The sequence below is a fragment of the Hypomesus transpacificus genome, unplaced genomic scaffold (genome assembly GCF_021917145.1).
Source record: "Hypomesus transpacificus isolate Combined female unplaced genomic scaffold, fHypTra1 scaffold_62, whole genome shotgun sequence".
In the NCBI taxonomy this organism is placed as follows: Eukaryota; Metazoa; Chordata; class Actinopteri; order Osmeriformes; family Osmeridae; genus Hypomesus; species Hypomesus transpacificus.
The window spans coordinates 72,644-144,732 of NW_025814035.1; the positions used below are offsets into that span (position 1 = coordinate 72,644).

General features: G+C 42.9%; 1 protein-coding gene across 2 annotated transcripts; it reads left to right on the forward strand.

The window, feature by feature from the left end:
- The first annotated feature begins 10,450 nt into the window (after positions 1-10,450).
- Positions 10,451-49,445, forward strand: LOC124466080 (kit ligand-like). Of its 2 annotated transcripts, XM_047017754.1 has the most exons (7): positions 10,451-10,536; positions 10,859-10,963; positions 12,887-12,943; positions 13,038-13,196; positions 13,284-13,446; positions 45,537-45,637; positions 45,834-49,445. In XM_047017754.1, the coding sequence occupies exons 1-7, from the start codon at positions 10,525-10,527 to the stop codon at positions 45,999-46,001; spliced, it is 765 nt and encodes a 254-aa protein (XP_046873710.1). In that variant the 5' UTR covers positions 10,451-10,524; the 3' UTR covers positions 46,002-49,445. The 2 variants fall into 2 exon arrangements, with proteins under 2 accessions (XP_046873710.1, XP_046873711.1); XM_047017755.1 differs by lacking the exons at positions 45,537-45,637; positions 45,834-49,445 and adding an exon at positions 14,027-14,104.
- The last annotated feature ends 22,644 nt before the right edge of the window (positions 49,446-72,089 follow it).

Sequence of the window (72,089 nt, forward strand, 5' to 3'; positions counted from 1 at the left end):
CACGCACTGTAAGAGACTGGCGCGTGTTTGTGTGGTTGCCACGGTGATGGTGCAGCTATGATTGCTAACGTTCTGAGGGCAGAGAATACCAGAAATTTCGCTAGAATCCACACCTCAAACAAGTTAACCTAGACGCAAAACTATACGTCCAATCCAAAAAATTAAGATATTTCCCGAGACCCAAGACTCTGCCGAAACCAGAAATGTCCTTTGTATGTCTGTGCGGTCAGAAATACGACTATAACGGCAGTTTCTAAATCTTGTTCTTTTTGCCTTCTCTGATGAATTTGTCACCAGATTTGCATTGGACTCTATGGGGGGAGAGTTGGACTTTGTCTCGCTTTCTTGGGGCTCTGAACAAATGTGTAAGTCTTTTGGATTCCACAGACAACTGTCTACGACCAGCACAAAATTAGCTATCTATTGATCCAAAAACGAAGCATGAAGAGCGAAAATTGTGGCAATGCTGGCAAACTAGAAATATTTTTTCAACGACATCCGAAGCTCCCCTCCACTCTAACCGTGCGTGTCCACTACAGCGGCGCCGCGGCGGCTTCCAATTCATTTTCAATGAAACCGGGGGTTGACGCTCGTGTAGGGCATTGTGGGAGCGTACGTGAGCGTCAACGCCTGGTTTCATTGAAAATGAATTGGAAACCGACGCCCCGCTCTGCCCGCCCCGCTGCAGTGTGAACGCACCGTTACCGTGCGTGTCCACTACAGCGGCGCAGAGCGGGGCGGAGCGTCGGCTTCCAATCCATTTTCAATGAAACCGGGCGTTTACCATGCGTGTCCACTACAGCGGAGCGGCGCGTTGACGCTCAAATACGCTCCCACAATGCCCTACACGAGCGTCAACGCCCGGTTTCATTGAAAATGGATTGGAAGCCGACGTTCCGCACCGCTCCGCTGTAGTGGACACGCACGGTAACGGTGCGTTCACACTGCAGCGGGGCGGGCAGAGCGGAGCGTCGGTTTCCATTTCATTTTCAACGAAACCAGGCGTTGGCGACCGCGTAGGGCATTGTGGGAAGGCGAGCAGGGTGTCGACGCTCGCGTAAGGCATTGTGGGAAGGCGAGCGGGGCGGCGAAAGTTGGATTTTCTCAACTCTATGTAAATGAGGAACGTGACAACGCCAGCGATGGCCAATCGGGTTGGTTTCTTGTAACGTAGCAACTGTTGGTCATGGTAAACATTTCTAGGTTTGACAATTTCAAGATGGAAGAGCAACTCATCGTATGTCTTCATACCCAGTATTGTATGATACGCCTATGTTCGATTACAGAGACGTAAACAAAAAAATGATGTCTGGCGCAGGGTTGCTGAGGTTGTCGGTGTCCCTGGTGTGTTGTATTTTGTACTTTAATTCAGTTTCTTCACATTACGTAACTTTTTTCTGTGCTAGCTGCATAGTCTAGCCAGCTCACCCGGCACACGATTGACATTCAATGCTGAAATGCTGGCTGGCAGCCACTCGCTATACATACAGTGAATGTGTAGTGGCAAGTCATAATCTAGCGATTGATTTGCAGAGATTTCGAGTAATATAATAAAAGGTTACACATGTCAACGTTTATGTCTGATGCATCTTTTTTTCCCAGCCGGAACAAGACCCGTTACATAGAGTGCGGGTGGCATTTAATCTTTCACTCTGCCTAAAAAAACTGTGGAAAAAGATAACCTATTGTGTGCTGTAGATAAGATCATGTCAGATCTAGAAAGCGTGTCGGATTTTTGCTTAATGTGTGTAAAAGTTGTATTTTGTCTGCACATTTGCCATGACATTATACGAACTACAACAGTGATTTAAGTGAACTACAGCTCTGAATGAATCTGTCTGACACGCCCACAAGCGTGGTGCACTGTGGGAAGGCCGGCGGTGCAGAGCGGTAAAAAAGGCTGCAGTGTGAATGCACCGTAACCGTGCGTGTCCACTACAGCGGAGCGGGCGGCGAGTGGACGTCGGATTCCAATTAATTTTCAATGAAACCGGGCGTTGACGCTCGCATGTGCTCCCACAATGCCCTCACGAGCGTCAACGCCCGGTTTAATTGAAAATGGATCGGAAGCCGACGTTCCGCGCCGCTGTAGTGGACACGCACGGTAACAGTGCGTGTCCACTGCAGCGGCGCGAATCACTTGCTATCGCTTGCCTTCCCACAGTTCACCACGCTCGGGGGCGTTTCAAACAGATTAATGTAGAACGTAGTTCACATTAATCAAGTAATTAAGTCACTGTTGTAGTTGTCATGGCCAAGTGTTTAGGGTTTATGTAGTTGCAATATCGATCAAAATACAACTTGTATACAAAATACAAAACTGTTTAATAGACATTGTTTTTTTGTATTAACATCTCTGTACGAATACAGCTATGTATCGTACAGGACTGGGTAAGCAGCCACACAAACGATTAGTTTCTCCTCCAACTTGAAAGCTAGAAATGTTTACCATGGTTGCTACGTTACGAGAAACAAGAAAACACTCCGATTGGCCAACGCTAGAGAAAATCGCTCCTCATTTGCATAAAGTTGAGAAAATCTCAACTCTGTCGCGTCGCTACCCACAATGCACCACGCAAGCGATTCGCCTGGCTCCATAGAAAATAAATGGAAAACATGCAACACTGCAGCGACGTGATGCGAGCTTACATGAATCTACTTATCTAAAATGCTTAACTAAAAACAACACATGGTCTATGTACAGTGTAGCAGTAGTTTCTCCAAAACTGGTTCCTGGAAAAAGCGTCTGAGGATAACAGTAGCCTAACTATGTCATTCCCAGACGCCAGGAGGCGAGCTGCAAAAGAATGCATCAGCTTTCGCCTTCTGCCGTCAAAGGTGTCAACACGCAGCTGCGCAAAGAGCCAGCTGTTGCAGCTGGACCTTGGTTGCGACATGATAATCTTAAAAGCGTTGTGGTAGGCAACTCTAAGTCTCTGCTGCGCACCAACGCTATGGTTGCACCATAGCTGGGCGCAAATCCGGTTTAACCTGGCCCCCCCACCACTATGCAGCCTAGTCAAGTTTAGAACACCAGCAACCAGTGCTACTCAAGGGGCAGCAAGAGGAGACTGTGTTATTCCTTTAAAAAAAAGTGTATTTGGACAGTCGATTTTCTAAATTAGGTCAGCCCGGGAATGGAACTATCTCCTTCAAAACATTAGAGAATCAACCTCATCCAACTGTTTTAAAAGTAATCTCAAAACATGGTTGATAAATAACCAAAAATGTGATCACTAGTGGGTAAGCAGTAGAACTTGTATTTTTTTTAATGTTTGTATTTATTGTCAATGTTATGTTTGATATATGTTAATGCCTCTTTTTTAGGTTGTATAGCCTTTTTCCCTCTGGCAGAGGGACTGCCAATGGAAATTAGCCTTTTGGCTATAATTGGGTGCATTTACATTTTAATGTTTATGAATGTACACTGTCCCTCTTGATCAAATAAACAAGAAATGAATGAATACAGGGGAGAGCAGTGTGCCATAAACAGGATACGCTTCGCATCAGTAGAGCATTTACCAAATGTTCGGGTTAAAGTGTTAGCTTTTGTGTACAACTGGCGGGTTTGCGTGCGAATAGAGCTATCGTCACAGAGATCTGGCGTGATTTGAAAACTGAGATAGGTCACAGAAAGAACATAGGGCAAAGGCATGCAGTAGAGCTTCACTGGGAGTGGCGTTCTAGGCAACCGACATCAGTGACAGGGAAAATACATACATTTTTTCTTTTTATCACAAAAAGTCATGTTGTTTTCAGCACCAAAGGCCTCACAAATATGTATCCGTTTCTGCAGAGCCTTTACCGACGGACATATCAGGCAAATATCATCAGCATACAATAAATGATTAACTGGGACATTCCCAATAAAGCAGCCTGCATTGGCTGCATTTAGCTTCCCAGTAAGGTTCGAGGCATACGTGTTGGACAGTTGTGGAGACAGTAGACTCCCCTGGGGGACACCGTTACCGGGGCTAAAGCTAACCGAAACGGTAGTCCCCCAGCGCACCCTGAAGGATAACCTAAAAATCCAATATACAATGATACGTACTTAGTAGACTGGTACGTTTCTGTTGATCAATTTCTGAAACAGTGCATAATGATTAACCTTGTCGAATGCCTTAGAGGCATCAAGGAAACAGACGAAGATGTTAGAGCCTCGTCTTTAAAGTACGATATGATCTCCTTAAGAGCGAAAATGCACATATTGTCACGGCCACAGCCGTGCCCCCCTATTGTTTTTGGTTTTGCCCTGCCCTAGTGTTTCCCTGTCATTGTCGTCACCTGTCTCGTTCAGTTGTCGTTAGTTTCATTGTGTTCACCTGTGTCTTGTTTGTTTCTGTGTATTTAGGTTCCTGCTTTGTGTCCAGTCTTTGTCTTAGCATTACCCTTTGTCCCTGCGTGTACCCTGTCTGTTTCCCGTTTTGAGAATTAAACCTGTGTTCCTCGCTATGCCTCGGTACTCCCCTGCATTTGGGTCCAACCCCACCTCACGTTGTGACACATATCTGCATCATGATGTTTTTTAAAACCAAATCGATTCGCTGGAGAAGACAAGTGCTTCTCCAGGCGGTTGAGCAAAAGCGACTCGAATAATAAAGAAAATGGGCTAGAAATAGCAATGGGACGGTAATTATTCTGAATAGAAGGGTTAAGATTTTGTTTCTTAATTATTGGAATAAGAATGACCTTGAGTAGGATAGGGGAGACATGGCCGTGCACTAACATGGCCGAAAACAAAAGGGACAACAGGACAGTAGACCGAGATCCCGCGTGTTTTAAATGCTCAGCTGATAAGCCGTCAGTATCGCACAACTTCCCATTGGGTAGCCTATTGATTGCTGCGCCTACTTCAGGTACAGGTGCTGACATACCGGGGTTATAGCTGACATCTGTGTTAATTGTGACATCTACTGATGACTTACAATCGTTAGGACCAACAGAGTTCAGCAGTGAGTCGTAATGTTGCCTCCACATACTGGCAATATCGGCCACTGTGACAATCAATGTTGCAAGGAAGGTTCGACCTGGAACCATTTTGAGACCATAGGGTTGACCAGAAGCCTACTGGACCCCCTTTACGTAAACTAGAGGCCAGCACATCCACCCTGTGCTGGGCTTCCCTGCGTCGACACTCTCTAAGAGCAAGTTTAAATTTATCCCGGGTTTATCTCATTAAGTCCCAAATGGCCCCATGCCTCGGTCGGTTGAATTCACGCCAAAGAGTGAATGCGTCTCGAGCTGCGGTGTGATACTCTTTAACGACAGAATTCCAGCCAGGAATCGCGTGGGAAGTAGCACATTTCCTTGCCGAAAAATAAGTCGTAGCTGCACTTTTAAGGGGTGCGACTGTATCAGAAATTATGTTGTCGAGAGAAATTTGGTGGTCGTTGCTCCTACAATTTGGATTTTGGCATAAAAGAGCATTGGATGGCAATTCGATTTCAGGGAGTGAGATGGCTGAGCGGTGAGGGAGTCGGCCTCGTAATCAGAAGGTTGTCGGATCGATTCTCCGCCGTGCCAAATGACGTTGTGTCCTTGGGCAAGGCACTTCACCCTACTTGCCTCGGGGGAAATGTCCCTGTACTTACTGTAAGTCGCTCTGGATAAGAGCGTCTGCTAAAATGACTAAATGTAAAATGTAAGCTATGAGGGCATTGGCACAATTGTCATACCGTGCCAGGTCCGAGGAGGATGCACGTTCCCAGTTGATTCTGCTTGAGGGAGGAATTCCGTCGCCAGCTGTGTTTGTAAACACAGGAGTCGAGGACCAATCAAAGGAGACCCATAGGGGGAAATGGTCAGATGAGACAAAATCATACAGTATGCACATTTCTGAGATAATATCATTCATTGTATCGGAGCAGACACTGTGTTAAGCCACAAGCCACAACGTTGACCCATGAGCTTCACTGAGGTACGTAAATGTATCCCTAGGAAGTCGGTCAACGTCGCTTACGTGGAGATTACAATCATGAGAAAAGTTATACAATAATGGCGCAAGTACACCATTCGGGCGCGTATTGAAGTCACCCATGATACAGACATTGGTTAAACCGGACAGATGAATTATAGATTCGATTTTACCTAGTTTCTCAAGGAAAGCATCTATGTTATTCGTGGATTCGACAGGTAAGTACACACAGATCAAAATAAATTCACAGTTTGCATCAGTGTACGTAAGTCACTTCAGTACGTAAATCAGATTTTGCAGGTACATTTTTAACCGGCCAATCAGCGAACAGAGAGAGTGGCTGAGAACGATGACGTTGATGTCGTGCGCCAGTTTGTGTTTTAGTTCCGTAATGGCGGCGGAGAAAGATACGAGCAAAGCCATTCGGTCCGTTGTGGCAACGCTGCCGAATATCCAACAGCTAAAGCCGGAGCAAGAACAAGTTTTGCTGAGTTTTGTTGGTGGCCATGATGTTGTGGCCCTCCTCCCCACGGGGTTCAGGAAAAGTTAGATTTTCCAGCTACGGCAGCTAGCTCTGTTACAGTAGTAGTGAAGGAATTGCAGACCTGCAAAAAAAGGTGTCGCTGGGGGTGGGCGTGCCCCCGGCCCGATTTTTTTGTGATTTTAATATGCAAATGACACATTTCTGAGCATGACTTAAAGGCCATATTGCAGGTTAAACATCACTGTTGATAAATGGGTACATGAAGCACTCAAGATATGTATATCATAAAAAAAATCTCCAAATGCTGTCTCTAAATGGTGTTAGACCAGTTTTTGTCGTTTTTGGTGTTAGCACTTGCATATTAGCGCAATTTGGTGATGACATCACGTTGGGGAGACGTGGAGGAGACTAGGCATAGATATCCATAGACATAATATAGATATCTATGGAGACTAGCCTCACATTAGTACTAGAACCATGGCGAATGACTGCAACTCACCAGGACGCTTCACCAACTTCACTCATACTCCTCGGACCATCTAACTACATAAAACATTTACACAATTTCTACAGAATGAAACACTTTCTGTTATGTACGCTATTGCAGCTTCGTCCCAAGATATCTACAGACCATGCAGCTAATTTAATGCTCAACACTTGAACACAGGGGCTTATTACTTGAAAGAGGAACTAGATATGGTACAATTTATGGGGGAAATTGTAGGGTGTGCGTTGGTTGCAGATGGGTCAGTTTATTATGAAACAAGCCAAACCCCCTTTGAAACTAGCTATTTTAACAACGTTGTCACCAGCAGTATTTTTCAGATGGAAATGCGATTGAAACAGTACTATCTGCTAACTGAAAATATGCAGCCAAACACGTAAATAAGCTTGATATTTAATTTAGGGGGAAATGGCTAATTCATAAGGAGTTTGCTGGAAGCTATCATTGTCAGTAAAAAAAAGCTGACCCTTTGGTCTCAGTCTAGAGCCGGGCATGGAGAAGCTGCAAGAAGTAACTACGAGCCAGCTAGCCTAGCTGATGTTGCTAGCCAAACTTCACTGAATGTGCCGGAAATGAAAACGATTCTTTTGACATAAAGTTTAGCCTATGGCATTGAAGACAGCGACGCACCACACAAGCTTGAGTTTAAATACATTATTTAATGTGACATTACTTACTGCACATGCAAGTCTTGAATTGCTTAAATGTATGATGCTGCCAGTACACCACGGCACGATAGATAGTACTCAAGCTACTAGTACTGTACAACAGTATATCCCATAGAGTGCTAGTTCTATCCAGCCTAGCACATATATGCACGTCGTACCTACTGCGTCGTCTCAGTCAAACCATCAGGGCTTGGAAATACTGCGACTTGCTAAACACACAGCTGCAAGACCCAGTGAAATGTTATATACAGCTAGCTAGCAAACTAACGTTAGCTAGCATCGCTAACGACATTGGCTAACTCAACTTAGGCTATCCTCAGTGAAAGCTGGCCAGTGCAAGTAACAGTTGACGCTCCCCCCCCCCAAAAAAAACTCTCCGGTTCTACACGATTCACGTAAATGACCCAATTGACCAAGAAAACGGCGATTGTCGCCGAAAACCGACAAGTTTGCAGGTCTGAATTGGCTAAGGCGAACGCTATAGCGATTGGTCATGGCAGATCAGAGTGGCTCTGGGCAGATCCAATAGTTTTAAACTTGAACAGAGTACCCGCCTACAAGAAAGTCAACGCTTGTCACTGGAGCGAGGCCAGACTTTCTGTACAAATGAAATGTAAGAGAGTCTGGTTAGGACCAGGCTAAGGAAGTACATCCTCTGTTGTGCTTTCTTGGTGAGGGAGCTGATGTTCAGTTCCCACTTGAGGTCCTGGGAGAGGATAGTGCCCAGGAAGTGGAAAGACTCCACTGTGTTGACTGGGGAGTCGCACAGGGTGATGTGGGTCAGTGGGGTTGTATTCTTTCTGAAGTCTACAACCATCTCCACTGTCTTAAGAGCATTTAGCTCAGGTTGTTCTGGCTACACCAGGGGCCTCATGTATAAAGGATTGCACAGCTTTCATACCAGAAGATGGCGTACGGCCAAAACTCGAATAGTACCTATGCACAGAAATATTCACATATATAAAACCGCTCGTAAGCCAGGTCCTGTGCACCTTTCCTTTATAAATCACAAACAACGTGAGATAGACTGCACATGAACGAGCCACTGACCCCGCCTTGCCTCCTCCCATAAATGAATATGCAGATGGCCTATAAATGCGTTCCTGAGGTCATTTCTTTGCCTGAATTACCGTATTTCTTCGAATAAACACCGCCCTCGAATAAAAGCTGCACCAAAAATGAGTGTTATTTAATAAACGCCGCAGTGTTTATTCTAAGAAATACCTTGACAGTGAGATCGAGGTTCTGACAACAGAGGTGAAGGCGAGAAAATGTGTCCTGTTTGGCGGCCTGTCATAAGGTATTAGCGACAAAAGAAAGTCGGCGGAGTAGAAAACTGTCACTGTTTGCGCCCTTTCTTGTTTTTAACTTGTAGCACTTTGAGGTTTAGCTAAATGTAAAGTGCATTACAAGTAAAATCATTATTATTATTATTAAAGGGGCATAAATGCTGTAGGTTCAGAGAACTGGACCATTGCAGAAATTAAGAAGAAATGGTCCGATGTAAAACTTCAAAATGAAGAAACGAATGGTGGCGCATCGTAACAGCATGGCAGCTATAGGGTTAGCGTGACATTTATTTCCTGAGTGATTTTGTCGTTTGTTCGACACCCTCAATTTTAACAAAAGTTATTAAGTGGTGGCGGATTAAACAGAAGGCTATATAGCATTTCCCGTTTTGGGGTTTCGGTATTTTCCATTTTCCATTTTTAAGTCAATTTTTTGTAAATGTATTGCACTCAAGACACTTTCCAGTGTATCATACTGTAGTGCACTGTATATAACAGATTAAAATGATCGTTTTCCTCACTGTACACTATCATCCTGTCGGCAGTGTTAGGGTTAGTAAGGGGTACTCTTACTGACAGTACAGTAAATCAAGCCTCCACTGTATTTTTTATATGTAAAGTCATTTTACAGTAGCCTTTGAGTATTTTACCTCCTTGAGTTGTAGACACACGACACACATCACAAAACTACAACTCAGAGCTGGTTGAACCATGCAACTAACATTCCTTTTGCTTGACCTAAATCAAGTCAAATCAGGGTTTCAAAACAGAATAGTTTTTTCCTATCAGAATTTGTATTTTATAACATTTCTAGTTTTACGTTCCACCTTAAAATTATCATTACCGAACCGGTTAGAACCAAAATTTAATACCGGTTATAATGTTCCATGAAGGACTGAGTTATATCACAATATGTATATTTTGGATGCTATAACAAATATTTTGATAGATATTTTATTATTTTGTCTCTTTCGATGTCACAAAACATTATAAAACCGTATTGCATCAGAAATTAGGAGCTAGCCAGCGAGGCAAACAGATCCATTGACTGTGGTAGTGGCCAGCTGTTGACTACACATCAGGAATGTGAAAAACTTCACCTACCTTAATTCTCTGATAATAAAGTCCAAGAGGCTAGAGTTATTTGTTATTTGTATTTTGTATACGCAACTGCTTTCCTGTTTCTGTATTTAAGTTCAACTAAAAATGTTTGTATGCTGTGATACTTTGCTGAATTTAAATTGTATTTTAAAGAAGTGAAAAAATACAACATAATGGCAAGCATGTTATATTAGTATTAGTCTCACTACAGGTATAAAAATAATAACTTTGACAATTAAGTATTCTTATTTTGTAGATTGTCAAAGCTCTAGGCCTATGTTTTTCACATTTAAACTGACGGAAAAAAAACTACTTCTAAGGAATGAGTAACTCAATGAGTGAGTGTGTGTCTGCATGAGAATCTATGAATGGTTGTGACACAGAGACAGTTACACTAGTGCCCGTAGGCGACTTTCTGAACACTAAAGAGGCCTCAGCAGTTCCGTAAGGACAGCCGGCTTCTGTCTATGTAGTTCCTGGTGTACATACATCACCAAGCCCACTTTAAGAATGAAGAAATACTTGACTTAATCCTTGTATGTGACTCTGCAAACAAGTTCCATATGAAGAGAAAGGTGAGTACAGTATATTTGTTTTATTTCATTCATACTTATGTTTAAATTTTGGGGATTTGTGTAATTAAGGGGAATCACATAATGATCAGCCTAAACTAGATCATCATACCTCAACTGTTTGCTTTGCTGTTATTTCCCATTATTGTTTGAGCATCTCATAAAGCACACAAATCGCATAGTATAATTTTGTATATGTGGTTCTGGACATACAAATATTTAATGTTTGAACAAAACATATTTTGAAAGCAATCCTTATTACACGAGGGTAACTTGTTGCACCTAAGTGAAAATAATACAGTTTCTTGTGTGTTTTTTCTGTCAGATTTGGACTATTTGTGTCCTTCTTTGTCTATTCTTGAGTCTAGAGTGTTGCTCTGGAGTTTCTGGGAACCCAATAACAAATGATGTGAGCAGACTGTTGTTACTGGTAAGAGAGCAGCAATCACGAGTAGCCATAGAGTATTATCTGTAAGATATGCTGTAAATCTGTTTGAGTGTACTTGGTCCATCTGTGTATGTATGTGCACGTACTTTTTCCCAATTTTTCAAACATCTAAATCATTAGTGACTATAATCTACAAAAATTCTGAACAATGCCCACTGGTTAATTATATACAGTGCCCTCCAAAAGTATTGGAACAGTGAGGCAAATTCCTTTATTTTTGCTGTAGACTGAAAACATTTGGGCTTGACATCAAATAATGAACGTGAGACCAGAGATCAACGTTTCAGCTTTTATTTCCAGGTATTTACATCAGGATCTGATGCACAACTAAGAAAATATCACATTTTGTTTGAATCCACCCATTTGTCATGTGAGCAAAAGTATTGGAACAGATATACTTAAAACATATTTAAGTGAATAAGACTTAATATTTAGTTGCAAATCCTTTGCTTTCAATAACTGCAGCAAGTCTGTGACCCATTGACGTCACCAAACTTTTGCATTCTTCCTTTTTGATGCTTTCCCAGGCTTTCACTGCAGCCTCTTTCAGTTGTTGTTTGTTTTGTGGGGTTCCTCCCTTCAGTCTCCTCTTAAGCAGGTAAAATGCATGCTCTATAGGGTTTAAGTCTGGAGATTGACTTGGCCAGTCTAATACCTTCCATTTCTTGCCCCTGATGAACTCCTTTGTTGTTTTGGCAGTGTGTTTTGGGTCGTTATCTTGCTGCATGATGAAGGCTCTGCCAATCAGTTTGGTTGCATCTTTCCTTAAATTGGCAGACAAAATGTTTCTGTAGACTTCCGAGTTCATTTTGCTGCTGCCATCATGTGTTACATCCTCAATGAAGATTAATGAGCCCGTCCCAGAAGAAGCCATGCAAGCCCAAGCCATGACATTACCTCCACCGTGTTTCACAGATGAGCTTGTGTGTTTGGGATCATGAGCAGTTCCTTTCTTTCTCCAAACTTTAGCCTTTCCATCACTTTGGTAAAAGTTAATCTTTGTCTCATCAGTCCATAAAACTTTGTCCCAGAATTTTTGAGGTTCATCTCTGTACTTTTTGGCAAATTCCAGCCTGGCCTTCCTATTCTTCTTGCTAATGAGTGGTTTGCATCTTCTGGTGTAGCCCTTGTACTTTTGTTCATGAAGTCTTCTGCGAACAGTAGATAGTGATACCTTCACTCCTGCCATCTGGAGGTTGTTGCTGATCTCACTAACAGTTGTTTTAGGGTCTTTCTTTACAGCTCTCACAATGTTTCTGTCATCAACTGCTGATGTTTTCCTTGGTCTACCTGTTCGACGTCTGTTACTTAGTACACCAGTAGTTTTCTTCTTCTTCAGGACATTCCAAATGGTTGTACTGGCTATGGCCAATGTTTCTGCAATGGCTCTGATTGATTTTCCATCTTCTCTAAGACTCACAATTGCTTGTTTTTCACCCAAAGACAGCGCTCTGGTTTTCATGTTGTTTTCACCTCTGAATACAGTCTGCATAGACAAAACCTATCTTACCCAATCTGAACCTGAGTGTAGACATTCAGTGGTATTTATTGATTGAATAATGTATGTAATAGGACACACCTGGGCAACAAAACACACCTGTCAGTCACATGTTCCAATACTTTTGCTCACGTGACAAATGGGTGGGTTCGAACAAAAAGGTGATATTTTCTAATTTGTGCATCAGATCCTGATGTAAATACCTGGAAATAAAAGCTGAACATTGATCTCTGGTTTCACATTCATCGTTTGATGTCAAGCCCAAATGTTTTCAGTCTACAGCAAAAATAAAGGAATTGGCCTCACTGTTCCAATACTTTTGGAGGGCACTGTATCTAGATCTTTCAATCAATCTTTGAATACATCTTTTTTGTGTAATTAGATATATATTTTTTATTTTTTTACAGAAACAGAATATTCCAAAGAATTATGAGATTCCTATACATTATATTCCCAAAGAATTGGTGAGTGACATCTTATAAATTACATAAAAATAAGCCAACTATTACATGTAATTATTTCAGAACTATGATTTGTAATGTGTTACCCCTTGTCCAGTGTGGTATGTGCTGGGTTATATTAAATAGCTATCCTTTGGAGCAAAGCCTTAAGGATCTGGCCCAGATGTTTGGTGCTATCTCTTCCAACAAAGACGAGATAATCATCTTCATTACAATGCTACAGAGTCTACGCTTGCAGCTTGACCATGAGGAGTTGGTAATACGGTGACATTTTATTTAGTTATCATCTCTAAACATAGTGAATAATCCAATCATCCTTCAATTTGTTTTTCTCTTTCACCAGGAGGCAACAATGCAAGTCTTCCAGTGCCACTACAGGGAGGAGGAATGGCTATCCGGACAATATTTTGACTACGTCAGAGAGCTTTTAGATTCTGCCGCTCACATGGCAAGAGAATTTCGCTGTAAGCCTCCTCCATGTCCAGCCTCATACATTCACTTACCAGGTAAGAATCTGCTGCAACTTGCCCCAACATAAGTAACAACCATCCTCAATAGGGAACACAAAACTGCCTCAACACAAACTGAACCTTGTTACCTTTATCAATTTTTATATTATACGTACTACCCTCCAGCCTCTACTTTATGGAGTTAGATTAGTTTCATAATTCAAACAAACAAACGCAACACGATTCAAACAAACTTAACACGATCCAAATAAACGTAACACCATTCATACAAACATAACACGATTCAAACAAACAAACGTAACACCATTCAAACAAACGTAACACCATTCAAACAAACGTAACACCATTCACAAATGTATTTCGTGATTCACAAATGTTACGCGATTCACAAATAAATGACCCTATTACATTCGTTTGCAACCTGACAAACACAAGTTACAAATCCCTGCATTCGTTGGTGTGAATCCCTGCATTCGTTGGTGTGGATTTTTGGAACTTTCCTGACGCGCTTAGATTCACAAATGCATTTTTTCTAAAAGATATCCTCTGCAGCCTATCAGATTGTCTCTTCCAATTTTAGCCAATCACATGTTTAGTAATTTTCCTTGTTTCCTAGGCTAACGCAGAGCCCGTCTACCCATATTAGACATTCTCCGGTGATTGGCTAAAATTGGAGACATCTGATAGGCTGCAGAGGATATCTTTTAGAAAAAATGCATTTGTGAATCCAAGCGCGTCAGGAAAATTCCAAAAATCCACACCAACGAATGCAGGGATTCACACCAACGAATGGAGGGATTTGTAACTTGTGTTTGTCAGGTTGCAAACGAATGTAATAGGGTCATTTATTTGTGAATCGTGTTACGTTTGTTTGAATCGTGTTACGTTTGTTTGTTTGAATCGTGTTACGTTTGTTTGTTTGAATCGTGTTATGTTTGTATGAATCGTGTTACGTTTGTTTGGATCGTGTTAAGTTTGTTTGAATCGTGTTGCGTTTGTTTGTTTGAATTATGAAACAAATCTAACTCCATACTACTTCCAGCGAAGGACTGTCACTGGGCAAGAGGGACTCAGACACAGTGAGAAGTTAGGATGTATTAACTGTAACTCCATACAGCAAAATAGCAGATAAGATGAGTAAAAAGTGTTGAAACAAAAGTCACTATTTTGTAATTCAAATTAATGTCACAAATATTTGAACAATCCAATGTGAAGTTAAAGAAAACTTATTTTGTGAAAAGAAATCTGCCCAAAAGAATAATGATTCATTTTTTGAAACCATGTGTGCTACAATTATTGACTATAGCCCTGATACAAAACTTCCAAACCCACATTCATAGAATCTGTCAAATCCAACTTTATATCTCAAGAATTACATTTTGAGGCAGCACACTGGCAGAAGTTAATGTTTCCTAGCTACATAAATCCTTAGCTTGGCTGCTGCTTGGATGCACAGAGTTGTCCTTTGTTATTTTAGCTGTGTGCTTAGGGTCATTGTCTTGTTGGAAGGTGAACCTTCGGCCAAGTCTGAGGTCCAGAGCACTCTGGAAGAAGTTTTCTTCCAGGATATCTATGTACTTGGCCGCTTTCATCTTTCCTTCAATTGCAATCAGTCGTCCTGTCCCTGCAGCTGAAAAACACCCCAATAGCATGATAGTGCCACCACCATGTTTCACTGTTGGGATTGTATTGGGCAGGTGATCAACAGTGGCTGATTTTCTCCACACATACCCAGTGGCGGAACTAGAGTTTTATACATGGGGTGGCCAAGGGGTGGCCAAGGCTACTTCAGGGGGTCCATTGTCCAGAGTCACTGTTTTAATTAATATATACTGTATAATCTGGGTCTATAAGTGCTGGAACATACAAAATCTTTTTTGGAAAAAAAAGCTTAAGCACCAGGGACTTATAATAGCATTTCTGTGTTACACAAATAACAAAGTACATAGTTTATTTACAAAACAAAGTAAATTTACAAACCAAAATAACCACTGCAATTTGACTTGACAGGTACATAAATAAAAATATAAATAACTTGGTGCCCAACCACATTACAAATTTACAGTATAATATTTATGTTCATATATATTATGTTAACTAATAGCAAAGAAAGGTTTTGGAATTGGCCTAAACGAGACCAAATTAAATCTCTGGACCGCCTGGGCCAAAAATGCCAGGGCCGATTTTTTGTCCCAGTCCAGCCCTGGTTGTGGATGGTATGTCCAGAAATAAAGCCAAGTCACTCATTTAGTGGCAAAATCCAATGCTATGTCAACAAAATTATTTAAGATATAGGCTAGAATAAGTTTAGCTTACTTGCAAATCCTGAGGATAACCTACTGTAGCAGACCTTTCTGTGACAACGGACAAGGGTGTTTGATTGGCCATTGGGCTGATTTTGTCACACAGACCTGGCAACCCTGGCTAGTGCTGTTAGAGACAGCGTCCGTGTCTTTTTGTCCACAGGATCATATACAATTAGATCTAAACCGAACTTACAAAGAGCTCGGTTACACTACCAAAGTTGAATTAGTAATGTTGTTAGCGATGCTAGCGTTATTTTGCTCGAGCTAGCTAGCCTATAACATTTCACTGTGTCTTGCAGCTGTTTGATTAACTGAAATTATTATGAAATGTTATGTTCTACTAGCCATTTGCCTACTTTAGCAAGTCACTGAATTTCCAAGCCCTGATAATGTAACTGAGATACAATGTAGCCTAAATAATTCCTCTTTCAAGTAATAAGCCCCGTTCAAGTGTTGAGCATTAAATTAGCTGCACGGTCTGTAGAGCTCTTGAGACAAAGCCACTGTTTTGTTCTAAAACCGGCGTTTCTACTTCAAGGGCGTGTCACCTTAAAGCCTATTGGGTTTAAACCACCCTTCAAAAATACATTTGATTTAGTGACACAAACATATTGAGGCAATGTGGACATTTACACAAATACACCCCTTTCAGCCATTTTGTATTTGATTCAATTGTTTTAAGTAACGTTTTTAAATACATCAATGATACATATCTGTACAACATTTCAAGTCAATTAGACATTTAGTTAAAGAGGAGATCAATTTTGAAGGTTTCCCCCAATTATCACTGTACAGGAAAATCCTTCATGGCGAACCTTATGGGTCCTTGAGGCTTTTTTGTTCCTCATGACAAATGAGCCATGTACACCGAGTTTCAGAAGAATTGGAGCAAAAAGGTGGAAAATGCCATCACTTTGAAAATCGGAGTTTTGGACGTTGCCTGTGGCGCCCCGTATATTACGATGTGGCTCATATTTGGTGTAGGGGTACCCACGTGGATGTAGTATCAATGTGCCAAATTAGAAAAATTTAGGACCAGGGACTTTTTGAGATATTGGGTCGCAAGGAGAACAAAACAACAATTATATAGCTACAAGCAGCGATGCGGGTTCCGCCGCAAAATGGCAAAATATTATAAACATGTACACTTTAGAAGATCAAGACTTGGACAACAAGAGAGCAAAACTACTTCATGTTTGGCCAACAAAAATAGTCTGAACTGGGATTTAAACTCATGAGCAAAAAGTTACAAGTCAGTCTCTCGAGCCTCCCTGCTCGAGAGACTGACTCTCGAGCAGGCAAGCAGGGAGAGACACACATTGCTATGTTTTACAACTGGAGGATTGATCGGAAGAGTAGAAACCTTTTTGTCAGAATAAAAAATTAAAAACTATGCCTCTGACTGTTGAGATTGTATGAATAAAAAGGGCAGACTATTAGCTTTGGGACAAAGGTTAAGAAATGGTGGACATTTCAAGGTGAAATTGCATGAAATTGTGCATGGTATTTCAGAGTTAAATCATTCTGTTTAACAAAACAGATAATCAAAATTATGACAGGCCAACAGATAATGGCTGGATTCCAACCTACTACCTTATACTTTAAATCAAATCGAATCAAATGTATATGTAAAGCCCTTTTTACACGCAAGCATGTCACAGAAGGCTTCACATACGCCCATAGAACTGCCCCTCAACCAACCTAAACCCTCAAGGAAGACAAGGAAAAACTCCCAGAAAAACTCCCAACAGGAGAAAAATGGAAGAAACCTTGGGAGGAGCAATTCAGAGAGGGATCCCCCTCCTCCAGAGACGGTGACTTTACAGGTCCCGTAAAGTCCCAGCCCATTGAACTATTCTCAGTGTTGAAGTGTCATGTTCAGTAACTGTATAAAAAAGTAAGCTGTTTCTCCTGTGGTAAGCGTTGTTAGATTCAGCCAACGTTGAAACTGCTCTAATTCAATCATATTTTGACATACCAAGAAATTGTTTGTGGTACTTCAGAATGATGTCATCCTGTTGAACTAAACAGATAATCAAAATTATGATAGGCCAAAAGACTATGGCTGGATTCCAACCTACGATCTTATACTTAACAGGTCACCATCCCAGCCCATTGAGCTATTCTCAGTGTTGAATATTGTCATGTTCAGTTACTGTATAAAAAAGTAAGCTGTTTCTCCTGTGGTAAGTGTTGTTAGATTCAGCCAAAGTTAAAACTGCTTGTACATTTCCTATAAAAACCGGAGAACGGGATGATTCGGTAGCTGCTGTAAAGAATAACTTACTCATAGGTAGTTTGGAGTGCCATAACTTGTCATAGAAGGGAATTCATGATTATCATCAGTGGGGATGTGTCCTGACTTCGGTTACTGAAATGAATGTGTGCAACAGGCAATCAATCAATCTGAACAATCAATTTACTTCTTTAGACATAACCATTAGAGTTATTGCTACCATGCGTCGACTACAAGTAGCTGGCTACTGTGGTGAACCTGGCTTGTTTTGCAGTGGTTTACACAGTCTCGCTAAACAGATGATCGGAGTGTTGTGATGGGCTAAAATAAACACACATTGCTATGTTTTACAACTGGAGGATTGATCGGAAGAGTAGAAACCGTTTTGTCAGAATAAAAAATTAAAAACTATGCCTCTGACTGGTTTTAAACCTACAACCCTTTGACCAGCACAACACATCAGCCAATTGAGCCATTCCCAGACATGGATATCACAAAGTTCAGTAACTGGATAAAAAAAAAGAAGCTGTTTCTCGAATGGCGAGCATTGTCCGATTGGTCCAAGTTCAAACAGCTGTAATTCAGTCACAATTTGACATGTCAAGGTGAAACTTTGCATGGTATTTCAGGGGTGTGTCACCTTGAAGCCTATTAGGTTTGAACTATCCTTCAAAAATACATTTGATTTAGTGACACAAACATATTTACATACATACACCCCTTTCAGCCATTTTGTATTTGATTCAATTGTCTTAAGTAAAGTTTTTAAAAACGTCAATGATACATATCTGTACGCAATTTCAAGTAAATTAGACCTTTGGTTCAAAAGAAAAATAGGAATTTTTAAGGTTTTCCAAAATTATCACTGTGCAGGAAAATCCATCATGGCGGACCTTATGGGTCCTTGAGGCTTTTTTGTTCCTCATGAAACATGAGGCATGCACACCAAGTTTCAGACGAATTGAGCAATGGGGTGGAAATGCCATCACTTTGAAAATTTGACTTTTGGGCGTGGCCTGTGGTTCGATGTGGACCAAGGACTTTTTTAGATATTGGGGCGCAAGTAGAAGAAAAATAAGAATAAGAATACCAATAATAACAATAGGTTCCCTCCTTCCGAAGGAACCCTAATAATAGCAATACTAACAAAAACAATAGGTTCCCTCTTACCGGAGGAACCCTAATAAGAAGAAGAATACTAACTAAAACAATACGTTCTCTACTACTGGAGGAACCCTAGTAAGAATACAAAAACAATAGGTTCCCTCCTACCGGAGGAACCCTAATAATACCAACAATTCCAGGAGGGTTCCTCCTGATGGAGGTATCCTAATGAAGATGGCATAAACAAAAATAATGGGAACCTTAACCCAGTTGCACAACCTTTAGAGGCAATCACTGCAACAACAAAAAACGTTGTCTGTAGCTCTCAGTGAGACTTCTGCACTTGTTAACAGGTAGTTTGGCCCACTCTTTCTACACCAAACTGCTCAAGCTATCTCAAGTTTAATGGGTGCATTCTCCAGACTGCAAGCTTTAGCTCTGTCCATTGATGTTCCATAGGATTCAAAGCAGGACTAATTGAAGGCAACTTCAGAGCGGTCCAATGTTTTGTTTTTATCCATTCTTGGATGATTTTAGCTGCGTGTTTTGGGTCATTATTCTGTTGGGGGACCCATGACCTGCAACTGTGATGGAGCTTTCTGACGTTTTGCTTCCCCTCTCAGAGGTGCTATCTTTTGCTTTCTCTGGTCCATATTCAGTGTGGTGCACACAATGATACCTAACGGCACAGTGATCACTTTCCTCCATTTAAATTGGTTGAATTACCATACAATAACTACTATACTAGATTGCAGACATGTGTGTTAATGTGATAACTAAAGAAACTAGTTGGTTTGGACTATCACTATAATCCAATAATTAGGTGTGCTTACTTTTGGCAAGAGACCAACCTATTGTAATCTCAAATGTATATTTAGGGGCCAAGCAGCAGCGAAGCTGCTGTGGCACCTATTGTTTTTGTTAGTTTTATTATTAGGGGCCAAGCAGCAGCGAAGCTGCTGTGGCACCTATTGTTTTTGTTAGTTTTATTATTATTACTTTACTTAGGACTAGGAGTCTATGGCAGCCCATAGAACCGATTGGTGCGAAGTTTTGAAATTTGGCACACTGATTTGGAACGGTTTCCTGATTATCGTCACCAGGTTTCATGTTGATCCCTGAAGCTCTATAGCGCCACCAAGGCGTCAAAGTTGGAGGTGCGTTTACGCCCACCACCTTTGAACCGTGAGACCAATTTTCTTAATTGAGGTATCATTGGATTTCTTGGATGCAGACGATTCTATTGAGCCCTGTGACGTCATTGTCGTCATGATGGTTTTTACGTCATTTGTATTTTAAGAATGCCAACGTTTTCGAACTAGTCCTAGGCCGTTGCTCCGATTTTCATGAAAAATTGTAACATATCATCTTCAGACCATGCTGACAAGAAGTTATCAAAAGTTTATCGATGAGCCAAATAGTTCACGAATAACGCGCAAACGATTTTGAAAAAGAGGACGCCAAAGCAGACGTGAGGCCTTGACTCTGTGACGGTTTACCGTATGGAGACAAAACTTTGATAATGTCATCACGAGCATGTCATTTAATCATCTTCCTACCACAATCACCTTGATATGTCAAAATATGACTGAATTACAGCTGTTTATTCTTGGGTCAAATCTGACAAAGCTCGCCACGGGAGAAACGGCTTCCTTTTTTTTATAAAGTAACCGAACACAGCATTTTCCAGCAGCGAGAATAGCGCACTGGGTGAGACTGGCTGCTTTGAAACGTAAGGTCGTAGGATCGAATCCAGCCAACGTCGTCAAGCATGTCGTGACACTGGATTATCTGTTTAGCGAAGCCAGGTATGCCACAGTAGCTGTCTAGCAGTATAATCATAATGGTAACGATACCGTTTCATTGTCAGGGGATTTATATTTATACTTAGGACTATGAGTCTATGGCAGCCCACAGAACAGATTGGTGCGAAGTTTTGAAATTTGGCACACTGATTTGGAACGGTCTCCTGATTATCGTAAGCAAAGTTTCATGTCGATCCCTGAAGCTCTATAGCGCCACCAAGGCGTCAAAGTTGGAGGTGCGTTTACGCTCACAACTTTTGAACCGTGAGACCGTTTTTCATAATTGAGGTATCATTGGATTTCATGGATGCAGACGATACGATTGAACCCTGTGACGTCATTGTCGTCATGATGGTTTTTCCGTCATTTGTATTTTAAGAAATGCCAACTTTTTCGACCTCCTCCTAGTCCGTTGCTCCGATTTTCATGGAAATTGCAACAGATCATCTTCAGACCATGCCGACAAAAAGTTATAAAAATGTCATCGATGAGTCAAACCGTTCACGAATAACGCGCAAACGATTTTGACAAAGAGGACGCCAAAGCGGACGTGAGGCCTTGACTCTGCGACGGTTTACCGTATGGAGTTGAAACTTTGGAAATGTCATCACGAGCATGCAATCTAATCATCTTCTTACCACAATAACCTTGATATGTCAAAATATGACTGAATTACAGCTGTTTATACTTGGGTCAAATCTGACAAAGCTCGCCACGGGAGAAACGGCTTCCTTTTTTTTGTAAATTAACCGAACACAGCATTTTTCAGCAGCGAGAATAGCTCACTGGGATAAGACGGGCTGCTTTGAAACGCAAGGTCGTAGGATCGAATCCAGCCACCGTCGTCAAGCATGTAGTGACACTGGAATATATGTTTAGCGAAGCCAGGTATGCCACAGTAGCTGTCTAGCAGTATAATCATAATGGTAACGATAACGTTTCATTGTCAGGGGATTTATAGTCAAGAAGAAGCGGATTTATTGTGCTTTGTAGATATAACGCTGCTACATGTAGCCAGCGCATTCTGTCTCAAAATGACATGAATGTTTTTTATGAAAATGTTGCTTTTTAGCTACTGAATTTCCATATCGAATGATGCTTGGCCCCTTTGATTGCTGCTTACAGCTATATTTATTATTATTATTATTATACTTAAGACTAGGAGTCTATGGCAGCCCATAGAACCGATTGGTGCGAAGTTTTGAAATTTGGCACACTGATTTGGAACGGTCTCCTGATTATCGTCACCAAGTTTCATGTTGATCCCTGAAGCTCTATAGCGCCACCAAGGCGTCAAAGTTGGAGGTGCGTTTACGCCCACAACTTTTGAACTGTGTGACCGTTTTTCTTAATTGAGATATCATTGGATTCCTTGGATGCGGACGATTCGATTGAACCCTGTGACGTCATTGTCGTCATGATGGTTTTTCCGTCATTTGTATTTTAAGAAATGCCAACTTTTTCGACCTCCTCCTAGGCCGTTGCTCCGATTTTCATGGAAATTGCAACAGATCATCTTCAGACCATGCCGACAAAAATTTATAAAAATGTCATCGATGAGTCAAACCGTTCATGAATAACGCGCAAACGATTTTGACAAAGAGGACGCCAAAGCGGACGTGAGGCCTTGACTCTGCGACGGTTTACCGTATGGAGTCGAAACTTTGGAAATGTCATCACGAGCATGCAATCTAATCATCTTCTTACCACAATAACCTTGATATGTCAAAATATGACTGAATTACAGCTGTTTATACTTGGGTCAAATCTGACAAAGCTCGCCACGGGAGAAACGGCTTCCTTTTTTTAATAAATTAACCGAACACAGCAATTTTCAGCAGCGAGAATAGCTCACTGGGATAAGACGGGCTGCTTTGAAACGCAAGGTCGTAGGATCGAATCCAGCCACCGTCGTCAAGCATGTAGTGACACTGGAATATATGTTTGGCGAAGCCAGGTATGTCACAGTAGCTGTCTAGCAGTATAATCATAATGGTAACGATAACGTTTCATTGTCAGGGGATTTATAGTCAAGAAGAAGCGGATTTATTGTGCTTTGTAGATATAACGCTGCTACATGTAGCCAGCGCATTCTGTATCAAAATGACATGAATGTTTTTTATGAAAATTTTGCTTTTTAGCTACTGAATTTCCATATCGAATGATGCTTGGCCCCTTTGATTGCTGCTTACAGCTATATTTATTATTATTATTATTATACTTAGGACTAGGAGTCTATGGCAGCCCACAGAACAGATCGGTGCGAAGTTTTGAAATTTGGCACACTGATTTGGAACGGTCTCCTGATTATCGTAAGCAAAGTTTCATGTCGATCCTTGAAGCTCTATAGCGCCACCAAGGCGTCAAAGTTGGAGGTGCGTTTACGCTCACAACTTTTGAACCGTGAGACCGTTTTTCATAATTGAGGTATCATTGGATTTCATGGATGCAGACGATACGATTGAACCCTGTGACGTCATTGTCGTCATGATGGTTTTTCCGTCATTTGTATTTTAAGAAATGCCAACTTTTTCGACCTCCTCCTAGTCCGTTGCTCCGATTTTCATGGAAATTGCAACAGATCATCTTCAGACCATGCCGACAAAAAGTTATAAAAATATCATCGATGAGTCAAACCGTTCACGAATAACGCGCAAACGATTTTGACAAAGAGGACGCCAAAGCGGACGTGAGGCCTTGACTCTGCGACGGTTTACCGTATGGAGTCGAAACTTTGGAAATGTCATCACGAGCATGCAATCTAATCATCTTCTTACCACAATAACCTTGATATGTCAAAATATGACTGAATTACAGCTGTTTATACTTGGGTCAAATCTGACAAAGCTCGCCACGGGAGAAATGGCTTCCTTTTTTTTTATAAATTAACCGAACACAGCATTTTTCAGCAGCGAGAATAGCTCACTGGGATAAGACGGGCTGCTTTGAAACGCAAGGTCGTAGGATCGAATCCAGCCACCGTCGTCAAGCATGTAGTGACACTGGAATATATGTTTGGCGAAGCCAGGTATGTCACAGTAGCTGTCTAGCAGTATAATCATAATGGTAACGATAACGTTTCATTGTCAGGGGATTTATAGTCAAGAAGAAGCGGATTTATTGTGCTTTGTAGATATAATGCTGCTACATGTAGCCAGCGCATTCTGTATCAAAATGACATGAATGTTTTTTATGAAAATGTTGCTTTTTAGCTACTGAATTTCCATATCGAATGATGCTTGGCCCCTTTGATTGCTGCTTACAGCTATATTTATTATTATTATTATTATACTTAGGACTAGGAGTCTATGGCAGCCCACAGAACAGATCGGTGCGAAGTTTTGAAATTTGGCACACTGATTTGGAACGGTCTCCTGATTATTGCCAGCAAAGTTTCATGTCGATCCCTGAAGCTCTATAGCGCCACCAAGGCGTCAAAGTTGGAGGTGCGCTTACGCCCACAACTTTTGAACCGTTAGACCGTTTTTCTTAATTGAGGTATCATTGGATTCCATGGATGCAGACGATTCGATTGAACCCCGTGACGTAATTGTCGTCATGATGGTTCTTCCGTCATTTGTATTTTAAGAAATGCCAACTTTTTCAAACTCCTTCTGGGCCGTTGCTCCGATTTTCATGGAAATTGCAACAGATCATCTTCAGACCATGCCGACAAAAAGTTATCAAAATGTTATCAATGAGTCAAACCGTTGACGAATAACGCGCAAACGATTTTGACAAAGAGGATGCCAAACCGGACGTGAGGCCTTGACTCTGCGACGGTTTACCGTATGGAGTCGAAACTTTGGAAATGTCATCACGAGCATGCAATCTAATCATCTTCTTACCACAATAACCTTGGTATGTCAAAATATGACTGAATTACAGCTGTTTATACTTGGGTCAAATCTGACAAAGCTCGCTACGGGAGAGACGGCTTCCTTTTTTTTTATAAAGTAACCAAACACAGCATTTTCCTGCAGTGAGAATAGCTCACTGGGATAAGACGGGCTGCTTTGAAACGCAAGGTCGTAGGATCTAATCCAGCCACAGTCGTCAAGCATGTTGTGACACTGGATTATCTGTTTAGCGAAGCCAGGCATGCCACAGTAGCTGTCTAGCAGTATAATCATAATGGTAACGATAACGTTTCATTGTCAGGGGATTTGTAGTCAATAAGAAGCAGATTTATTGTGCTTTGTAAATATAACGCGCTACATGTAGCCAGCGCATTCTGTCTCAAAATGACATGAATGTTTTTTATGAAAAGTTTTGCTTTTTAGCTAGCGATTTACCTACATCAATAAATAAATAATACATAAACCTTTTCCAAAATGACGTTTATGTAAAGACAACATTTATTTATTTCATGGGAACACCACATGTATTTCCGAACACCACATTTAGCTAAGTCGATAAGAAGGAAGCTAGTTACGTTTACAGACAAAGACCCATTCAACATGGTACACAATACCCAAACCCAGATATTATAATGTATGTAATTCTTCAATATTAAATCAAAACACTACCACTCGACTCGTTTTAATGACCAGTCAGTGACAAAACAGGTTTGCCTGTTCAGGTCTCTGCCCATACTACACACTAGCTAGCTGAAATAGCCACACTGATGATGTCCTTTCATTATTTTCCCCATTGATAGCTAGCCAGCCACTTAGCCTACAGTTGCCGACTTGAGACAGGTTATAGCTAACATAGCCCACTACCTAATCTAATGGAAGACGTAGCGGTGGCAGTGATTGTCTGCTTTGCAGGCGTAGCAACGTAGCGACCGGTGGCAATGGTTAGCTTTGCAGATGAGTTACACGTCACATGAACTAATGCAATGTTTACAACGGTAACTTCAGTGCTACGTCGCACTTGTTATAAGACAGTGACTGTGTCTACTACCGCGCACTTGTGCACTTCGAACACTGACTTTCAATGCTTAGGGTGCTTCACTCACAAAAACAGCAGAATTCAGTGCACTGAAAGTACCCGGATGGCGCAAACGGTCCAAAAAAACAGTGTACTACTCGCCCTAAACGGGCGCCATCTTGGCTACGTAGCGGAAAAGGAGGAGCCCTTTCGGCAACTTTTTCCACTTGTGGTGGAGAAACGCGTTCATTTTGGCAGGTTTTGCGGGTGTGGCGAGCAGATTTGCGTCCGTCACTTCTGCCAAGTTTTTAACGTAAGTGTTCCATTTGAGACAGCACTTATCAGCGACGGAGTGCACTTAATATGTAAGTGCACTGTTTTGCAGTGCACTTCGTAAAGTGCGCGGTAGTAGATACAGCCGAAGTCTCCAAACATTCTAGGTCGCCGCCATCACTCCCATTGGGAACCAATGATAAAAAGGCAGAGACAGGACATTGTGGGCAAAGCTTGTCTACATTGTATGCTTTTCAGCGGTGCGAGGGCACTTGTCACCCCCAATACACGTAGCCCCCTATACTAGCACAGGTGTTGGACGCCCGGTGTTGTCGCCCTGGTTTCCAGACTACCTGGTTTCCGTAAGCATGCGAGCTGTGTGTTCACCTAACAGCAGCGGCTGCCGTTGGCCTCTATCACCAGATTCGTCACAAATTCACTAAAATTATTGGTGATTTTCAAGTCGCATCTCATATTTGCTGCTGTAGGCTAAGAAAATAAAACTATTTGCAAGCTACATTTTGTTTTGGGTTCATCGAAAATAACTGGTTACCGTAGGCACACCAGACAATACCCGAATGTAAGCTACTCATGTATTTGGGGTTGTCTCGAGGCTAGACCCCGAAGCCATTTGTTTTGAAATAATGGCTGGGTGATGAAGTTATTGGCTGACTAGCCAGCTCAGCCAAAACCTAAATGGCTGCTGCAGCCGCCAAAATGTTAATAGATACAAATGGCATGTGTATGTGACGGGTATGTAACAGCTGTAGCCACGCTCCATCACAACAAGGATCGCCCGCCACTCACTAGGCATCGAACGCACGACCTCCCGACTTCCCAAGCGCCAAGAGCTAGCTCTTTGTTGATGCGGGTGGCCTGTTACATACTCGAGGAGCGAGTTTCACGGTTCTAACTCCGTTATATCTACAGATGTGTATGTTATACTGATTTACTAGATCTCAATATTTCCAAGTTCTAAACAGTGTTTCCTCTAGGATTAGGATTTTTTTTTAGGTCAACAGATTTATGTATCAACAGACGTGCAATTTACTGTAGCTAGCAGGGGAACAATACAAACAACGAATATCACCAGTTAATTTAATTTAAATTAACAAGAACTATAGACTAATACAATAACAAGCTTAAATGAACTGACAACATAGGTTATACGATTTACACTTCTCAAGGACGCAGACACGCCATCTCAACTGCGGTGTGAAGCGCGTGTCCGTGCTATTCTTCGACATAGACCCCGAAGCCATTTGTTGTCCGCCACGGCAAAATCAACATAGAGGAAACACTGCTAAAAGAGTAGCCTTTAAAAATATCGATAAACCACTAGTCCTGACACATTGACAAAGGGCATTTCTGTCATTTCAGCTCAGCGTGAGAGAAAAATGCATTGCTTCTTTTACTGTCTATGTCTATGATCATCACTATAGGAAAAAACGCGCAATTTAATTGGTCATCAATTCACTGAGTCCTGTGTATAGCAACGAGCACAAGACTGTGGCGAATCTGGTGTGCAAAAATGATTTAGTTTATCATTTATTTGTCGTGTGTGTATGTCTCTGTGATAGATAGAATTATTGTTTGATGGAAATAATTTCAGCCGGCTCAGCCCAAAAATATCAGATGGCGGCTTAATTTGGCTTACAAAATTATTAGCTGGCTTTGGCTGAAACTTAAATGGCGCCGTTGGCGGCGGCTTCGGGGTCTACTCGAGGCAATAGCCACATTTACCGCGATACCGCAGCTTCTTATGAAACTACCTCTTACAAATTAACCCTTTGATACACAACAGCAAAAGGAAGAATCTATTTGGCTTTCTACTAGTGGTGGGCCGTTATCGGCGTTAACGTGCTGCGTTAACGTGAGACTCTTCTATTCTCAAAGTTGGGTTGGGAGCTGGGTCTATACTACGCAAGCTGTGGTGACTTTCACCTTGATATTTTAGTGCGGATGTATACCTAACCTTGTGTATGAAATTATCACATCAAACGTGACATGCTAACATGGATGCAGCTATGAAGCCGCCTGGTTTGCTTCAGGGAAAATTTATTTTTAAGAAGCTTCCCAATGGAAACCTCGACAAGACTAAGGTTGTTTACACCTTGTGCTATGCGGTATTAGTTTACTGTAGGAGTTCTTCCAGTCTCAAATACCACCTAAACGCAAAGCCTCCCTTAGCTAATGCGGAAGATGCCGGGCCAAGCACTGATGTAGCGCAGGGGAAGAGTCGTCGTCAAACTACGATGTTAGAGTGCAACCGAGGCAAACCCGTCAGCACAGCTCTATCAGCCAAGCTAACTAATCTAATAAACAGTTAATAAACACAAGTATGCTACATTTTATTGAACATAATTTATTTTCATCACCAATTATCATAGTAGAACAGCTTTCTCAACCAGTTTGTGATGCATTTTGGAAACAGGAGATGAGCCCCTGGTCTAAATGTGCCACCTGGCTTGAGAAACCTGTTCTCAAAGACTTACTTTTAGTCATTATTTGGGTAGCACACATATTCTGAATGCCTTCGGCGGAATTTAAATGAGCCATTTTAATTTAGATTAATCTAGATTAACGCCAAGATTACAGTGAGATTAATCTAGATTAAAAAAATAATGTATGCCCACCATTACTTTCTACACTTGCCGTCTTGCACATGAACACGGTGCTCGATAAGTCTCAAACTATTTAAGAATTTGTGATCAATGTCTATGTTCTGTTGAGCACTTACATTTACATTTACATTTTACATTTTAGTCATTTAGCAGACGCTCTTATCCAGAGCGACTTACAGTAAGTACAGGGACATTCCCCCCGAGGCAAATAAGGTGAAGTGCCTTGCCCAAGGACACAACGTCATGGTGTGGCCGGGAATCGAACTGGCGACCTTTAGATTACTAGCCCGACTCCCTCACCGCTCAGCCACCTGACTTATCCGCCCAAGTACCTCTACAAAATCTTCAGTATGTGCCAAAATGATATCCCCTGACAAGCCATGCTGATCAATTTGATCTACTAAGGCCAGCATGCCATCTCTAACACTATTTACTGTCTTCCATCATCTCTCCAATCTAGGTGTCCCTATCTGCCTTCGATCTTGTGCAGCTGCTTTGGTCTGAAGATAACCACGCCCCTCTCCTTTGCATGTTGGATTGGAAATAAAAACAGTTACAATGTTTATTGTTTGGGAAACCCTTACGGAAGGAAAATATATTGCAGTATATTGGAAAATATCATGTTATATATCAGGCAATATATGTCCATATATGGGATTTAATATTTATATTGTACGGAAATACATGGGATAATATATTGATGATAAATATATTACTAATATATTATAAACTATAATATATATTCATGTAATATATTGCAATGTATTGCAGAATACAGCAATGATTGCCGGATAACATTTATAAAATTAGCATATAATTAGCTTGGAACAATGTCTTTATCAAAAGGTCTGAAGAGGAAAGTTGACAACGATAACAGAGTATACAAATAGGAATGGAGAGACAACTTTGCATGTGTCTTATCTGCAACGAATTTGTGGCGGTTCGCAAAGGGTACAATGTCAAGCGGCATCACGAAACAAAGCATGGCTCTTTCAACGTTGCTTATCCGCTCCTGTCTGAGGCCCGAAAACTTAAAATTCCGGCTCTGTCAGAGGGTTATGCAAAGAGTAGCAGTATTCTAATGCGATGTCTCACATCCCAAGAAAAAGACACAAGTGCGTCCGTAAAAGCGTCTTGGTTGCTCGCACGACACAACAAGCCTTTCACCGATGCAGAGCTTTTCAAAGATGTCATGATTACTGTGTTGGAGGAACTAGCTGACGATAAGTCCATGGATGGAGTCATTGCCTTTGTCAAACAGATACCCCTTTCTGCGAGGTCCGCTACCCGCCGCACAGACGCGTTATCAAATTCTGTGCAGGGAGCTGTTATCAGTGACTTCAATCAAGCCAATTACTTCTCCTTAGCGACAACACAGACGTTGCCTAGATGTGCGGCTTAGTTAGATACTTTGATGGGAAAGACTTTAAGGAAGACCTGCTGGCTCTTATTCCGCTGGAGGGGCAAACTACTGCTGACATCATTTTCACAAAACTGTCTGAGCGGTTTGAACGACTTTCGTTGTCCTTTGAGAAGGTTAACCTACTTGTAACAGATGGAGCCCCTGCTATGGTGGGAAAGCAACAGGAGGTCGCTCCCCAAATGCAAGGACTGCATTGCCTCATCAACCAAAGTGTCCTCTGTGCCAGGCTGGGTGGTGAGTTAAAGGGAATCATGGACAAAGTGATGCGCATCATCAACTTTATCAGGCACCCAGCATCGGCTTTTTCGACAGCTTGTGCTGACTCAGAGGAGTCAGATTGACAGATCTGCTTCATAATGACGTGCGCTGGCTGAGTAAGGGGAAAGCGCTGGAGTGCGTCTCTGCGCTTCTAGATGAAGTGAAGATGTTCCTATCGGGCAAGAGGGCTGGTTTTGATTGGCCATTGGGCTGGTTTTGTCCACAGACCTGGCGACCTGCCAATGTCATAGGCGATGATGACATTAGTTTGCTAGCTGTATTTCACTGGGTCATGCAGCGCTGCTTGATTTACTGAAATTACTATGAAATGTTATGTTCTACTAGCCATTTGCCTACTTGAGGAAGTTGCAGTATTTCAAAGCCCTGATAGTGTAACTGAGACGACACAGTAAATAATTCCTCTTTCAAGTAAGAAGCCCCTATTCAGGTGTTGAGCATTTAATTAGCTGCAAGGTCTGTAGAGATCTTGGGACGATACATTTTGCTTCCACTTTCCCTACAAAAAAATCCACTTGTCCCGGACAAGCCTTAATGTCGAGCCCTGTCCACTTTCTATTGTCTTGCCGTTACTTAGGAAGCCAATATTTTATCCATAAAGAAACAAAGAAAACAAATGAAGCTGATTCAGTATTGTTCAAGGATTAATGAATCAGTCATTAAGCGGCACTGTATATCTGGCGAAATATCTGTGTTGTGGGCTAATAGTGATGCAAAGGTTTGCTTCTAAGTGACAGTCCAAATCCAGTTCCAAGTGCTATAAGTAATGTACAAGATATATAAGGTGAAGACCTTTTAAGTGTGGACGGTCAAGGTATAAAGATATTTTTGATGCCAGTCTGGGCCTTCTGGGTCTGACTTTCCTTCACTCTCTTCTCAGAGTAAGCATCTCAAATCTAAATTACAATAAACTCAGAAATCAAAATGCCTAGAAGAGGGTAAGAAGAACTGGTCACTACAATCATGTTAATCCATGGTTTGCTAGCTGCTAGAACAGCAAAATACTTTTTCTCACAAAATGACCCAGAATGAATGAATTGACAAGTTTACTTCATCTCCAAATGACGTATTAATTGAAATAAACAAGTTAAGTGATCATGTCACATTAACCGTGTCAAAAGTCATTGTTTAGTTGAGATAAGATAAGGCCTAAACTAAGCAGTGCATCAAGATCAATGGTTCTCAATCTGTGGTATGCATACCACTGGTGGTATGCGACCGCCCTTCTAGTGGTACGCGGAGTATGCACAAAAAAATAATTGAAGCAATCGTTGAAACATAAATGTGCATGTCCACCCACACACACACACTTAACACATAAGCCACAAGATTTCTAAAAGGAATTCAAATTAAACTAAGCTTTCAGGGTTTTTCCTGCATAGAGAACATTTGGGCGCGCGCCTAAATCGTTTTCCCGGGCGCCTAAGGCAAAAAGAAGTCCACAATGGAAAAACAAAAAAAAACTGTTCATCATGCGCGTAATGCATGTCAGCGAATATGTTCTCAATAGTATGTTTTATGTAGGGAGTGCAAGGAGTGCAGCTGCACTAGGGCCCGTCCTCGATGTAAAAGTGAGACAAACTGACCGGGCCCCTTAAGGCAATCTGACCGGGCCGCTTGTACCGCTCTAAAACCGCAAGTTGTGGATCACATATGATCCAGTCTTATGAATTCGCAAACATTTCTCAATTATGGTGTCAGTTATTCAGAATTTGGAGCAATCACCTGCCCAATAAACATTTTAAAAACAGTCAGTGTTAACAACAGCAAATAATTCATTTTTCCTCATTTGCCTTTTGCTGAATGAAACAAATCTCGTTTTTATTAAGTAATATTGCCCTCGAAAAATAGCAAGGATGTCTGGGTAATATTGTTGTCAAAGATTCCCGCCCACCCACACACGATTGTTCCCATCCAGTTGTTGGAATACCACAGACAGTTGTTGTTGGGATACTACAGTTGTGTTGCATTAGCGTTTTGAAGCGAATTAGGCTACCCCATGCCATTCCCTTTAACATAAAAGTGGCTCCAGAAAGCGGCAGGAACGAAAAGAGCAAGATGTAAGGGTGGCAAAGCTGTCAAAACTATCCTCATTTGGATTTGTGGCGAAGCGTGTTGAAGAGGACACTACGTCTGACCCCCAGCCCGGCAACAGCAATGAGTGTGAAACTCAGCCACCAGGGTAAGCTAATAATTACATAACGTTTACTGTCTGGTGTATGCAGTTGACATGGCTATTAAACGTCATAAAAATTCACATATAGGCCGAGGCTATACCAGGCAGCAGCCAGGTTAGATATAGTAAACTGTGCAGGATGTAGTCGGAAAATAGCTAAAGCTAGATAGAATAAATGTAAACTAGCATATCTACCGAACATAAAATCAAATATTCACCATCGAAGTGACTGGTTTTTTTTTTTTTACTAGTACCCAGATAGCACACATGACAGATCGAAACATCATTCATAACGTCGGATAAGCCTCGGTAAATGATCAGATTTTCTTTTCATCTCTGTGGTCTATTTAAACGTCGCAGATACGTCGGCTCATGACTGACTGTTCCATTATGCTCATTCCGTGTTGTAGCAAGCATAATCTAGAGCCAGAGACTCGTGAGTCAGAGACGTTCACTTTTTAAACCGTCATCTATCTTCACATAGAAGGAGCAGTCGTTACCCTTAATTGTACATCATAAGTAGCCTAAATTTCCTTGCGCATCGCTAAGCTCAACACTCAATATTTTCGCTTGACGATAGGTCGGTAAGGGGCCCGTTGGTGAGATCTGCACTCGGGCCCGCCAAGTACTTGTTACGCCGCTGCCTCGCTCTGTTTTGATCAATAGTAATCGAGTCGATAAGCGTGTCTTCTTGTCTGATCAATGCAACTGTGAGGTGCGCGAATGGACAGAGCGGCCAGTAGACAGACGTTCCGCTGCGAGGGCCAGCCCGACGTGCACGAATACACCTGTACAAATGCAAATGAAATTTCCACTCAAAATGCTGACAAAAGTTTTATTATCCATTTCCAACGCAGCCTCCATTGGTATTTTTCACCTGGAATGATAATATATAGCCTAGTATAGACACGTAGAAAATAAAAGGAAATGGCAAAACACCTGGAAATAAATAGGCTACATTTATTAGAGAATATATAACGTTAGTTGCTATCTGCTCGCTATAACTTCTATTGGAGCCGGCATCGCAATTAATCACTCATGCAGTGCATTTCCGCGAATAAGTTTAATAGTATTTTTCAAGTACATCCGAATTGTTGTTTTGATCAATAGTAATCGCATTGATAGAACGATCGAGTGTCTTCTTGTCTGATCAAGACGCAAATGTGCTGTGCGTGAACAATAGCTTGCTTCGATAAACTAGAATTCTAAAACTGGTTGTTCCCTTCCTTGATTGTGATTGGCTATATCGCATTCCATGCCGTTGTAAAATCCAGCATAACCTCACAGGTTCTCCTCATAACATTCTTTAACATTCCATATTACTGCGCATCGAATATTTCAAATTGAAAAAGACGGCAAAGATGTCCATCTGGCTGTTGCGTGGCAACGATTTATGTAGGAACTATACTTTGTAGTGGCGGAAGAATGACGGTTTATTATTAAACTATTTTGTTTCTAATGGTTTTTATTGATGGAACCATATCAAATATTTGTAGTAACAGTTTTAGAAAAGCAATAAGCCCCGCGAGTCCGTGGTTTAAGCTGATTTTAGAACAGGTAAGGGAGTTGTTAGGCACGACGCGAAGCGGAGTGCCGAAAACCCCCTTACCTGTTTATAAATCAGCGTAAACCACGGACTCGCGGGGCTAATTGCTTAATTTCAAAATGTGTGTGTTCCATTTCTGAACACTGGTTAGTTCTAGATTCTATTGATATACATTTCAGTAGTTTGCATACTTGATCATCTTTGAACCATACATGGCATCATGGGGCTTGGACTATTGTCAATCTATTAGCATATCTATTTCAATGTAAAGTGGAAGCAAAATGATTCTCTTAGCCTCCATTATTTAAGAAATGTAAAAAATAAAAGTATATGTCTGCTAATAAGGTGACACGGTAACACACTTTTATTTTTATTTATTGCACCGAAGACCCATTTTGATCCAGGAAAACCCCTGCCTTTAGTCTTTCTGTACATGCGTTGTTGTTTTTCGTGTGCCTGCGCAGCTAATAGAGACTTTTACTGCCAGCCTCTTCTTTGGAGCATTGAGCAGTTTGCCCAACTGAATGCCCAAAATGCTCAACTCAGGACCTTTTCACTAACGGAAAGACTATGTTTAATTATAAATACATTTTATTAAGCAAATAGTGCTTAAATCGTCCGTGACTGACGTCAACACAGCAAACCACGAGAAGCTGAAATGTCTGACTTCACATACCCCCTTTCCACCAAAGTGAACTGGGAGCTAGTTCGGAGCTGGTGCTAGAGTCGCTGGTCAAGAACGGAGCTTACTAAGAACCGGTTTGCTTTTCCACGGGCGAGAGCCACCACAGAGCCACGTCATTACGTCACTGTATACGTCTCATATTTCCCAGCAACGCTAGCGCGGTAGCGCCAAACACAACATCAACAATGGCGGACGTTTCGTTGCTGTTGTTGCTCATGGTTTTGCGAACCTACATCGGCATCCAAACACGGCGCATCCGACGTGTTTGTTCAACTCGCCATTTGTGACCAATTATCACCCTACGTCACACAACTGTCAAGCAGTCTCAACTGCGCATGTCGGTTGTAAAAGACGAACTTCTCCCAGGTCTATTACACTTGGAGTGTCGATCAGGTCATCATACAGTGCCCTCCAAAAGTATTGGAACAGTGAGGCGAATTCCTTTATTTTTGCTGTAGACTGAAAACATTTGGGCTTGACATCAAATAATGAACGTGAGACCAGAGATCAACGTTTCAGCTTTTATTTCCAGGTATTTACATCAGGATCTGATGCACAACTAAGAAAATATCACATTTTGTTTGAATCCACCCATTTGTCATGTGAGCAAAAGTATTGGAACAGATATACTTAAAACATATTTAAGTGAATAAGACTTAATATTTAGTTGCAAATCCTTTGCTTTCAATAACTGCAGCAAGTCTGTGACCCATTGACGTCACCAAACTTTTGCATTCTTCCTTTTTGATGCTTTCCCAGGCTTTCACTGCAGCCTCTTTCAGTTGTTGTTTGTTTTGTGGGGTTCCTCCCTTCAGTCTCCTCTTAAGCAGGTAAAATGCATGCTCTATAGGGTTTAAGTCTGGAGATTGACTTGGCCAGTCTAATACCTTCCATTTCTTGCCCCTGATGAACTCCTTTGTTGTTTTGGCAGTGTGTTTTGGGTCGTTATCTTGCTGCATGATGAAGGCTCTGCCAATCAGTTTGGTTGCATCTTTCCTTAAATTGGCAGACAAAATGTTTCTGTAGACTTCCGAGTTCATTTTGCTGCTGCCATCATGTGTTACATCCTCAATGAAGATTAATGAGCCCGTCCTAGAAGAAGCCATGCAAGCCCAAGCCATGACATTACCTCCACCGTGTTTCACAGATGAGCTTGTGTGTTTGGGATCATGAGCAGTTCCTTTCTTTCTCCAAACTTTAGCCTTTCCATCACTTTGGTAAAAGTTAATCTTTGTCTCATCAATCCATAAAACTTTGTCCCAGAATTTGAGGTTCATCTCTGTACTTTTTGGCAAATTCCAGCCTGGCCTTCCTATTCTTCTTGCTAATGAGTGGTTTGCATCTTCTGGTGTAGCCCTTGTACTTTTGTTCATGAAGTCTTCTGCGAACAGTAGATAGTGATACCTTCACTCCTGCCATCTGGAGGTTGTTGCTGATCTCACTAACAGTTGTTTTAGGGTCTTTCTTTACAGCTCTCACAATGTTTCTGTCATCAACTGCTGATGTTTTCCTTGGTCTACCTGTTCGACGTCTGTTACTTAGTACACCAGTAGTTTTCTTCTTCTTCAGGACATTCCAAATGGTTGTACTGGCTATGGCCAATGTTTCTGCAATGGCTCTGATTGATTTTCCATCTTCTCTAAGACTCACAATTGCTTGTTTTTCACCCAAAGACAGCGCTCCGGTTTTCATGTTGTTTTCACCTCTGAATACAGTCTGCATAGACAAAACCTATCTTACCCAATCTGAACCTGAGTGTAGACATTCAGTGGTATTTATTGATTGAATAATGTATGTAATAGGACACACCTGGGCAACAAAACACACCTGTCAGTCATATGTTCCAATACTTTTGCTCACGTGACAAATGGGTGGGTTCGAACAAAAAGGTGATATTTTCTAATTTGTGCATCAGATCCTGATGTAAATACCTGGAAATAAAAGCTGAAACGTTGATCTCTGGTTTCACATTCATCGTTTGATGTCAAGCCCAAATGTTTTCAGTCTACAGCAAAAATAAAGGAATTGGCCTCACTGTTCCAATACTTTTGGAGGGCACTGTATATCTCTGGCCACTGGATTGCAGGGCTTGATATTAACTTTTTGAGGCTCTTGGCCTTTGGACAAATACATTTACGTTTCACTTGTCTATGCACAAAATTCAGTTGACCCCGATACCCTTAAATAGCCTGACCAAGTGATCGGACAAAACTAGCCTGGCTAAGGGAGGTCGCTTTCTCAGGCAAATTATGAATTAAACAGGCTTGGTTAAAGAAATCCGAGATGCTGGCTATCTTCATCAGGCTCGTATCTACATTAGGCAGTCCTCCCTGACGTTTCTGGTGTAAAATTGAGTGAATCACAACATTGTGCACACCAGTGAGCGAGTCTAACTGAGGCTAACGTCAAAACAGTGTAACGGGGGAGCAGTCTCACTCAGATTGCCAGTTTGAACAAATCAGAAAAACACCGGACCAGCTGGCTAAAAGCAGAATTCCCAAATCTCTTGAAAGCTGTCCTTCTCAACTTTTAAAATGTAAAATTGACTGTAAAACTGTAAAATTATAAACTTAGTGACATGACGAAGACATGGTTGCCGCTCGACTATGCGGTCTGTACCGGGCGACATTCTCACTCAAATTTCAAGACTTTCGTGACCCAAATCAAAATTCTGATTCGACAGATCAATGGGTTCGCTTTCTCTTTTAAAGGGTGTCCTCCTCGACCTTTTTGGTCTTTAAAATCGACCTATTTGTATTATCCGTGTGGTCCTTTTGCCATTAAAAATGCTATCCTTTCCCAGTTTTCTGTATCCACATTGCGCACACATCCCGAATGTTTACATTACAATCGAGAATAATAAAAGTCGGAGCAAATTTACAAATTAGCAGTTTCATCAATAAAATAAGCACATTTTCAGCAACTACACTGCCCCCTTCTCGATACATTTTCATTCAGATTCTGATTTACAAGTACCATTTAGCTGAAATATGAATTGTAAAAACTTAGAGCAATGGCGGCCAAAGCGTTTTGTTGGTCACGGTAACCCCGCCCCAAGCGGTTCTTTGTTGGTTCGTAAACTAGACCAGCTCCGAAGTGTTGCTCGTTGCGAACCACGTACAAACCACTTTTCCGGTTCCCAGTCTGTCGAAAGAGGAAGAACTGGTTCGCGATTAGGCACCGGCTCCCTACCGGACGCACCTATTAGCTATTGACCGTTCACAAAACTCCTCCCTCCCTAGAACGGCCCTCGACCAATCGTACCTTAGCAACCACCACTAAGATAAGAAGGTCCATCAAGCTATGACATCTGAAGCAACGTGTGCCTACGGGACGTGTCGATCTCACACAAGGTATCCTGACAGATTAGAGGGGAGCTTGTTTTTTTTTCCATTTCCAAAGCCCAAGACACAAGAGAAAAGGTGCCGGTGGTGGATTAAACAGTGTGGGAGACCCCACACCCAACTTAATTTAGCGACCGTCAACAAACACAAAAAGCGAACGATATCTAAGATATGTTAGTTGAGAGAACATCCCCAAACAGTTAGCGTTAGCTCTAGAGCTACGGTTTATGTCAACTATATGTATTATTACCACTACTAGTGCATAACTAGTCACTCCAACAAATGTGTTAATGTTGAAATCAAAATGTTGTTAGCTAATGTCTGTAAAATTGCAAGCTAGCCAGCGAACACCAGCAAGTTGCCAGGAGCTTAACATACTATCATTGTTGAAGAAAACGTCCCAACAGGCCATTATAAACGTATTTTATTTTAATTTTCGTAGCATTTTGTGAGTATCCCAACCTTGTGCTTGCTGTGAAGTGGCTGGCCAGACAAGGCGATTAGAGACCTGTATGCTTTGGCTTTGATTTTTGTTGTTTCCCTTCGCTGCTAATTTTAATATTTTGAATATATCCTTCCACTGCATATTGCAGTCCCTTCTGCCTGGATCTGGAGGATATCACGGAGGTATTACTCCAAATATAATCACTCACACTGATAGCTATTCATAGATGCCACCTACATCACTTCCAAACAGACCGCCGCCATATGCACTACCGATCTCGCCCACACTGCCGATTTCAATGAGATAGAGAGACAGAGATATGTCGAAAAAATCCAATCCTAACCCTATTTGTTACCCCCAGTCTTCTTTGGTTCCTTTTTATCTGCCCCAGGCTTGTCCCAATTGGCTTGCCATGACAGAGCTATAAACATTTATGTTGTGCATAACCCCTCCCCATACAGTAAGGATAGCTTGAAGGGATGCTTATCAATATGCTGTGGCTGGATGGGTGAATGACGTGAAAGTGCGTCACCTGGCCACCAAGGACTTATACTTAATCATGGGAGTTATTTATTATAAAAAAATGATTTTGGTGGTAGTTTACTCTGAATAGGTAGCTAGTTGTTAGTTAAGTGGCTAACAGCTAGCTAGCACTCATCTTAGTGCCACTTACCTCACGGCTAGCTGTCATTAATCTTGACAATGTTCTTTAATGTCAGATGCAGTGCTTGACATTAACCTTTTGAGGCACTTACGTTCTATGCACAAAAATCACTTGTCCGAAACCTTTAAATAGCCTGACCTAGTGAAACGGGCAAAACTAGCCTGGCTAACGGAGGTCGCTTTCTCAGGCAAATGATGAATGAAACAGGCTCGGTTAAAGAAATCCAAGATTCTGGCCATCTTTGGTAGGCTCGTATAAACCAAAAGCAGTCCACCCTGACGTTTTTGGTGTAGAATGGAGTGCCAGTGAGCGCCCGAGTCTGACTCTGAGGCTAATGTCAAAACAGTGTAACCGGGGGATCAAGGCATGGCTGCCGCCTACTACTATGCGGGCAACGCATTCTCACTCAAATTTCAAGACTTTCACGATCCAAATAAAAATTCTGAGGCGACAGATAAATGGGTAATCATATTCTCTTTTAAAGGCTCACCGAGATGAACTTCACCGAAACAGAGGAAAAAAACTAGCAACTTTAACAACTAACTGGTTAAATAGACGTAATGAGTGGCACTGCACATGACGTTAAGTAACATTTTATTATGTTTGAGGTGTAACTTGTCCAGTGGGACAAATACATTTCGCTTCCACTTCGCTGTGTCGAGCCCTGAGATGTGTTTATATTGGAAGAACATGAAGGGAATGAGCCCTACAGAAGGTTTACAGAAGATCTACGACTCCAACTATGATTATGCTATCCATTATAACAATAGTAGGAGAATTAGCCTTTAGTCTTCTGTTATAGAATGAAATACCAGTCCGGGGTTCCTCTTTCGGCTGTTGTTGCAGCCAACTGCACAACATATTGCAGGCATTTCTAAGGCCGAGTAGGTAGGTAAGATGGCGGCGCAAAGCTACAGTGACGTCATGTGAATCAAATGAATAGCACTTATCACCGTACTCTTTATGGTTTTTGGGTTGACAGTTTCGAGAATTGTGTCAGACGTAGCAACAGTAAGTAGGGGCGCGGGGCCCTGGCGAACAGTCAATTGTGCTATGATGTTAAACCGGCTGACTAACAGTCAATGCCGGTTAGTCCCAAACATAGTTATAATTGCTGTGATAATGAATGGGGGAAGCAAAAATTGTACCAACCCGTTGCAATCCTGGCTCCAAGGGAATATTAGGAGAAAAAATTAGGTGAATTTGTCAGGCAGCACAACTCAAAATGAAGTTGCCAACAGTCAAGGCGATCCTAGCGATGGCGATCCTAATAGTGCTTGTAATAATTAGATGTCAATTCGAAAAGAAAATGATTATAGTCTAGTGGAATTTTTGTTCAATCGTAGCATGCCTGTAGGTGATCAACTGCAGTGCGCGTCACGCGTGTGTGTGTTGCACACTCGTTTTTTTTTTCATGGGACTTGGTTTCGCGAATTGTTGCTGAAAGAATAGTTATACAGGCCTATGTTTATTTATTATTAGTTGTCACTGTTAGGATGACTATAGGTTACTGTCTTTAACTTCATTTCGGGGGCTTATGACCTCTTATCATTGAATTTGAATAGAGTGTATTTGGTAAATAGACAGATCATTAAACCCATGTTATGAATGGATTTGTGTAGGCCTACTGTGTGTGAAAGATTTTAATGAATGCTGAATGCGAGGCTAGTGGCCTTGGCCTACATTTTGTTTGCACATTAGGGGCTATGATGACTGAACACTTATTATATAGGCTAATATGTGCTGTTCACAATAGAGGTTGCCATTGGTTACTTTTTATTGTTATATTATATTGCACTGCAAAATGTTAATAACAGAAGGGCCCCCAATCAGTTTCCTGAGACACAACCCTTGCTCCGCCCCTGGATGAAGTCTGTGCTCGATCTGTGCAATAATACTTTTTCAGGTAATCCCCATTTTGGTCATGGTCACCTTACCTTTTTATTTTAAAGTTATGCATTTATCTGGTAAGAAATCTGTGCCAAAGTTATGTTGAAGTCATTTATTAATTTTGTTCAACATGTGAAGCTTATTAGCCTACATCAAGTCCAAACCATGGCCTTCTGCAGTGTTTTGAATTACATCCAAATGTAAATTTCACTTGCTGTCACGTTCTTCTATATATGTAGGCCAATGACTACTATCAGAACGGTTTCAGACACCTCAACAAATTACGCAAATTATTAGTAAATGCATTGTAAAAATTATCATAAATGGCTCATTTACTTACATTGCGATCGCAGCTTAATCTGCGCTTTTGCCCAACCGCAAACAGGGCACTGTGTATTTCCGCATTTTGCGTGGTATTTATCAAACCAGATCCTCGTCAGGCAATTACTAACTTGCCTTACTCCGCCCTTTAGTATTAAATAGGGCGCCGTTAAAAGACGGGAGAAAACGCCTGCATGTTACTGCCACCATGGGTGATTCGAGAGAAGAAAAAGAAGGTTCAGTGAACAGGAGATTCAGAGGTTCATGAAGTTACAGCAACAAAAAAAAATGGTTTTGCTGTACTGTTCTTAGTTGCTTCGTTACACGACACAACACTACAGTCATGAGTTGTTCCACTGAATCCTCTGGAACTAATATTGATAGAAATGAGTCCTGTGTAAGTGGTTTATCCTTTTGACATAAACAATGCCAAATTAGGTAAATGCTAAAACTATGATGAGAAGTGACTGCATTTAAATAGCACTTTTTTGTACCTTTGCAGCACTAAACAACCTTGTTCTCTTTTACCCATTCACACACAGTGGCAGAGCTGCCATGCAAGGCACTGGCCTGCCATCAGGAAGAACCTTGGGGTTAAGTGTCATGCTCAAGGTCTCTTTGACAGTTGGAATCAGGGATCGAACCACCAACCTTTGAATTACTGGATGACTCTCTACCTCCTGAGCCACCTCTGCCTCGTAAAGATTCAGTTTAATCATTTATCCCAAAGCCAATCATAATTAGGTTAATTAGTCAATATTTTTTACTTGAATATCAGTATTTTCTAAGAGCTATGATTATGATTTAAATTAAACATTGGCATAATGAGGATAGGACATGTCTTTATTTATGGGAACAGGTCAATGCTGTTCATTCCTGCAGAAAGAACAAAGTAGGCAGTGGAGCCTCAATTTATGTACTAAATAATTTAATATCATTGAAAGAAAACAGGTTAACCTTAAAGGGGCAATTGACTGGGTTTTTTGGGTATTTCACACTGTTCCTTAAGGTCTCCGAATAGGGTATGTAACATTGGTTGGGTTGAAAATGGCCCGGGTGCTGTTCTATGCCCTCTGACAGATCCTCTGAAATGTTCCCGGGAAAAAACAATAGCTTTTCTCCTTTTATGGAATGCTCATTAATATTTAGATCAGCTGCGCGCTGATTGGTTGGTTATCAACGAGTGAAGCTGGGAGCAAAAACGCAACACGGCCAACAGCAGCACTCGCTGAAACACCGAAGTTGGAGACTTGAAATAAAAACGCGCAAATAAATCTATTGTGTCTACACAACACTGTTTTCAACAGATTGACTATTACTTGTTTCCACTTCTGTTGTTGAAGCAAACTGGATTGACTTAGGTGGGTAGAACGTTAAGCTACAGCTTAGCAACCAAACCATATCGTGATTCTACTCGGCTTCAGTTAGCTAGCTAGGCTAGCTCTAGATATCTTGCTGTAAAATAACATGACAAAGATCTGGACAAACATGCATCGTGAATTGTAGATTTTCATTACACAGGTTATTTATTTGAATGAAACACAGTCAGGAACATGAATCAACGTTAGCCCCATTGCCAATAAACTAGGCTAAATGATCACACATTCTACCTATGCTCTTGCGTTAACTAGCAAGCTAAACTTGTTTACATGCCTACAGTCTAGGTGTTACTAGTAACAGTTACTAGCAATGCTAACGTATCCTGTATCTAGAACCTGCCTTTCTCCAGTTCTTTCAAATAGATTATCTAGACAGGCGTTAGAAATAAGCCAGACTGCAGTTCGTTTTCTGGCTATTTTTCGGAAGCTTCCCTTCTAATGCCGACTACAGCTAGTCTAGCAAGAGTCATTTGATGTGTGTAGAAACGTATTTAGCATTCTACCTGGTATGCTATATACAGGAAACGTTAGCATTGCTAATAACTGTTAGCACAACATCATACTGTCCTTAGAGCTTGCGGTTGCAATGAGCATACGGTTGGAACAGCACCTCTTTCCAGGTTCAGCTTCCTAGCATATCCTGCTTGAAATTGTCCAAGGTTGTCAAAACTGTCTTGGGTGAAATGTTCAGAGCAAATGAATGATTGAGTGTCGAACTTCGCGGGGATCTTCTCATAGACAACAGCAGCCATGCCTGTTGAATGTTTGGCTCCTTGGGAAGACTGTGAGTGTTAGCCTTCCCTGTACAGCCTGGAACACAGCATTTACGACCGTGGTCCATTTTCAATATCCTTGTTATAATTCAAAACTTTCTTCTTTGTAATTCCTTATAAGTAGCCTACACAGAGCAGCGCGCAGCTAAACTAGTATCGGAGATAGACGCTACCTCGGGCTGGTCTGAATGTAAATTCTGGGGCGTGACAAAGATACAGACCAGAGCCAATAAGAGGGCGATCACCGGTCCTACGTAGGACCGGTGGCTTTGTTGAAAAGCTAGCGTTTTACAGCCAAATTTTTTCTTTTTGAGATTTGAATAGGAAAAAGGTGTCAATGGACTTTGATATTCACGGTATGTTCAGTTTACCCTCCGAACTGTCGTTTTTCAACAATGACAAGGTAAAATCGGTTTTGCAGTCAATTGCCCCTTTAATTAAAATAATACTGATGGGAAATCATTGTTCATTTAAAATATACTTCAATTGAAATTAAGTATTTTAATTTGATGTTTTTATACACCACCTGATTCTGACATCCATTCTGACAGCTATTGAATTTATAGCAAACCACTCATCCTAGCAATACACCTACAGTATTTCAACTTCACACAGTTTTGCACGTGATTGTTTGGATGACAAGTTTACAATAGAAATAACTGTTCCAGGGTATTCATAGCAGCCATTTCTATTGTCATTGCAAGCCTAAGGCCCCGTTTACACGGACGAAAAACGCATATATTTTCATGCGGTTTGGCCTTTCATTTACACGAAAACGGAGGTTTTATCACGGAAAACGATCATTTCTAAAAACTCCGGTCAAAGTGGAGATTTCTGAAAACTCTGTTTTTGTGTTTGCGTGTGCACTATCTTAAACAGAGTTTTAGGTTCTCAAACCTCACAGTATGGGATTAAAAAAGCATCACGTCATGTGAGCGTCCTGTTTATAGTAACACGTGCGTTCGACTTCATGCAGCCAATGGCTTTCTCAGCTTCAACGCAGCTGGCTGTCTTGAAGTCGAACACACTAGCATAATGGGGTCATTTATTTGTGAATTGCGTTACATTTCTGAATCACGAAATACATGTGTGCATCGCATTTGTGAATCATTCAAACAAATGAACCTCGCGCCTGAAAGGTAAAGGAAGTCGGTCGTGTAATTCGTAGTTGTTGATTTTGAAAAGTGTGATTGGTTTGCATGGCTTTATCCTTCACATTACACTGCCGCCTACAGGTTTGGCATAGTTATGATGGCGCTCGGGGGCGTATGTGCGGGTTCATGTAAACAGAAATTTTTTTGAAAACGTACTTGTGTGTACGACGTTATTTTTGAGGGGCAGAAATATTCGTTTCTGTAAATACCCGGCTATGTGTAAACGTGGCCTAAGGAGGACACTGATTGGGTGAGCAGTTCGCTAGATTCATGGCTACATTGGTGTAACGGGGTCATCTTTAAAGGCCTACTTATTTTTTCGCAAATGCAAAAAATCTATCAAAATAACATCACTCCTGGCACTGCATGTCCTTGGGTGCTGAACAATACACAGACCGATTTTTTACTTCATAGACTGCCGGGCTCTTGAGCTATTTGTTCCTTGGAGTGGAAGACAAACTGTGATTCATGCCTTCATAGATTCAGCGATTAAACAGACTCACAGATACCTCCAACATGGTGTGATGGAACCGTAGTGCAATGTGACACAAATTGGCCACAGATTTAATTTACTTTTTTTTAAACATTTTAGTCATTTAGCAGACACTCTTATCCAGAGCGACTTACAGTAAGTACAGGTGCATTCCACCAAGGCAAGTAGGGTGAAGTGCCTTTCCCAAGGACACAACGTAATTTGGCACGGCTGGGAATCGAACTGGCAACCTTCAGATTACTAGCCCGATTCCTTAACCGCTCAGCCACCTGACTCACATTAATGATGAACATTGTAATTAATGTAATTAGATTAACTTTGTTTTTATTTACAGGGCGTGAAGCACAGGACCATGGACTCACTCGCTCAAGGAATAGTCTTTTGTCCCTGCTTCTTCTCCCAGCCACAGCCAGTGTGTTCCTCTTGGTGTGTGTGGTAAGTTCATGATATATGGTGATAGTAGGCTCAGTGTGTGGGGCATTGACACTCAGGGCAAGTCCTACTTAGATGTGATGCTTTATTAACAGAAAATGAAAGGATTGAGAATAGTCATAATTAAGCTTGCACAGCCTGTGGGTCATGTACTGTAGATGTGTCTGAAAAATAATTTTTATAATAATAATTTTTGTAGGTCAAGTTAAGAAGAGGCCAACAGAGGAACATTGGGAATAGAACACTCTCCTCTGAAGTGGAGGGGAGTCAGCAGACTATACATTTCTCTATTCTACCTCAGCCTTTCTCCACCAACCCATCCCTCCATCCCTTTACATCCCCCACACAACCACTGGGGAGAGTTTAAACATCTAGAAAAGAGCAGATCTCTGAGAACAGCAGAGGACCAAGAGTGAGACATCTGTTTTGGGAATTTAAAGTGCCAGTGAAGTCACACTTAATTATTGTCTACATTGACAACTAGTAAAAAAAAAAAAGCAGGTAACATAACTTTTTACCTAAACTGGTATCAGGCTTAAATTAATCATTGTGAAGTGGAATAGCATAACCAAATCACAGGATGAATTCCACTGTACTTAAAGTTAAGACCAACTCTGGTATTTCCACCAGGAACTGTGATAATGGTACCATTTGAACTGGTATATTTTAAATGGAGTCTCACAAATAGCATTTCATCTACTGTACTATACCCCATAATCGTTCTAAACTTTTTTTTTTTATTGGACCAAAACAGGCTTACAAAATGAGGCTACTTCTGACTTCTGTGTAAATCTGCTGTCTAGATGATCTCAGAAAAGGGTATAAGAGGGCTTTGTTCTCACCACAAAAGAAAAGAGCCGTTGGCTGAAGGAGATGGCAATTGCAAGCAACACATCTCATAGAATCACCAACCGCATAAACCTCACTCTAGAAAGCAGGATATCATGCTTCTCTGTAGGAATCTCAACTTTATCCCAAACACTCATTCCTTTCTGTAAGGTGAATATTACCATTTCCTAAGCAAGACTGAGTCTTGTGTTTGTCTTTTACATTTCAGTAAATTAAATACTTTGTCACCAACAACATACTTTGGAAACATCAATTTAGTTTGTATTATATGGAGTTATATTTTGTGTTGGTGTTATATTTTGTATTAATTAAATGTTACTTACAAAATGAACTGCAACAATCCAAAGAAAGATGGTGATAGCGTTCTTTGTTGGTCTCTGAAGAATAGGTCCTTTCTGTTGAAGCGCAACGGAGTATGAAAGTAGTTTGTGGTTGTTTTCAACTGGGTGAAAATATGGCCTATGAAGATCACAGATTACTATCTGATTTGAGAACATTTGGTTTTGCCAGAACAAGCTCTTTATAAATATTTTACTGAATTCACATTTCCAATATGTAAGAGATAATGCCTCACGAGGTGTCCAATATCCTACAATAATGGATGATGCGTAGGCGTGAACTGTCTGACGTGCCACAGAGTCCATTATTGTATGATTCTGGTCACCTCGAAGGGTATTATGCCGCTTATACCATGGTCAAATTTTTTTAATTGCGTGTTAAACGTAAAAATTGATAGCCAAACAACTATCCTAGTCAACATAACTCTGTCATTATCATGAAATTGATAGTTTGGGTTGGAAGAAAGTAAGTAAATGTTGTGTTAACAATTCAGAGTCATGTAATTGCACCAATTACTCTTTATTTTAATAATAATACATTTTATTTATATAGCGCTTTTCAAGGTACTCTAAGTCAATGTACATGGTTAAAATAAACATAAAACAGGTACATCATATAAAATCACAGCATTAATTACACATTAAAAGCAGATCTAAAAATGTGCGTTTTGACTAGTGATTTAAAAGTTGACAGGCTGGTGCAGTCTCTGATGGGTTTGGGGAGTGGATTCCAAAGGGAGGGAGCGGCGATGGAAAAAGCTCTGTCACTCCAGGTTCGGTGCTTGGTCCTGAGTGGGGTGGACAGGAGGTTGGCATCAGAGGAACGGAGGGAGCGGGAGGGAGTGTGGTGGTGAAGCAGGTCGGTGAGGTAGCTGGGGGCCTAGTTGTGAAGGGCTTTGTGAGTGAAAAGGACTTTAAAGTGAATGCGTTGTGGGACGGGGAGCCAGTGGAGGTTCTGGAGGACGGGGGTGATGTGGTCACGGGAGCGGGTCTGAGTGAGCAGACGTGTGGCGGAATTCTGGATGTACTGGAGTTTATTGAAGATTTTGGATGGTGAGCCGTTAAGGATGCTATTGCAGTAATCGAGTCTGGAAGTGATGAACGAGTGGATCAGAATCTCGGCAGTGGAGGAGGAGAGTGATGGACGGAGGCGTGCAATGTTTTTGAGATGGAAGAATGCAGTCCTGGTGATGTTATTGACATGACGTTCGAAGGTGATCATCAAAAATGATGCCAAGGTTAAGGATGTGAGGGGAGGGGGACAGAGTGGAGTTGTCAATGTTGATGGTGAGGTTGTGGGTAGTTTTGGTGAGGGATTTCGGACCGATGATGATGAAGTCTGTTTTGTCACAGTTGAGTTTGAGAAAGTTAATTTGCATCCAAGATTTAATTTCACTGAGACAGTTGGTGAGGGTGGAGATTGTTGCAGGGGTGATGGAGGCAGTGGAAATGTAAAGTTGGATGTCATCGGCGTAGCAATGAAAGCGGAGTCCATGACGGCGTATGATGTTACCAAGGGAAAGCAGGCAAAGGATGAATAGGAGGGGACCAAGCACCGAACCCTGGGGGACGCCTTGGGACAAAGGGGCAGGGGAGGAGGTGCAGTTGTTGATGTGGATGAACTGTTGTCGGTCAGTGAGGTACGATCTGAGCCAGGAAAGGGGAGTGCCGGTGATATTAATGGTGGATTGAAGGCGGGAGAGGATAGAGTGGTTAACAGTGTCAAAGGCTGCAGTGAAGTCGAGAAGGATGAGGATGTTTAGGTGGCTGGAGTCTGAAGAGAGGAGGAGATCGTTGGTGACCTTCAGAAGGGCTCATTCAGTGCTGTGTTGTGGTCAGGGACATTCCTATGAAATAATCTTAGATTATTGTTAACGTTTCACAACATTAGAATAAGTATGTGCACGCTAAAAACGCAGTTGAAAGAAGCAGGACTTTTCAGAAGAAAAAACTACTTTATGTAACAAAAACATAACTACAAGAATAGTTGCATTGTTATGCCAAACAACATAAACTTTAAAGGTTGAGAAGAACTTCCATTTCTTTGTTTGTGTAACTTAAAATATTTGAGTAGAAACAACATTTCTGTATTTTTTCTATTAAACACTGCAGCGTTTATTACACAATGATCATTTTTGGTGCAGCGTTTATTCAAGGGCGGAGTTTAATAAATAAGAAAGATTTAGTGAATTGTAGCTGCAGTGCGGCCATAGACAAACCAAAAATAGACAAGGAGGTCAAACACAAAGCCTAGTGTAAAATTTAAGCCATGCGTGTGTCTGCAGTGTAGACATCTGAAGCAGCATGCCAAAACGTTCTTACACTTTGGGCCCTATTTTAACGATCTGAAACGCAAGTATCAAACGCGAAACGAAAGTAACTTTGTGGGCGGGACTACGGCGCTGTTGCTCATCAGTGCGTCATCTCACATTCCCTTTAAGAGCAGGCACGCTTGTTCCATGGAGGTTGCTATTATAATAGCGGATTTGCCAGGGGCACGCCAGGAGCGGTTCACAGCCGAGGAAACCAACGTTCTTGTCAGGGACGTAAAAGATGGATAAGTGACATTGTATGGGGATAGGAGAAGAAACCCACCCAAATTAGATTCGGTTAAACAGGCGTGGATGTAAATTACATTTACATGTATTCATTTAAGAGACGGTTTATCCAAAGTGACTTCCAAGAGAGAGCTTTACAAAAAGTGCATAGGTCAATGATCATAAACAACGAGATAGCCACAATAACATTGAAGGAAGCCAAAACATGAGCATACATTGTGATAAGCAACCAAGTGCCAATGGGAAGAAATTGCCACAATTGTTACAAATCAAGTTCACATACTTAAAGATTTCTCATGAAAATCTTTTTAATCATTGACATGAAAGAAATGTAACACAACCATACAATACATTTTTTTTAAATCAACGTAGCTTCACAGGACGAAGACCCTGGCCTCGCCAGCACTGCGCACCGCACGGACCAAGCATGCACCCTTAAAATAGCATCTGAATAACGCGCCACTGACTTTAGACAACGTTTTTCCTTGTCTGTGGCGGAATTGTTTTCTGAAACTGCAAAATAGCACCAGGGAACGTTTGCGCTGGAACACGCCTCCTTTTTTCGCTGAACCGCCCGGGCGGCGCAAATCATTCCCTAATTTACCGATGTGCGTCTGTGGAGGAAATAGTCCGCTGTGCGCCGGGTGCAAAATAGGAATGCTACATGCGTCAGTGTTCAAAGTCAATTGCGCTGGGTGCAAGATAGGGCCCTTTAGCTTTCAAACAGAAAGCTGTGCATAAAGCATTCACCAGCACGTGCCCCAGTAAAAAAGGTCTAAGGACGCCCATGTCGCTAACGAAAGCCACGCTTACACGAAAAAGCCTTGCTTAGGTAAACGTTAACTTAGACTTAACCTCAAGCCGTTCCACTAACGTTCCATTCCAGTAACAAGCAAAACTAATTCAAGCTAGACCTCAATAAGCTTACATTGTGCGCACACATGGAGAACCGAAACCACCCAGATCAAGCGATTGTCGAAAATAGGAGTTATGTCGCCAAAAGCAGAGCGTACATTTTAACCAGCAGAGCGGTGTTATTTTCAGCAGCTTAACTGGATTTTTGGAGCTATCCCGAAAAATTGCAATACTGCCGCAATTAACGGGGCAAGGGAGACGATCTGGCAAAACATTGTTGACTTTTTAATTTTGTAAATTGTAGATCTACCAAATCTACCTAACATAACTAATGCATTTAGGTGTTCTGATAATTAGCATAATTTGATGAGCTGTTTGACAGTAATTACTCGCCGATATTCTCAAAAAGAGATTGAGAATAATAGCCAAAAAAAGAAAGTGGCAGCAATTGAAAATTTTATTTACATTTATTCATTTAGCAGCCGCTTTTATCCAAAGCGAGTTCCAAGAGAGAGCTTTACAAAAAAGCATAGGTCACTGATCATAACAACGAGGTAGTCCCAAACATTGCAAGCAGCCAAAACATGAAGCATACATTGTGAAAAAACTAAACAAGTGCCAAAAGGGAAGACCCATAAGAGCATGCAGTTATACAAGTTACAAATTAAAACAACATGAACCACAAAAAGTGCAAGACTGTACCTGTAGAAGAACAATCAACAGTAAAATATTTCACAGCGAGTACAAGACTTAACTTTGTTATAACTAACCTACAAGAGCAACAAGTCACTCAATATGAGTCATTGTGATCCTGGAGGAACCTAACAACAGGTCTAGCCAAGCATTCCTAAGTGCCGTTGTACTCCCGGAACAAGTGTGTCTTGAGCTTTTTCTTGAAGGTGGGGAGACAGTTGGTGTCCCTGATGGAGGTGGGGAGCTGGTTCCACCATTGGGGGGCCAGGCAGGAGAAGAGCTTGTGTTGGGACCGGCTGTCTTGAGCCGTGGGACCACCAGGCGGTTGTCTGAAGAAGACCGTAGGTGACGGGTGGGGGTGTAAGGTTGCAGGAGAGACTTGATGTAGTCGGTGCAGTCCCGTTCACTGCTCGGAAGGTTAGTACCAGGGTCTTGAATCTGATACGGGCGTTGATGGGTAGCCAGTGGAGAGCGATGAGGAGCGGGGTAACATGGAAGCGTCTGGGTAGATTGTAGACCAGGCGAGCCGCTGCGTTTTGAATCCTCTGAAGAGGGCGGGTTGCACATGCTGGGAGACCAGCGAGCAGCGAGTTGCAGTAGTCCAACTTGGAGAGGACCAGTGTTTGGACTAACAGCTGGGTAGAGTACTCAGACAGGTATCTCCTGATCTTCCGGATGTTGTAGAGGGTGGATTTACAAGACCGGGAGACTGCGGCAATGTGGGCCGTGAGGGAGAGCTCGTCATCCATGGTAACCCCAAGGTTCCTGGCAGAGGATGAAGGGGTCATCGTCGCAGATCCCAGGGTGATTGACAGATCGTGGGAGATGGAGGGTTTAGCCGGGATGATGAGAAGTTCTGTTTTGGCGAGGTTCAGCTGGAGGTGGTGCTCGGTCATCCAGGCAGAGATTTCTGTGAGGCAGGCCTCAATCCTAGCTGAGATCCCCGGATCAGTTGGGGGGAACGACAGGTACGCTGCGTGTCGTCAGTGTAGCAGTGGTAGGAGAAGCCATGGGAGGTGATGATTGGTCCAAGTGAGGTTAACCGTGTCAAACGCTGCAGAAAAGTCCAGCAGAATGGAGGTTATGTATAAATTCATAATGTATATTTGGAGGTTATGTATAAATTCAAGACACTGCAGAAGGCCATGGTTTGGACTTGATGTGGGCTAATAATGTTTTTGTCTTCACATCTTGAACAAAATGAATAAATTACTTAATTAATACATTACTGATAAGCTAAATGCTGAGTACTCCTGCACATTGATGGAGACAAAATGAAACCTAAAATCTTGGCCTTGAGCAAGAAACTGTAGGGTTCTTCCATCCGCCCGGATTAGCCCCGGTCACTAAACGTTTTCCCTTACCAGCAGTTGCGCCTTGTGTAAGTTTATGCCTTTTTCATGTCTGTACAATGGCCTGCGTGTTTGTGTCTGTATGGTAAAATGTTTGATTCTGTACACTGTTTTGATATCATCTGTCTGTAAAACTCTGAAATCTCGTTTTAATCAAATCAATAAATACAGTATACAATTGATTACTACATTTGGAGAAAATGTTTTCATTTTTATCTAGTGGTTGGCCGTTACCGGCGTTAACGTGCTGCGTTAACTTGAGACAAAAAAAATATAGCCGTTAATCTATTCTCAAAGTTGGGTTGGGAGCTGGGTCTATACTACACAAGCTATGATGACTTTCACCTTGATATTTTAGCATGGATGTATACCTAGCCGAATTGCACTGTAGGGGGCGAGAACGGGTCTTCGAACTTGTGTGTATGCCTTGTGTATGAAAATATCACATCAAACATGACCTTCTAACATGGATGCAGCTATGAAGCCCGCCTGGTTTGCTTCAGGGAAAAAGTATTTTTAAGAAGCTTCCCAATGGAAACCTCGACAAGGCTAAGGTTGTTTGCACCTTGTGCTATGCGGAATTAGTTTACTGTACGAGTTCTTCCAGTCTTAAATACCACCTAAACGCAAAGCCTCCCTTAGCTAATGCGGAAGATGCCGGGCCAAGCACTGATGCAGCGCAGGGGAAGAGTCGTTGTCAAACTACTATGTTTGAGTGCCACCAAGGCAAGCCCGTCAGCAGAGCTCTATCAGCCAAGCTAACTAATCTCCTCGCTCACCTGGCTTGAGAAACTTGTTCTCAAAGACTTTTAGTTATTATTTGGGTTGCACACATATTCTAAATGCCTTTGAAGGAATTCAAATGAGCCATTTTAATCTAGATTAATCTAAATTAATTCCAATATTACAGTGAGATTAATCTAGATTAAAAAAAAATGAATCTATGCCCACCAATATTTTAATATTTTATTTTGTGGTTACTCTCATATATAAGTGAATATGCATCAGCTGGGTCACATGTGCACTGATGCTTTTACCTTGAGTGAAATATTAGGATATTGTATTGATACGCAGCAAATTATCAGTATATTTACTTCTTAATTTTTTTAACAATACAAGGAAAAATACGTTTGAAAAAAAGACAGTTGTGGCATTTTTATGTCAAGACAAAAAAAAGTTGTTCAACATAACTCTGCAACTATTATAATTGTGTTTTTGTTTTTTAAGTCAACACAGATTTCCTTTTTTTTAAAGAAAGCACAAGAATTTGAACAAAATAGACATATTGCGCAATTTCAATGCTGCCTACTGACCGTGACAGTATATATGTTACTGTATTTCTTCGATTAAACGCCGCCCTCGAATTAACGCTGCAGCTAAAATGAACATTGTGTAATAAACGCTGCCCTTGATTAAACGCCACACCAAAAAAATCAGAAAACTGTTATTTAATTGATTAAATTTAAACACAGTATTTATTACACAAGTAAATCACAAGTGTACTATAATTCCCTCGAAGCACTGGCTGACACAAGTGGCTTTCTTGCTACAGGTTTATTTGAAGCTTCTTCTCCAAATCCACCATGAAAACTAAACCCACAGTACAACAAGAAAATGAAGACCACATTAGCCAGACCCGTAACGGAAACACATGAGGCCCCCCCGCAGAATAAGTTGGAGAGGCCCCCCTCCCCCCACATATGTAAGGGATAATGTAATACAAATACCGACGGGCCGAACAGGACCCAGACGCGATCAACTGAACTTTTTGGAACATTCTGAGAGCCTTATAATAAATGCACGATATCAAAACTCAAGCTTGTCTTGTTAGGGAAATTTATTCAATCAGAAAAAAACGTTTGGCGCACGCCTGGCTCTCCCTTATCCTCTTTCACAGAATATGATTTAAGTGTAAACGGTGAATGGGACTTCTACTTTGACGCCCATAGAGATCGGCAAAACAAAGGAAGTTTGGAACGTACACAAACCAGGCATCGTTCACATAGCAACTGTCAAATAGCTGTGAAGTTTAATGTATTTTCGAACTGTCGTGTGAAACTTGTAGAAAGCAATGACTGTACGTTTTACACGATCATAATATGTATATAACTGAAATACAATGAGTTATTGTAACTTTGATTATGTTTTTTGTATGTTTACTGTAAATAGTCAAACGCAATCGCTGCAACTGCACGATACTACTATGTCGCATACGTTAGCATGTTTGCTAATAATGTCAGTTATGTAATATATTTTATAGGCTAATTAAGCACTTTTTCTACTTTCTCTTTTTTGTAGTTTCACTCCATTTCAATGTTGTCAGTTTGATAAGAAGTCAATAAAGGAGCAAGAAGGCTAATTTTCCTGGCTCTTGGAAAGGAGGCTTGCTGTTAACGCTAGGAAGCACAACACAGACAGAGCAGTACAGCTGTCAAAGTATAACGTTAGCTAGCTATTTTCCTGATCTTAGCAGTTAGCCAGGGGGTCCCATTATCATCCACCCAACCACTTTCAATGGAGAAATGTCAGTTTGACGCTGCGCAAGGCAGATGCTACATACGGTTTGAGATTGTATTTAGATACTCAAATCCCAAAGTAAGAAGATGTAATTTGGTGTGCAGCAATATAAGATGTGTACATATCGATAAGTTACTTTCTTTTGTTGCTGCTGCATATCTTCTTTAAGAAATTAACGGAAGAAACGGTTGTGGACGATAATGGGGCCCCGAACGTTGGAGATTTAGAGTGGACAATAATGGGCCCCCTTAAACTGCGTGGTACAGTAATGCATTGTTAGCTATAGCAAACAGTAACCTGTCTCTTCTGTGCACCCTCCTTCACCGGCTGGTCGTAAAAGACTAGTAGGCTAAGTTTTGTAAGTTTGGCATTTAATTCAGATTTTTTTTTTTTGGAATGCCGCTTTTGGGCACTGCTTTCAAATGTGCGTTTCATTTTTCCTACAGTTAGCTACCTATTTGCAGCGGGCTCGCCGGTCTGTGTGACCACCTGACCTGCTTCGTCACGTCACTTACCTAGCTAACAAAGAAAGCACAATTAAATATACTTTTCTTCATTTTCATATCACCTCTGGAAACACAGACAAGACAATAAGACCATAGTGTGCATCCCATGTAATTAAATTGGATAAAAAAAATAAAATAAATGGAAGACCTCCCACGAGGCCCCCCCGCCCGCAGTGCGGGGGCTGCAGGGGTATTCTTTACGGGCCTGACATTAGCTTAATATGAACATCTAATGACATTCGCAGCATGTAAATAACGTTCACCAAAGTAAAATACAGACACAAAACAAAATACAGTGGGGCAAAAAAGTATTTAGTCAGCCAACAATTGTGCAAGTTCTCCCACTTAAAAAGATGAGAGAGGTCTGTAATTTTCATCATAGGTATACCTCAACTATGAGAGACAAAATGAGAAAAAAAATCCAGAAAATCACATTATATAATTTTGTATGAATTAATTGGTAAATTCCTCGGTAAAATAAGTATTTGGTCAATAATAAAAGTTCATCTCAATACTTTGCTATATACCCTTTGTTGGCAATGACAGAGGTCAAACGTTTTCTGTAAGTCTTAACAAGCTTTTCATACACTGTTGCTGGTATTTTGGCCCATTCCTCCATGCAGATCTTCTCTAGAGCAGCGATGTTTTGGGGCTGTCGCTGTGCAACACGGACTTTCAACTCCCTCCACAGATTTTCTATGGGGTTGAGATCTGGAGACTGGCTGGGCCACTTCCAGGAACTTGAAATGCTTCTTACGAAGCCACTCCTTGGTTGCCCGGGCGGTGTATTTGGGATCACTGTCATGCTGAAAGACCCAGCCACGTTTCATCTTCAATGCCCTCGCTGATGGAAGGAGGTTTTCACTCAAAATCTCACGATACATGGCCCCATTCATTCTTTCCTTCACACGGATCAGTCGTCCTGGTCCCCTTGCAGAAAAACAGCCCCAAATCATGATGTTTCCACCCCCATGCTTCACAGTAGGTATTGTGTTCTTTGGCTGCAATTCGGCATTCTTTCTCCTCTAAACACGACAAGTTGAGTTTTTACCAAAAAGTTCTATTTTGGTTTCATCTGACCATATGACATTCTCCCAATCCTCTTCTGGATTATCCAAATGCTCTCTAGCAAACTACAGACGGGCCTGGACATGTACTGGCTTAAGCAGGGGGACACGTCTGGCACTGCAGGATTTGAGTCCCTGGCGGCGTAGTGTGTTACTGATGGTAGCCTTTGTTACGTTGGTCCCAGCTCTCTGCAGGTCATTCACTAGGTCCCCCCGTGTGGTTCTGGGATTTTTGTTCACCGTTCTTGTGATCATTTTGACCCCACGGGATGAGATCTTGCGTGGAGCACAAGATCGAGGGAGACTATCAGTGGTCTTGTATGTCTTCCATTTTCTAATAATTGCTCCCACAGTTGATTTCTTCACACCAAGCTGCTTACCTATTGCAGATTCAGTCTTCCCAGCCTGGTGCAGGTCTACAATTTTGTTCCTGGTGTCCTTTGACAGCTCTTTGGTCTTGGCCATAGTGGAGTTTGGAGTGTTACTGTTTAAGGTTGTGGATGTGTCTTTTATACTGATAACAAGTTCAAACAGGTGCCATTAATACAGGTAATGAGTGGAGGACAGAGGAGCCTTTTAAAGAAGAAATTACAGGTCTGTGAGAGCCAGAATTCTTGCTTGTTTGTAGGTTACCAAATACTTGGAATGGGCCAAAATACCAGCAACAGTGTATGAAAAGCTTGTTAAGACTTACAGAAAACGTTTGACCTCTGTCATTGCCAACAAAGGGTATATAACAAAGTATTGAGATGAACTTTTGTTATTGACCAAATACTTATTTTACCGAGGAATTTACCAATTAATTCATAAAAAGTCCTACAATGCGATTTTCTGGATTTCTTTTCTCATTTTGTGTCTTATAGTTGATGTATACCCATGATGAAAATTACAGGCCTCTCTCATCTTTTTAAGTGGGAGAACTTGCACAATTGTTGGCTGACTAAATACTTTTTTGCCACACTGTACCTTATTGTGCATGCAGTACACAAGGGAATAAAGGTTTAATAGATTGCTAACATCAGCTTTAACAACCTTCAACTATTATCGGAGCATGAAATTGCGTGCTTCGCTTGCTGTTAGCTTGTCGACTTACTCACGAGCGTTCCAAGGCACTGTATTCATACCAAATAAAGTCACCTAATAATACTGAATGCAATTACATAAGTGTAAATTCTGACATTGGTTGAAAACAATTATACATTATTATAATGTAATTGCGACAATTACATGTACAATATAGCGATGTAGCTGACTTCACCACTCACAAATTCGCCTTTCATCAACCGCAAGTTCACGTGCTACAGATCTGTTGCTGCTGGTGAATGCTTTCTGCACAGCTTTCTGTTTGAAAGCTAAAGGGCCCTATTTTGCACCCGGCGCACAGCGGACTATTCCCTCCACAGACGCACATCGGTAAATTAGGGAATGATTTTCTTCTGAAAAGTCCTGCTTCCCTCAACTGCGTTTTTAGCGTGCACATACTTATTCTAATGTTGTGAAACGTTAACAATAATCTAAGATTATTTCATAGGAATGTCCCTGACCACAACACAGCACTGAATCAGCCCTTCTGAAGGTCACTAACGATCTCCTCCTCTCTTCAGACTCCGGCCACTTAAAACATCCTCATCCTTCTCGACTTCACTGCAGCCTTTGACACTGTTAACCACTCTATCCTGCACCTCCTCCCCTGCCCCTTTGTCCCAAGGCGTCCCCCAGGGTTCGGTGCTTGGTCCCCTTTCTGCAGCGTTTGACACGGTTAACCACCAGATCCTGCTCTCCAGACTTTCTGAGATGGGCATCACTGGCACTGCACTCCAGTGGATCTCATCGTACCTGTCAGGAAGATCCTACCAGGTCTCCTGGGGAGGCAAACTGTCAGGCCCTCGCCAGCTCTCCACTGGTGTCCCACAGGGCTCCCTCCTTGGCCCCCTCCTCTTCTCTCTGTACACCACCTCACTTGGACCAATCATCACCTCCCATGGCTTCTCCTACCACTGCTACGCTGACGACACGCAGCTGTACTTGTCGTTCCCCCCGACTGATCCGGGGATCTCAGCTAGGATTGAGGCCTGCCTCGCAGACATCACTGCCTGGATGACCGATCACCACCTCCAGCTGAACCTCGCCAAAACAGAACTTCTCATCATCCCGGCTAAACCCTCCTTCTCCCATGATCTGTCAATCACCCTGGGATCTGCGACGGTGACCCCTTCATCCTCTGCCAGGAACCTTGGGGTTACCATGGATGACGAGCTCTCCCTCACGGCCCACATTGCCGCAGTCTCCCGGTCTTGTAGATTCACCCTCTACAACATCCGGAAGATCAGGAGATACCTGTCTGAGCACTCCACCCAGCTGCTAGTCCAAGCAATGGTCCTCTCCAAGTTGGACTACTGCAACTCGCTGCTCGCTGGTCTCCCAGCATGTGCAACCCGCCCTCTTCAGAGGATTCAGAACGCAGCGGCCCGCCTGGTCTACAATCTACCCAGACGCTCCCATGTTACCCCGCTCCTCATCTCTCTCCACTGCCTACCCATCAACGCCCGTATCAGATTCAAGACCTTCCGAGCAGTGAACGGGACTGCACCCGACTACATCGAGTCTCTCCTGCAACCTTGCACCCCCACCCGTCACCTACGGTCTTCCTCAGACAACCGCCTGGTGGTCCCACCGCTCAAGACTGCCAGGTCCCAACACAAGCTCTTCTCCTGCCTGGCCCCCCAATGGTGGAACCAGCTCCCCACCTCCATCAGGGACACCAACTGTCTCCCCACCTTCAAGAAAAGGCTCAAGACACACTTGTTCAGGGAGTACAATGGCACTTAGGAATGCTTGGCTAGACCTGTTGTAAGGTTCCTCCAGGATCATAATGACTCTTATTGAGTGACTTGTTGCTCTTGTAGGTTAGTTATAACGAAGTTAAGTCTTGTACTCGCTGTGAAATATTTTACTATTGATTGTTCTTCCACAGGTACAGTCCTGCACTTTTTTGTGGTTCATGTTGTTTTAATTTGTAAACTTGTATGACTGCATGCTCTTATGGGTCTTCCCTTTTGGCACTTGTTTAGTTTTTTCACAATGTATGCTTCATGTTTTGGCTGCTTGCAATGTTTGGGACTACCTCGTTGTTATGATCAGTGACCTATGCTCTTTTGTAAAGCTCTCTCTTGGAAGTCGCTTTGGATAAAAGCGTCTGCTAAATGTATAAATGTAAATGTAAATTTAAACAGGATCCTGGCGTAGGATGCTGGGGAGTCCAGGTGCTGTAGGGTGAAGTGGAGGGCCATGTTAACGGTGTCGTCCACAGACCTGTTGGCTCTGTAAGCAAACTGCAGTGGGTCCAGGAAGGGGTCTGTGATGGATTTGAGGTGTGCCAGCACAAGGCGCTCAAAATACTTAATTACCACAGAGGTCAGGGCAACGGGTCTGTAGTCATTAAGTCCTGTTGGCCTTTTTGGGCACAGGGATGATGGTGGAGGACTTGAGACAGGCTGGCACATGGCATGTCTCCAGGGAGGTGTTAGAGATGTTTGTAAACACAGGAGACAGCTGGTCAGCGCAGCGCTTGAGGGTGGCAGGAGAGACAGTTTGTTTACTTCACCCTCCTGAATGGAGAGAGTCTTTACAGTAGAGGGGGGAGGGGGGAGGCCTCCTGGATGGGAAGGGGTAGTTCAGGACTGTCCAATTGTCTTTCAAATCTGCAGTAGAACTTGTTCAGGTCGTTGGCCAGGCGGGAGTCGTTGGTGGAGTGGGGGGCTCTGGGCTTGTAGTTGGTGATTTGCCTGAGCCCTCTCCAGACAGAAACAGAGTCGTTAGCAGAGAACTGACGCTTCAGTTTCTCAGAGTACAGTCGTTTAGCCTTTCTCACCGCCTTGCTAAACCTTTTCTTCGACTCCTTGAATCTGTCTCTTTCCCCACTCCTAAAAGCTTTCTCCTTCTATGACCTCAACCTTCTCAGCTCTGCTGAGAACCAGGGCTTGTTGTTGTTGAAGTTCACCCTGGTGCGTGTTGGTATACAGCAGTCCTCACAGAAGCTTATGTGTGATGTCACAGCCTCAGTGAGTTCATCCAGACTATTGGTAGCAGTTGTGAACATATCCCAGTCAGTACAGTCCAAGCACCCCGCAGATCCTCCATAGCCTCACTGGTGCACTGTTTTGATGTCCTCACAACAGGTTTATAGAGCTTTAATTTCTGCCTGTATGCAAGAATCAGATGGAACATGGTATGGTCAGAGTGGCCCAGTGCTGCCCGAAGGACGTCGTGGTAGGCTCTACTGACTGTAGTGTAGCAGTGATCCAGAGTGTTCTCTTCTCTGGTTGGGCATTTGATGAATTGTCTGTATTTAGGGAGTTTGAGGCTGAGATTAGCTTTGTTAAAGTCGCCGAGTACAATAACAAGGGAATCCGGGTTTGCTCGCTCCACACTCAGAATCTGGTCGGCGAGCGTGTGTTGGGCCTCTTTAACCTGTGGACCCGGCGCCATGTAAACTCCGACCAAAATGAGCGACGCAAATTCTCGTGACGAGTAAAAAGGTTTACAGATTATTTAAAAAAAATCCAGATCCGGAGAACAATGTTGCAGAATCACTGTCACATCTAAACACCGGCCACAGTTGATGTAGAAACAAATACCACCGCCTTTAGTTTTGCTAGAGAGTGCAGTGTCCCGATCAGCTCTCATGAATTGAAAGCCAGCCAGAGGGAGCCGAGCTCCCATAGAGTGAGGACTTGAAATGAAAAGCAACAAAGTCAAAAATCTGAAGGGGTCTGACAGGTTTCGGTTTTACCATCTAAAAACTACAAATAGTTGGAGATTTAGAATCAGAAAATATGGCACTAGCAACAGCTAGTTCTAGCCAGGCGACTAGCTCTAACGAGGCCGAGGACGTGAAGAAGAATTTATGAAGGTAAATATCGGTGGTCTGGTTCAAATGAATTACATTATATTTCAATTTGAAATTGAGAATGTCTACTTCTTTATTTTGCGAAATTGAAATTAAATATAGACTATTGCTATACTATATATCAATAATATGTTGCATGCATGCAAACTCCTCACCTATGGGGGGGGGGGGGCAATCGTCACTCATCATGCCTAAACCTCACAGCCAATCAGGGGCTGGTTAAAATAACATGATATTGTTTAGAAGAGCACAGATTGTACATTGATCTAGCCTCTTAATTTTGCTCTCAAAGTGCACCAGATTAATGCGTTTAACTTTAAATTGTAAGACATTTTCTTCCAGGGGAGCATGTCCCCGGACCCCCCTACAGGGTCGGGGGTTTGCCTTATCGTTCTCACTTTTGTTACCTCAATATATATTTATATATTGCACTTTAGTAGGCCTATATATACTGAAGCTGCAATAAACATTGCATATATATATATATATATATATATATATATATACATTACACAAAATAACTAATGGAGTTGGAATCATTTGCTGACAGCTTGGTCCCCCCCGGTTCAAAAATTCCATCTGCATCCCTGGCCAAGATGACATCCCCCACCCTAAGCATGTGCCTCCACATCTGCTCCTCAGGTTAGACGGGATGCTGCGCCTGATGTACGGGACGAAAGAAGTCGTAGCCATCATCGGAGCGAATTTAGGTCAGAAACCCAGCTAGCCCGCAGCTCGATGACAGATGGATGTGATGAGGAGTATAACCAAGGAGCCAGTATACTAGCACAGCAATTAATGAGAGCAGACACCCACCTACCAAGAGTTGGAAAAGATACATCAAGAAAATAATAGACTGCGTCAATCCCAGAGATCATTTCTTAAACACATAGAAAGACTGAAAGACATGAAGGACGATTTGAGGAGGGTAATGGTGAGCGTTTCCAGCCTTCAGAAATCCAACGCTGTGATTTCATCCTCCTTCAAGCCTCTTCTCATCCCACATGGCCTGTGCCTATCCCACCACCTGGCTACAACATGCCCCTTCCTCCTGAGGAGAAAGCTGATGACGGGGGTTGGCCAGACCCACCACCATGGCCTCAGGAGGAGGAGGTAGGGGAGTCAGAGAGAGGGAGAGAGCAGATAGTTAAGAGCCTGAATAAAATGATGGGTGAACTCCAAGTGGTAAAGGGCCAAGCCCTGGCCACGGCCATTCCATCAAGTAGATCCCTACAAACTGTCTGAAGATTGCACCGGAGAACCTCTTGCCAGAAGATGGGACAGAGCTATTAAAGTATCAGATCTTGGTCGACCACCTGAAGCTGGAAGAGGCCGCTTATCCTTGGTTGGCATGCTTAGGACCCTGGGACCCGAGGGTGACGTGGAGCTGAGGTGTCGGTCACATGTCACATGTCTGCTCAACAAGCTCCCACCAGAGATGAGGTCAGACTTCAGACGTTGCATGTTTCACCAGCCAGGGACTTTATACACCCTCTTGGACTTCTCAGAGTGGCTTCCGTACGAGTCCTGGTGCCAAGACTTTTGATGGACAGTCACTAAACAAAAGGAACAAGGACCAGCCTGTGCCGAAACCAGAGGGTTGTTAGTGGAAACAAACCGCCACAGTTTTGCATGGAGCCAGAGATCAGCCTGAAAGCGACGCCACTACCTCCGAGGCTACCCTAGCTGCGGGAAAGAAGAAAGGTAAAGCTAAGCCTTATTGCCCTTACTGTGTCACCCTAGACCACTACCTCAGTCAGTGTAAAACCTTTCAGCAGTTGCCTAAGGACAAAATAACTGAGTGGATTTAGACAAACAAAGGGTGCTGGCGTTGTGGGAGATCCCATCAGGCAGCCCAATGTACGCTGAAGAAGCCCTGTACCATCTGTAAAGGGAAACACCTATTAGTTCTTCATGACGTCAACTTCAGAGCCCCGAAGGAGGCGCACTAGGAAGAGAGTTATCTGGTCAGTACATCAGCTGAGGTGCTCTATCTAGAGAGGCCAGCAGACCCCAGCCGTGTCCTGCTCAAAGTCATCAGAGAGCCCCTCCAACACGGAAGACGTACCCTTGACACGTACGCTATACTGGACGACGGCTCAGAACATACGATGCTCCTCCCAGAGACGGCGCGGAAACTTGGATTACAAGGTACCCTTGAGGATCTCGGCTTGAGAACAATAAGGCAAGATATTCAGATTCTCCGGGGTGCAGCAGTGACATTCCGCATTTCCCCAGTCTCACAGCCCAAGACTAGTTTTCTCATAAAAGATGCTTTTACAGCTACACTCCTGGGGTTAGCCGAACACTCCTATCCTGTAACTAGCCTTCAAAAGAAGTACAAGCACCGGGATGCTCTACCGCTACAGTCGTTCGAGAATGCCCAGCCCTTGATCCTCATTGGAGCCAATAATCCTCACTTGATCACTCCCATCGAACCACTACGGTTTGGTCCACCTGGTGGGCCAGCAGCCATCCTGACCAGGCTAGGATGGACTCTCCAGGGGCCAGCGAGGTTGGTTGAGCAGCATCTTCGCCCACAGCAATGTCTGCTGACGTCCATTACCCCCCCAGAGTCAGAGCTCTTCTGATACGTCGAGAAACTCTGGCAGATAGATACCCTACCCTTCCAAAATGAAAGATTAGTTGCTCGTTTGAGGCAGGACCAAGAAGCTGTTGATCTACTAGAGGCGAAGACGATACAAGTGGAGGTGGATGGAGTGTTAAGATATGATACCCCACTACTTTGTAAGAAGAGCATGACTCACTTCCAGGCCTGGAAAGAGGCAGTCCTTCCTAGCTTGAGAAGCACAGAGAAGCGACTAGCTAAAGACCTGGTGCGGGCCACAATCTACAGTTCAGAGATCCAGAAGCTGGTTCAGACCGGGGCAGTCACTCAACTCAGCCCTGACATCCTTGCACAAGATAACGAGTCATGGTATATACCCCGTCATATGGTGAGTCATAATGGCAAGAACCGCCTCGTGTTTAACTGTTCCCACCAGAACCAGGGTCTCAATCTGAATGAGTCACTACTGCTGGGGCAGGGCCTACCTTGGGTGCATCTCTTTTGGGATTATTGCTGAAGTTCAGGGAGTATGCTGTTGCGGTCAGTGGAGACATCAAAGCAATGTTTCATAAGGTCTGCCTGCTTCCTGATGATAGAGCCCTCCTGAGGTTTGTGTGGCATGACATGAGGAGAGAGGACCCCCCTGATATCTTCGAATGGCAGGTACTTCCCTTCAGTACTACCTGCACCCCATGCTGCACAACCTTTGTGGTCCAGAAGCACGTATCGGAGCACAGCATCCCTGGGGAAGATGTGCGATTCTCCATAGAACGGTACTTCTATGTCGACTGCTTACACAGCTTGCCGAACCCTGGTGTAGCAAGACAGCTGGTGGATAGGCTGAGGGAACTCCTGTCGTCTGGGGGGGTTCGAGTTGCGGCAGTGGGCTAGCAATGTGCAGAGTGTTGTTAACCACCTACCAAAGGAGGCGAAGTCGGAAAGTACAGAGCTCTGACTAGCTGAAGGTAAGGCAGATGCCCCTGAATGCACTCTTGGGCTCAGTTGACACTTCCAAACGTATACATTGGGGTATTTACATTTATTCATTTAGCAGATGCTTTTATCCAAAGCTACTTCCAAGAGAGAGATTTACAAAGTGCATAGGTCACTGATAATAACATCAAGAAAACCCCCAAAACATTGCGGGTAGCCAAAACATGAAGCACATATTGTGAACAAACAAAATAAGTGCCAAAGGGAAGAACCATAAGAGCATGTAGTTAAACAAGTTACAATTAAACAACATGAAATGCTATAAGTGTAAGTGTACCTGTAGAAAAGCAAGCAACAGTAAAAAAATCTCACAGCAAGTACAACAATTTTAATCAGTTACAAGTAACCAACAAGTCTCTAAGCTAGAGTCATTGTGATCCTTGAGGAAACTAGCATTGGGTCCAGCAAACCATTCCTAGGTACCTTTGTACTCCCGGAACACTGCGTCTTGAGCCTTTTCTTGAATGTGGGGAGACAGACAGTGTCTCTGATGGACGGGGGGGAGTTGATTCCACCACTGGGCGGCCAGACGGGAGAAGAGCTTGTGTTGGGACCGGGCGCTCTTGAGTGGTGGGACCACCAGGCGGTTGTATGAAGAAGATCGTAGGTGGCAGGTGGGGGTGTAAGGCTGCAGGAAAGACTTGATGTAGTCGGGTGCAGTCCCGTTCACTGCTCGAAAGGTCAGTACCAGGGTCTTGAATCTGATATAAGCATCAACCTGTGAACTATGGCTTACCAACCGTGAGGAATGTATATAAGGTTCTTGTAAGTCAATACGACCCCTTCGGGTTCATTTTACCCTATACGACCAGGGCCGAGGTACTGGTTCAACATCTCTGGGACAAGAAAAGAGACTGGGATGACCCCCAAGACCTGTTACAAGCCTGGAAAGACTGGGACAGAAGAGCTGCAGGTCTTGCCACAAGTACGTTTACCCAGATGCTATGAGCCAGAAGAGGTGGATCAGGCAGACGTCACAAGATAGATCCACGTGTTCTGCGATGCATCCAAGAAAGCCTACGGGTCGGTTGTGTAACGGACTCTAACCAGCCCGCTACAATAATTATAAATAACATGTCTCTGGATGGTCAAAAGTACATGCAGTGGAGTCGTGGACATTAATCTGTCATCACTTTATTGCACCTGCAACACAGCAGTAATGGGCGATTACACACAAGGGTAGCAATGCTGGTATCCCTTTCACAGACTTCCAGGTAAGAGAGCTAACAAATTAAATGTACGTAGGCTACCATGGGCTAACCACCGTTACATACATTATAGCCTACCGTCTACAACACTAGTAGTCAAACATTGTGATTGTATAGTGTACTACATTTACATTTATTCATTTAGCAGACGCCTTTATCCAAAGCGACTTCCAAGAGAGAGCTTTACAAAGTGCATAGGTCACTGATAATAACAACAAGATAGCCCCAAAGCATTGCAGGTAGCCAAAAGCATTGCAGGTAGCCAAAAACAAAGTACACACTGTGAACAACCAAAAATAAGTGCTAAAGGGAAGAAACCATAAGAGCATGTAGTTAAGCAAATTACAATACACAACATGAATCTCTAAGTGCACCTGTAGGAAAGCAATAAAAATAGTATTAAATATAATACAACAGTTTAAATCAGCTACCACCTACCAACAAGAGCAACAAGTCTCTAAGCAAGAGTCACTGTGATCCTTGAGGAAACAAGCATTGAGTTTAGCAAACCATTCCTAAGTACCGTTGTACTCCCGGAACAAGTGCGTCTTGAGCCTTCTCTTGAAGGTGGAGAGACAGTCTGTGTCTCTGATGGAGGTGGGGAGGTGATTCCACCACTGGGGGGCCAGGCAGGAGAAGAGCTTGTGTTGGGACCGGGCGGTCTTGAGCGGTGGGACCACCAGGCGGTTGTCTGAAGAGGACCGTAGGTGGCGGGTGGGGGTGTAAGGCTGCAGGAGAGACTTGATGTAGTCGGGTGCAGTCCCATTCACTGCTCGGAAGGTCAGTACCAGGGTCTTGAATCTGATGCGGGCCGTTGTGGGTAGCCAGTGGAGGGAGATGAGGAGCGGGGTAACGTGGGAGCGTCTGGGTAGATTGTAGACCAGGCGGGCCGCTGCGTTCTGAATCCTCTGAAGAGGGTGGGTTGCGCATGCTGGGAGACCGGCGAGCAGCGAGTTGAAGTAGTCCAACTTGGAGAGGACCATTGCTTGGACAAGCAGCTGGGTGGAGTGCTCAGACAGGTATCTCCTGATCTTCCGGATGTTGTAGAGGGTGAATCTACACGACCGGGAGACCGCAGCAATGTGGGCCGTGAGGGAGAGCTCGTCATCCATGGTAACCCCAAGGTTCCTGGCAGAGGATGAGGGGGTCACCGTCGCAGATCCCAGGGTGATTGAGAGGTCGTGGGAGATGGAGGGTTTGGCCGGGATGATGAGAAGTTCCGTTTTGGCAAGGTTCAGCTGGAGGTGGTGCTCGGTCATCCAGGCGGAGATGTCTGCGAGGCAGGCCTCAATCCTAGCTGAGATCCCCGGATCGGTCGGGGGGAACGACAGGTACAGCTGCGTGTCGTCAGCGTAGCAGTGGTAGGAGAAGCCATGGGAGGTGATGATTGGTCCAAGTGAGGTGGTGTACAGAGAGAAGAGGAGGGGTCCAAGGACGAAGCCCTGTGGGACACCAGTGGAGAGCTGGCGAGGGTCTGACACTTTGCCTCCCCAGGAGACCTGGTATGATCTTCCCGACAGTTAGGATGAGATCCACTGGAGTGCAGTGCCAGTGATCCCCATCTCAGGGAGTCTGGAGAGCAGGATCTGGTGGTTAACCGTATCAAACGCCGCAGAAAGGTCCAGCAGAATGATGACGGATGACCTCGAAGCCGCTCTGGCAGACTGGAGGGCAGTGGTGACTGAAAGGAGGGCAGTCTCTGTGGAGTGGCCGGTCTTGAAGCCCGATTGGTTGGGGTCAAGCAGGTTGTTCTGAGAAAGAAAGTTAGACAGTTGGTTAGATACAGCACGTTCAATTGTTTTAGAGAAGAAGGGTAACAGTGATACCGGTCTGTAGTTCTGGAGGACGGCAGGGTTAAGGGAGGGTTTTTTGAGTAGAGGGGTAACTCTGGCCTGTTTGAAGGCTGAGGGGAAGGTGCCAGAGGTAAGAGAGGAGTTTAGAACATGGAGCAGAAAAGTTATGATAGAGGGGGAGATGGTTTGAAAGAGAGGGGAGGGGACAGGATCAAGGGGACAGGAGGTGGGGCGATGAGAGAGAATGAGGTCAGAGAGCTCTGCCTCGGACAAGGGAGAGAAAGAGTTTAGACATTTAGTTGGGTCAGTCATGGAGGGTGAGAGGGTAGGAAAGGTGGGTTTAGGGAACCGCCTGCTGATGTCGGCGACTTTTTTCTCAAAGAAGGAGGTTACAAAGGTTAAGTCAGTGATACAGTTACGTGTTGTGGGTCGCGGGTGTGCTCAGCAGCGTCAGGTCGAAGGAGGATAGGAGAGACAAGAAGTCGACAGCCTGTGTTCCTTGGAGGTGGATTTTGAAGTCCCCAAGGACTATCAGGGGGGTTCCATCATCCGGGAGGACACTGAGGAGCATGTCCAGCTCCTCCACAAAGTCGGCTAGCGGTCCTGGTGGGCGATAAAGAACAATTAAGCATGCTTTGATAGGATCAGTTAGCATCACATAATGGTGTTCAAATGATTTGGCAGTAACAGGGAGTGGTGTGGATGTGTATTTAATATGTGGGGAAAGAAGCAAACCTGTCCGACCACCCCGCCCGGTTGAGCGGGGTGAGTGAGTGAAGGAGTGGTTGACGGAGAGAGCAGCTGGAGTTGCAGTGTTCTCTGGGCGGATCCATGTCTCTGTCAGTGCAAGGGCATGAAGAGAAGCATGGGATGCAAACGCCAGGATGAAGTCTGCCTTGTTCACAGCAGACTGGCAGTTCCAGAGCCCTAAAGAAAGAGAGAGGGCAGGTGGGGAAAGATCTGGATAGGTAGTGAAGGTTAGAAGTTGACCGAATATACTTTGTGACATATCTACGTCTACGGGTAGTGTAATGAACAGGAATGCTAAGGAAACACATGCTAGCTATTAATAAATTCTAGGTAGAATATAATCTAATTATGAATATAAATAGGTTGATACTTGTCAGAAGAGGTGATCCGCCTCGTCGGCCTTCCTCGGTGGATTCCCGCAGGTAGAGTCCTTTGTCTTTGTTCGACTGAGTCTTCGTGCGTCGAGGCTGGCAGACGAGGCTGCCTCTAGATTGCCAGACGCCTTAAATATGCAAGGCGCAGATACAATTACTGTCAAACAAAAGAATACCCTGAGTACCCTGAAACCGAAAATGACTCACTGGCTAGCTACTCCTTGACCAGTTTGAACTGGTTATCTAACTGCTGACCCTTCTGCTCTGCCCAAGAGACTAACTTTTAGCTAAACTCAATAATGTACTACAGCCTTGATCACTCGCAGTCAATGCGGCGCTCTCGAAGTTCTCTTCAGTATGACGCTATACGCTCTCGCTATATGTTAATGATAAGAATGCAACCAGACATAAACATAGTACATGACAGATTATAAGTATTCCCACCACACTCAGGCTCAACATACCTGCAACACAGCAGTAATGGGCGATTACACACAAGGGTAGCAATGCTGGTATCTACAACAATGAATTAGCCAGTTAGCACCCACTTAATGGCTATACAAACGTTTATAACTCACACGTATTTAACACCGTTGATTTGCATATTCAACAGGATGCAAATAGCAGAGATGATAGTCTTATATCACAAAAAAAATACACGTGATGGAAAATTTTGAAAAAAACACAACACCAATTAATCTCATTAACGGAGAATTAAAGAACCCATCTTACCCCTTTCACAGACTTCCGGGTAAGAGGAAGTCTTGAGTTGTGTCACACCAATTATCGCCCCATTAGCAACAACACTGAACCCAGTAGTGGAACCAACAAAAAAAAGTATATATACAGAGATTTGGGGGAGTTCATAAAAGGCACTTTTTTTTACATTGTTACAGTTGCATATCTCTGGACAGAAGGAACTAGAGGGGAGAAACACCAGTCCTTTCTTATGGGCAGGTCCAGAGTAGCCCCGAAGCGCACGCACTCTATGCCCAGGTTAGAGCTCTGTCCAGCACTTACTGGAGCCCAGCTGGCGCAGGTACTAGAGAAGGAGCTTACCCTGAAGATTGACTAAACCGTTTTGTGGACTGACTCCACCACTGTTCTGACGTGGCTACAGTCAGATTCGTGCAGGTTTAAAATCTTCGTTGGCACAAGAGTTGCAGAAATTCAAGAGCTCATGGATGCTCTAGTATGGCGCTATGTGGATTCGGCGAGGAATCCAGCAGAAGATATTACAAGTGGCAAGACCTTGAGAGAGCTCGCTAAGGCTTACAAATGGAGCCTCTGGCGAGGTCCTGCTGAGTGGCCAGGGAATCCTACTACCAAATCTGAGAAGATGCATCTGACTTCCGGAAGCCCACCTCCTACGGTGTCGCCTCTGCAGTGTCTAGGTCCCAAACAGCAAAGGCGGTTCAGTGAAGACGTGGAAGGAACTAGTGTAAGTGACGATGCAGGAGCAACAGGGGGCGGCAAACCATAGCCGTGACCACACCGCAGAGGATTACCCGGAAGCTGAGAACTGTTTCTATCGGAGGGTTCAGCAAGACAGCTTCCCAGACGAGCTACGACTCCTGAAGTCAGGTAAACCCGTTCCTGTCAGCAGCCGCCTAGTTACTCTAGCACCTGAGTTAGACGAGAACAGGGAGCTTATTAGAGTTGAAGGTTGACTCGAGCAGAGGGTTTGGAACCGTGGACATCGCACCCCATTGTTCTAGACCCTAGTCATCTATCTACTAAACTCCTGATTCAAGACCGAGACAACCGTCTGTGCCATCCTGGCCCTGAGAGGGTGTTAGGGTTAGGGTGATACAAGACCGAGACAACAGTCTGTGCCATCCTGGCCCTGAGAGGGTGTTCGCTGAAATTCGACGCACATTCTGCGATCCTGCGAGGAAGGGAAGCCATTCCTCACTTCCTGCACAGACTGCAGGAGGTGGAAGGCCAAACCGGCTGTCCCCACATTTATTCATTTAGCAGATGCTTTTATCCAAAGTGCTTTTATCCCCACGATGGCTAACTTCCCAACAGCGCGCCTACGACTCAACAAGCCAGCCTTTCATTCGACAGGCATGGACTGCTTTGGACCCTTTCCCATTAAAGTGGGGAGGTGGACAGAGAAGAGATGGGAGATCATATTCAAGTGTCTCACCACTAGATGTGTTCACTTGGATCTCTTGACCAATATGGATGCTGATTCCTTTCTAATGGAGCCTGGGAAAGACAGGTCCGCTCCGTCAAGGTCACACTCTACACCACTGTGGTGGGCCAGCCTGTGACGGAGGAAGTGCTGAAGACTGTCCTTATAGAAGTGGAAAACATCTTAAACTCGAAGACTATGGTATATGTATCGCCCAATATTTCAGACCCAGATCCAGTAACTCAAGGAATCTCCTGTTCAGAATCAGAATGGGTTTTTATTCGCCATGAAAGTTTGCACAGACAAGGAATTTACTTTGGCCGGAAGGTACCGAGCGCCAGTGTTAAACTGTATAACGGACGCAGTGGTTCAGAAGCTATTTATTTTATGCTGCATTGTTGATTGAGGTGCGTGAGATGACACTTTAGACTCAGGGCTCTGAGGGCAGCAGGCTTTGATGTTTAATTGGTTTCCTTAACTATATGATTTGTGTATTATTCCTTAGTGTATGATATTCATCAGTAATTGTATTTCTCTTATTTATTGTAGACCACACCATATACTAAGTATTCATTAAACCATCAATAACAGCCTGATCATTTCTGGATCCTTTCGTGTTCTAACCCACACCCGAGGGCGAACACACTCCGACAACACCCTTAAGGTTTACAGGACCCAAATGTACACATATATATAGTTCTTTAATGTATTTGCATTGTACTAAAATGCATTCATTTTCAATGGGCATAAACTGGGCACAAATTTTTCAACATTAAAGGTCCCATGACATGAAAACTTCACTTTAGGAGGTTATTTAATTAACATAATATGAGTTCCCCTGACTGCCTTTGGTCCCCCATTGGCTAGAAATTTCGATAGGTGTATACCAAGCCCTGGGTATTCTTCTCCGCCTATGAGAAAATGAGAGCTCAAACGCTCGGTTTTGAAAATCCCACAATAAGGGGTTACCTGCCCTTTCTCTGC

Excerpts from the sequence above, each read along its gene's own strand:
- LOC124466080 (XM_047017754.1), top strand. Across the intron at positions 13,197-13,283 it reads AGCTTGACCATGAGGAGTTG|GAGGCAACAATGCAAGTCTT; the intron begins GTAATACGGTGA and ends CTCTTTCACCAG. Across the intron at positions 45,638-45,833 it reads TGTTCCTCTTGGTGTGTGTG|GTCAAGTTAAGAAGAGGCCA; the intron begins GTAAGTTCATGA and ends TAATTTTTGTAG.